Source organism: Hetaerina americana, unplaced genomic scaffold (assembly GCF_022747635.1).
Source record: "Hetaerina americana unplaced genomic scaffold, ioHetAmer1.1.p SCAF_7, whole genome shotgun sequence".
Classification (NCBI taxonomy): Eukaryota; Metazoa; Arthropoda; class Insecta; order Odonata; family Calopterygidae; genus Hetaerina; species Hetaerina americana.
Window position 1 is genome coordinate 3,764,591 of NW_027287316.1, and position 72,089 is coordinate 3,836,679.

Sequence of the window (72,089 nt, forward strand, 5' to 3'; positions counted from 1 at the left end):
TTCCCAATTCACTCTATCAAACGATTTTTCTAAATCTACAAAACAGGCCAACACTTCCTGATTGTATTCTATATTTCTCGCGATTAGTGATCTCATTACTGCAATGGCATCACGCGTACCTCTCCCCTTCCTAAACCCAAACTGAGCATCACCTAACTAATCATTTTCCCTACACTCTATCCTTTTGTTTATGATCCTGAGAACAACTTAAGCTTCCTGGGATATCAAACTTATTGTCCTGTAGTCCTCACATGACGTAGCCTTTACCTTTTTCGGAATAGGAACTAAAACTGATCTCACAAAGTCTTCCGGCCAGATTCCCTCCTCATAAATACTACGGATCAGCCCATTTAGCCTCTTCCTCCCACATTTTCCTAAGCATTTTAAAAGTTCCGCGGGAATGTTATCCACCCCCACGGCCTTATTTAGTTTCATCTCCCTTAATGCCCTTTCTATGTCATCGTCGAGTATGCCTGGACCTAAGGTGTCTTCCCTTACGTCATGTTCCATTTCAATGCATAACTTTGTTGGTCTAAGTACTTTACTATATAGTCCTTCTGTATGTTCCTTCCATCTCTCTAGGATCTTGCCTCATGTCAAGTATTATTTTACCCGCATTATCTGTAACTGTTAGCATAAATCTTTATCTCTTACTTCCCGATATAGATACAACTTTGCTGTGCAGCGCACCAATTTCACCCTTACTGTGCAAAGTTTCCATATCCTCACACTGCCTCTTCCACCATGCTTCTTTTGCTTTATTTGTTACCCGCCTAAATTTATTATTTAGCTCTTTTTTACTTTATTTTGCCTAACTCAGTGTTTACATTCTTTCATTTTCTCCTCTTATCCATAATGATCTCATTTGAGATCCACACGCACATTTACACACTGTTCCTAACCCTGTGTGTAACCATAATATAATGTAACTGATGCGTTTCTGAGTCACTTGCGATTTCCATGTATACCTAATACTTTTGTGTTGTCTAAACCAGGTGTTGGTGATTATTAACCTCTGTCCCCTGCTGAACTCAACCGCTCTCTTCCCGCGGTCATTCCTCTTGGCTAAACCGTAGTCCCTCACTTCATCTTTCCATTCGCCTACCATCGCTTTCCAATCCCCCATCACTATCAAATTTTTCCCTTAAGGAGCACACGCGATTATGTCCTCTAATTGATCATATATCCTATCGATCTCTCCCTCCGTATGGTTGCTCGGTGACATGCATACCTGAATAATGACCAGGTTCATCAGTACTGATTTTATTTCTACTAGTAATATTCTATCCTTTGCCCGTTCTATGTTGACTACCCTTATTCCTACCTCTTTATTTAATATTATGGCAACCTCTCGTTGGCTCTTGTCCCCGCCGCTGCGTGTTATTCCATAATTATCACTCCAGTATTCCGCACTATTTTTCCATCTCACCTCTTATAGACCTAAAATAGTTATATTAAACCGGGCCGTCGACGGCGGAAGTACTGCGCTGCGCGAACTGCGCAGGTGGCCATAATGCGGGCGCATGTCCGTCGTCGCTCGTCACCACTGCAACCATTTATGCAGACTCCTTTAATTTTCTGGCTGCAGAAAAGGACGACCCAGAGGTGAAGGAGCCGATAACGGAGGGCGGGACCCGCTGCGGATTTTGACCCTGATCAAAATTTACCTCCACCCGGAGAGCAAGGAGCTAATGACAAGAATTATTAGGGAAGCGGCCGAGTCGGTGCTGGGTGTCACAGTGACACCACTCTACTATGGTTACCGCGTCTTTCCCAGCGTCTCCTACGCAGCAGTGACCCGACATAGATAAGTACTCCACGGTGTCTTTTGTCAATATACGGGATGCCGTGCGGCGAAAACCGCCGTAACTCAAGGAACACATGAGGTCCAGGGGAGTCTCCATCATGGGGCTGGTGGAGACTTACCTGCACCCACACTCAAATTTCAAAATACCTTTCAGGAATTGGGCACTCCAAGACTATCACCACGATGCGGTGGGGTTACCATTCCCATCAGAGATGACATACCTGCAGTGAGGATGCAGTTTCCGGACGCAATGGAGGCCCAAAACGAGGGGTACTTGTGCAAATAAGGATAGGCAGGACAAAAATAAATATAGGTGTCCTCTACTCCAGGAAACAAGACAGTCTCCCCATCAAAGCCACTGAGCATATCACTTCTCTAAGGCAACCCTATATTATCCTTGGCGACCTCAACGCCGGAAGTCAATCTTTCCGGGACAGCATAACCACCAGAAAAGGTCAAGTACTTGAACACTTAATACCGAATTACGACATAATTCGCCTGGATATTTCCACACCAACATTTGTGGGTAATGGCGCTTCCTTTCGTGATCTTGCACTAGTTTCACCGGACATAGTACACCTGGGCGACGTCACGGTTGATGATTGCCTCACATCTGACCACATGCTATTCTCATTTCCGTTTCGCCTTATCACAAGGACACACGTCAGATCTTACACGCGAATAAATTATGCTAAGGAAGACTGGAAGTCCTTCAATACAAAAATTGGCCACGCGACTGCTAACATTCCTAATCCAACATCAGCCAAGGACATTGATGCAGCCATAAAAACAGTAGAGGATGCATTTCGGGATGCAAAGAAGGACTTCCCAACAAAGACCACCAACCCCGCACGACCACCACTGCCACAGCACATCGTCACACTCATCAAGGGAAAGAAAAAAACTATACAGGGACTGGATCAAAACCAAGGACCCTGCACTTAAAACAGAATGGAACAGAGCAAATGCCATTATTAGAAGGAAAATTATAGAACACAACGAGGCGGCCTGGGAAAGGGCGTGCAACGACCTCAACTACAGAGACGATGGAAGGTTTTGGCATAAATTCAAGGTCCTCACTGGCCAAAAGAAAAGGGAAGCTAGTAGCCTCATTGGCCCCGACGGAGCCCCGATTGCCCTCCCTGAGGAGAAGGCTGAAGAGTTCCGGCGGGTACTGAGCCATGTTTATCAACCATTGGTAGACAAATTGTTCCGAAACGACCACTTTCATGTTGTGGAGGACCACGTTGCCAACCTCCGATTCCCCTTGCAGCCCACAACCATCACCACAACAACAGAAACACGACACGAAATCTCAGGAAATATCGATGAAGATGACCTGAAATATGCGAGACCATGGAGGAACACCGCCAAAGGCGAAGACGGGATCACAAGCACACAAATTAAACATGCCCCTTCCTGCTACCCAGCCATGCTAACCATATTTAACGCCATTGGCTACTACCCAAAACAATGGCTCAGGATGATCACTGTCATGTCACCCAAACCTGGTAAAGACACAAAGAAAGCTGAAAATTATAGACCAATAAGCCTCACCAGCAACCTTGGAAAATGGTTCGAAAGAATGATCGCGGGGCGAATGAGAAACACTTTGGAGGCAAACGGAGTGTTGCCCGCACATCAGCACGGTTTCCGTGCCTGATGGACTACTGCAGACCCTCTTGCACTACTCACAACAGAAGCGGCGGAGGCTATAAACAAACGCCACTTCATGGCAGCACTATTCCAAGATATAGAGAGAGTATTCGATCATGTTTGGCACAACGAACTCCTATTCAAGCTTTCTAAAATGCCAGGTGTCTCACCAGCCTTCATTACTATCATTCAAACATTTCTATCCCGTAGGGTTGCCAGAGTGAAAGTCGGTACCAAGTTTTCAACACCATTTTTCCCATGGCTGGTGTACCTCAGGGTACCGTGCTGTCCCCATTACTCTTCAACTTATACTGCTGGGATATGCTGAAAGACGAAAGACCGCGGCGTGTCGTCACCACGGCGCAGTACGCTGATGATGCAGCCATCTGGGCGTCGGGACGGTGCCAAAACAGGGCGGTGGCAAATTTGCAGACGCACGCCATGGAACTAGAAGAGTGGTTCCGGAAATGGCGTCTACGACCAAATCCAAACAAATCAACCCTTATCCTTTTTAAAAGTCACTTAGACCGAAGGATGGTGGGGCGGCCAGAGCCCACCATAGCGCTCTGGCAGCACCGCATCCCGACGTCTACCTCAGTAAAATACCTGAAGGTCAACTTAGATAAACATCTAAATTTAAAATTTCATGTCAGGGACGTCTGGGCAAGATGCAGCTGCCGAAGCGGTCTCAAACGAGCAGTGCGGGCGAGAGGAAAGGGGGTCTCCATTGAGTGTGGCTTGCTCCTATACAAGGCCTTGGTACGCCCGGTTATGGAGTAGGCCGCACTGGCGATCCTACCCTCGAATGACCAACTAAACATGTGGGCCGTCTTGGAGAGACGGGTCCTGAGGCGACTGCATCTCCTACCGCCCAGGTTCCCCAGCTCTGAAATATATTCCGTTTCTAAAACCGAACCTTTACCCCACAGACTTTGCCGACTCCGAAACCGACTTGCCACTTACAATAACGCCCTACTTCAGGGCATCCTGGCATGCACCAGCACAGTGCTTGGGAAACGCCCACAACAGAAACTACTCTCTCCAGCACGCATCATACACGACCAGTTTCAGATGTACTTCCCGGTGGCACCCCTTCCTGCCCATCGAATTGGCCTTCAACTACCGGTTCCGGAAACTCTACGCCCCAGAGAAGACTTCACTTTGTTTACAAGGAAGAAACGAGAGCGCATGACAGCAAAAAGTGATAGTGATCAGTGCTAATGTGGAAATTTTCAGTGAAAGTGAATCTATTTATTTATCTGTTATATTATGCAAGTGATGCATATCATAGAGACGAAAAACTTTATGTTCCTCCTAACCTGTCCTTTCCGGCGGTCTGCGGAGGGTTTTTCGGGTTTCCCCTCCGCCGCGGGCAAATGCCAGACCAATGCCACCCCGAAGAAAATAGTTCCAGATTACAACATGAATGTTCTTTCAGCGACCGCTGTATACAAACTTTAAAATTCAGTGGAAAAAGACCCTGAAGAGGCTTACTGCCTAAAACAGGGCTTCGTAGTAGGTGCACGTTATGCTTTATTAAATGTCATTGTTACAATTGTTACCTGAAAAATGTATGTACACCTGCTTGGATGAATAAACACTTGAAATGGAAAAAAATAGAAATAAAATATTTATATTTCCCCTTGCCATCTCTCGCTTAATATTCTCTAATTTTCCTGCCCTCTACATTGTCCTAACATTCCTGGTTCCCAATCTAACTAAATTGGTTTCCTTCTCTTGCGTCTTCTGACCTGCTGCTGCCGATTTTCCCTTGCAAGGGTTTCGTGGTATGACCGCCGCGGAAGCTTTACCTCCCCCGCTGCCGGGCACGACACACGGCGGATTGGGCCGAGCCCCGTAGTTGCCAGGACTCATATTCTTTGCAGTGTCCCTCATTAAGTCTTGGGAATGATAATTGAGGTGGTTTCCCGTTGCCTTCCTCAAAAGTGTTTTTAACGTGACACCATCACTTCCTGGCCGCCTCACTGTGGTCAGACGCCATTGCAGCCACCTCACTGAGGAATAGACGCTGCGTGGACTACCTTTCGTCTGGGTCCTAACCTTTGTACTATCTGGCAAGGGTGACCCTACGAGGAGCCTTTATTAATACTCCCGCCAGCACAGCTCTAGGGGTCATCGCAATGCACAAGCCCTCCCACCACGTCAAGGTTGTAGTCCGGGGAGGGAATATATATAAATAAATAAATATATTCCTAAATAAATAAATAAATAAATAAATAAATACATATATATATGTGTATATATACAGGTATATATATGTATATATATATATATATACTCATATATACAGAAACAGATATAAGGAAAAGGGATAGGAACACATATAAAGGACGAACACAATAGAGGTGGGGAAGGCGGAATCGAACGGATCACAAGAGTAAAAATATTTCCTCAACCGGGACTCGAACACCGGATCTTTCCACTTGCCGGGCGGATGCTCTTAACCACTTGAGCTATCGAGGATAGTCAATTTACCCTGAGATCCGTGGGTCTAATATGTCGCCAAGCGCCCCGATTCTTTCAGCCAAGAGATGGCGTCAGGGGGCTGTTTCACCCACCAAAGGAGAAATAGACAATACACAAGGAAAGGAAAGGACAGTGGGTTAGAATTCATAGAACATCATACAGGAAAGGAAACAGCCCCCTGACGCCATCTCTTGGCTGAAAGAATCGGGGCGCTTGGCGACATATTAGACCCACGGATCTCAGGGTAAATTGACTATCCTCGATAGCTCAAGTGGTTAAGAGCATCCGCCCGGCAAGTGGAAAGATCCGGTGTTCGAGTCCCGGTTGAGGAAATATTTTTACTCTTGTGATCCGTTCGATTCCGCCTTCCCCACCTCTATTGTGTTCGTCCTTTATATGTGTTCCTATCCCTTTTCCTTATATCTGTTTCTGTATATATGAGTATTTATTCGCCGTTTGGCGGGATTTCGTGTTTGAATGTATATATATATATATATATATATATATATATATATATATATATATATATATATATATATATATATATATATATATAAATGTATACATGTGTGTGAGCGGCGGTAGTCCAGGGGTTGAGCCACCATCAACTACTAGCTGTGTGATTTTTCGGACACCAGATATTGCTGAGAAACCATAGGCGGCACAGGGAAGGGACCTGTCCCCATAATTACCCTGGTGTGTGTATATCACCCGCCAAATAGGGCTTAGTACTAGGTGAACTACGAGCTAGTATGCCATCACATACCACAGCGACCTTCGGGTTTATTTCTGTTTATGGTTTCATATTTGTGTAAGTATAATGCAAACGAAGGCGTGGGATGGTGTTGGCCAACTTAAATACAGAAAGTACCATAAGTGAGTATTAACTTCTTTAACATCCACACACCTTTCCCAGCATTTCTCAAACTTTATTGCAACATCAAAAAATTGGGAATTCAGGAGTTTCTTAAAATAGGCAACTGTGTTTGCGATGACGACTTCTTTCCGATTGAATCATTTTCCGCTGAGCCATTTTTCAATTTGGGAAATTAAAAATTCACTGAGGGCCGAATATGGCGAATGCGGTTCATGCTGTAATCATTAAAAACATTTATTCCATAACTTTTGCCATTGAAAATTCGCAGATTTGAACCCGTGCATTGTATTGATATGGGAGAATTTTTTCTTAACAAAATGGATACGTATTTTCTTGATTTCTTCGCTCAACTGGTGCTTCAACTTTGCATGACTTTCTTCGTTAATAGCTTGCCCTTTTTGCAGGAAATCAAGGCAGATGATCCCGCTGGCATCCCAAAAAACCATGGCCATCATCTTGTTGGCAGATTTCACCGCCTTCGCTTCCATCGGAGCCGGACCGGCTTTAGAAACTCACTGTTTCGACCGTTCCTTTGTCTCTGGAGTGTAGTAGCGTATCGATATTTCGTCTATTGTTCTGCAATAACGCAGAAACTCATCCATAAAGTGCCAAAGTAGCCTCCAAATGGACCACCCGATTGTGTTTATCCTCCACCCAGAGAAAAGGCAGCACCCATATTGCAGAGATTTTTCCCATCTGATGTTTCGAACAAAATTGGAAACATTTTACCTTGTGGTACGTATGCCTGTGGCCCCAACTATTTCGTGGACTTTGATTCGCTTGTGAATTAAAACCAGATCGTGGAATTTTTTATCATTTCAGAGGATGCCGCGTTCAACTCCCGGACAATTTTCATCATTTGTGGATGCAAGGCCACGTCTAAACTTCTGCACCCAATTCTAAAGAATCGCAAAACAGTAGCAGATGTGCAATAGTCTTAAACCAATTCGAGTTTGATATCTTTCAGTATTAAGCCGTTAAATAGAAGTGTTTAATCATCGTACGAACCACATTTTTTCCATTTTTCTACATATACATATGTTTGTTGCTTCAATGGACTATGAAAATGTAACCAAGTGAAAAGTATAGCTGAAACGTTAACAGCAGTCTAGCGAGAGATGAGGCTTACTCAAAGCAAACCTTTCCCGATGGTGCGGGAGCTTTATCTTGGGTTTCCTTAAGGGTAATTCAACGATCCATGTGGCCTTGTAATATACGACCTTATAATATACTCGTACCTATATGCTATACCATTACTATTTTTGTATTCGTTGGTGCGCTGGTATAAAGCTAGTAAAATCTTTTACATGAGTGCGTTTCCAATCATATCGAGCAAATTTTTAACAATTACAGGAGCGTAAAAATTAAACGAAACTTTACACTTATGAGGAACGTTACTTTTCGAGGGTCAACCTTTGTAAGCAAACACACCCCATTTTATACCGTCTGAGCCAGAAACCGTCCAATAGATACCCTCACCTTCCCTTCACCCCCTAATGAGTGCTGCACCTACACAACCCCCCCCCCTCTCCCTTACTTCCCCTACCTTACTCTCCTCTTGGCGCCTTACTATACAAGTGGAAAAATTTCGTTATATTGTACCTGATGAAGATGGCATGGAAACCATGGTCGTAGGACATTAAAAGTGGGTTCAAGTGTAAAGTTTCTCTTATTTTTTACCCTCATCACGAAGGAATTCCACGAAGTTAAGCCTGAAACTTTTAACTTTATTTAAAAGAGCGACCCAATGTTGGGCAGAGTTGAAAGTACGAGTGCGTACTTAGTCCAATATGTTTTTGGAAACCAAGTAACAAGGATTTCGAAATAAAAGCCAATCCCTATTCCACTCGAGAATTCATTGGATGACCACCCAGAAGATAACTATGGTGCCCTATGCCAATCTATCGGAGGTCATCTCCGAGGGTTCAACCTCTTCTGCTGAATTGAGCCGGGGCGTTCGGACACAACCGGAAGTTTGACGTCAGCCTTAAAATCTCGGAATAGAACTTGGTAATAAGTTGACTTTGCGAGTAGTTGGAATGGAAGGGCAATACTTCACGCAAACGTGATCGTTAGTCGCGTGAGCGGTGAAATTAAGATTTCTCGTATCATTCTTTTGCCGATTTTTATTTTTTTAACTTTTGAACGCCCATGTCGGCAGCCAATCTAATTCAGTGCGGTTGGAAAAGTCATCCAGGCAGTCACCTCCCCTGAAAGTCGCCCGATTTTCCATGACTCCGGCTGATGAAAGTGTCCGCAGGGGTATTTCACGAAGAGGGAGGAGCAGGGGGGGCGGGAGGTAAAGGGGAGTCTCCAATTTTGCTCCCGTCAGCGGCGGTGCGGCACGTTGTGACCTTTGGAAGAGGGATGAAGAGCGTAAATACTTCTATGAATTAATACATTTGTCCATAGACGAGCTATTTTGGAAAGGGAGGGGCCATTTTCTTATACAAGGTCTATCGCAACATAGATGAGACTGTTTGAATAATTACCTGACTTTATTAGTTACCCATTAATCATGCTAATCGCCTTCAAAATACAAGCCTTGTGTACTAATACAACGCTCTTTAGCGTTGTATTGGTAACCGACGTCCTCCTGCAACTATTCTCCCAGCTTTTGAAGGCCGTCTTGAACGCTTCTTTTGGGATAACCTTCAAGTCTACCGTACAATTTTGTTGGATGCCTTCCATAGTTTCGAATCAGATTCCTTCAAGGTGGATAAATAATAATAATAAGAAGAAAATGTGGTGAAGGAGTTTCCTCAATCACACCTTTCCTTTTTTTATTGCGGAAGCAAATACAAAAAAATAGCATACAGAAAAATAGCATGAAATGTTGAGGGGGTTCCTGCTCTCGCTTAATCCCCCTTTAGTGTTCTGACAATATCTCGGAATGGTGCAATAAATGGGGATTAACACTTAATATAGATAAATGTGCAATTTTGAAATTTTGGAATAAAGGAAGCGAGGAACAGGATATAAACTACAAAATAGAGGGTTCAGTATTGACTACGGCAAATCAAGTTAAATATTTGGGGGTTGTTCTAACACCACGCCTTTCATGGGGAGCACATATCAGGACAATATGCGGATCAGCTTTAAAGAAACTTGGCTTCATTAAACGGGTGGTGGGGAAATGTAATCAAAAAGTTAAAGAGAGGTGTTATTTTGCTCTAGTTAGACCTCATTTGGAATATGCCGCAAGTATTTGGGATCCGTGGGAGAAAATTTGGCAAAAAGAATTAGATAAAGTCCAGAGAAAATCCGCTAGATTCGTTAAAAATTGTTACGATAAAAACTCAAGTGTGACAGGTCTCTTAGGGGATTTAGGCTGGGAACCACTTGAAGTGCGGAGAGAACAAGCGAGGCTTAGACTTTTAGAAAGGTTCAGAACAAACGAGTTTAACTATGACACTGAAGGAATTATAATGGCCCCACACTACTTAGGTAGATCAGACCACAAAGATAAACTAAGGGAGATAGATTCCAGGACAGATAGGTACAAATACTCATTCTTTCCCCGAACAATCAGAAATCATAATAGCAAGAAACCGAAGTCACTTTAGAAATATTAAAAACGTTGAATTTACAAGTCGGAGCAAAGTTAAGCACTGCAAAGCTTTTAGGTATACTTTCAGGTGCATGTGTATGTTAGTTGTTAGTTTTATTGTGTTTGCATGTGTGTGGGGTGTAAGTGTTCATGCATGAATGTATGCCATGTTTTTTTATATATGATTTTGTGGTTATTGCATGCGGTTTTCTTTTTCTTTTCTAAATTACGGGTGGTGTCCTAGCACCCCCCGCCACACGCCCTTGCGGCGGCTTGCGGGGTATTAAGTAGATGTAGATGTAGATGTAGATATAATTAACATCAATTACACAGCATGAGAAAAAGAAATATCAAAGAAGATGACACGGTATCATTAATTTGCAGAAGTAATGAAGAACCCAAATTTAGTACAATTAGAGATAATAATTATTATAAGAAATAAATATATTATTTTATGATAACACTTCAGTTTACAGAGTCATACTAGATTTTTGTTTCTTTGATCGTACCCTAGGCAAAATAGTACACGTTAACTTAAAATAGCAATTGCATACAATTTTATTTACACAAAAACGAGCAATACAATTACTAGTTTTGTCGAGCTTGATTTTACCAACTTCAAATGTCACTACAATTATCAAATTTCATTGCACCATTTTAAATAATTGGTCGTTGTTATGCTTAAGGCAAAATACGTAGCACAATCTCGCGCATCTTGGTTTTCTTATAGGTCATGCTTTGCCAAATTTCATGCCATAAGTCATACTGTGCCATGTCTGGGTTTTTCATACTATAGGCACTCCTATATTCTCTGCTTAGCGGTGTCTTCTGTTAGGCATGTACTACATAGATTAATCCTAAATTCTCCTATTCTATTGAGGTAGTGTCCAAAATTTCCATGGCCTGATAGTAATTGCGTCGCTTTCTTAGTTAGCTTGAATTTTATATTTAGCCTTTCAACGACGTCTGGGAATATTTCTTTAGTGTGAATACCCTTATCGGAATTCAGCCAGTCTTTATTCCGCTGACGAATTGTTTGTTCCCTGAGTATTTATTTTAATTGTTTTTTTGCTTAGGAGTTGAAGTATTTTGTGCCTTGGCCCGATTTGACTTCAATTATGCTAATTCTCTCCATAACCTCGTATTTTGGAGGTGGTTGTCCGGTAATTAAACATGGTGCGTCCGTGCTGATTGTCGAGTAACCTTTGCTAATTGCTAAGAGGCAGGGTCTTTGTGCTTCTCTAAGTTTTCTTTCGATTCTGCTGTAGTTAACCTTATGACCCCAAATGGAGCAGCCGTAGGAAACAATGAGTATTGCTACAGCTTTGTATATAAATTGAAGGGAGTCCATTCCAAAATTAGTTTTGCAATACCTACGGGCAGCTTGAAAAATGTTTTTGGTTTTGCTGGCTATGAAATTAATGTGGGCCTGATAAGTTAATTTTTCGTCTAAAACGATACCCAAATACTTAAAAGAGGATGTGCGTCGGATATAGCTATTGTAGATTTTAACAGTGGGGTTCCTAGACATTTTATTTCCGAAGACCATGTATTCTGTCTTGGTTGTTGAAATTACCAATTTATTAACTATTGCCCATTGTTCTATTTGTCCAATACAACTTTTTGTCAGCTGCTCCATTTTAGCTCTTGAGTTAGCAAAAGCCATTAATCTGCATCCTATGGGGAATTCTTTCCTCAAGATCTGGTTAGTAATAAGGTTCCACATTAACGGACCCAAAACAGATCCTTGTGGGCAGCCCCAGGTGAGGATTTTCATTGTTGAAATAGTTTTCATTTTGTATACGACCTGTCTATTTGTAAAGTACTTTGAAAAGAGTCTGGTTAGGTTCGAAGGAATTTTTAGTGTTTTCAGCTCCTGAAGGACAGAAGGTCACCAAACAGAGTCAAATGCACCTTTTATGTCAATGAAAACCACTAATGTATATTTACTTTGATTATTTAAGTTATTTAAGAGGGCCTTGATTGCGTCTGATGTACTTCGGTATTTCCTGAAGCCATATTGATTAGGATGATATAGCGTCCTCGCGAATTATTTGTATTCTCTCTTTAATTAATCTTTCAAATATTTTCCCTAGGACAGGTAGGAGTGTGATGGGACTAAAAGAGCTGGAATCTGCATGGTCTTTTTCTTTAGATTTTAAAATTGCATGTAGGGTCCCTGATTTCCAAGTGTCGGGGAAGTATGATAGCAGCAGACAGTCGTTGTAAATATTTGCTAGAAAACTTGTTATGTTGTTAACAAGTTTTTTGATAACAAGGCCGTGGATTTGGTCATGTCCAGGCGCTTTTTTCGGTTTAATCTGACCTGGCATGGAGAACTTCTTCTTCCGTGAATGGATCAAGTTTTTCAGACTCTGGGATTATTTTAGATTCCTTCCTGATTTTCTCATGCTCCTTGTTGTCGAATGTGTCGTCCGGAAGGGAGAGTGTCAAGGGAGAGCTTGATTTTTTCCTCCAACAAAGGGATGCTTCCGTCGTCCCTGAGGGTAGTCCCTAGAATGGTTGGTAGCTTCATTTTTTCCGAGAACAATTAATGAATGAATCCCCAGGCATTTTCTTCGAGGCTTCGCGAGCTAAACTTCTCCCATGATTTGTTTTTAGACTCTTTCACTTTAAGTTTATATTCCTTTAGTTTGGCCTTGTATCTACTTCTTAGGATATTTTTGTCTTCCGTAATACCTTTCTGGTATTCGGAACGAAGTTTATTGACCTTTGCTTTCAAGTGTTCCAGCTTCAAGGTCCACCAGGGGTGTTGGTTTTCCGTTTTAGTGTATTTTGGTATGCTTTCATTCATGGTTTCTTTTATTGCTGTAGTTAACCTTTCCATGCGGAGGTCAATATGCTCAGTTTTTGGGGTCCATAGTAGACCAAGGTGGATGTCAACTTAGGAAATAGGACAAAGCCCGCTTGAGCAAGATCCGGAGATGGCTGGGGGAATACCAGTGTGCTGTGTTTGGCCAAAAACTCGGCGCCAATCGATGACGTGTCTATATCATAACCATAAACCCAGGTTCCGTCGCATGTGACGAATGTTTTTAAAAAGTTTCGGTCGTCATTTGAACGATCGATCTGTCCCGGGCTGATGCCAAGACGTTTTTGCCTCAGTTCATCTGCTAACACTCGCGGTACAATTTTGGACGCGACGCGATGAATGCCAAACATTTCTGTCAAAATGGTGCGTAACACTAAGATCAACTTCATCGGCATTCTCCCTGAGAGTTAATTTTAACGGTCCGCACGCACATCATTCACGCTGTCGACGCGGGAGTCGTTTCTTGACATCGACGGTCATCCACTTCTCGTTTCTTCATCAGAGGAGGTTTGTGCAGACTGGAGGCTGTTGTACCAACGAAAACACCGTGCCCGAGTCATAGATTCATTGCCAAACGCCTATTGAATCATTGCTTAAGTCTCAGTTGCACTTTTTCCGATGTTGAAACAAAATTCAGTGCGCGTGCGCTCCTTCTCCAACGCATTCATTCTCACCTACACTAGAATTTATGCAACAAAAGTGTGCAATTTCAGAAAAGAATCGCTGTTGTGCGGAGACAAGTTGAGATGGAGTCACGATCAAGCCGGTGATTTACTTCTCACAGACGCCGCTAGAAGGCAACACCTCACGGATTGTTATCTGATAGGGAACTCTTTTGATCACGCGCCCTACTGTCCCGAACTTGCACCTCGCATCTATTTCCTCTTCTTGCTCCGGAAAGAAATTAAACCGTCGTTGTCGACTGTGTCAATTCCCTGGCGGCAGGGTGTTGAAGGGATTGCAAACGTTGGTGCAGCGTCACGAACATTTCTTAGCTCTTAGTTCTTCTTGCATGAATATCTAACGACCCGCACCACACGCCCTTGCGGCGGCTTGTGGGGCATTGTGTACATGTAGAAGTGAACGGCTTTTATGAAGAAATGTATAAAAAAATAAAATTGTCTGAGGCGTCACTTTGTGGAAGCGATTCATATCGGAAAAGAAAGAAATACTTGGTTGTTCCACATATATTTTATTAACACGACCTAGGTTTCGACTTACAAAGTCATCATCAGGTAAAGAACAGAAGACACAGGGCTTTATATAGTGGATAGAGAACTGGAGAGGGGAGGTGTTTGAGAAGAGGGAGGAGGGGAAAGAGAAAGGGAAATGGTGTGTAAGTTTGGGGGGAGGGGGAGAAGACGGTTGTGTATGGCGTCGGGGTGGGAGATTACGGTTGGGTACTGCTTCAGGGGGGGAGAGGGGCTGAGGAACAGAGGGAGGTCCAGGAGGGGGGAACGGGAGGAATAAGTTAGGTCATTAACTAGAATACCCTTAAGGTGACTATTCTTTGAAATTTCCAACCGTTCCAAGGCATCTAATCTTAAGCCTTTTTTCTCTACATGCAGAATTTTGGGGACAAAGTCACTGGAGTGGTTGTTTTCTATAAGGTGCTGGGCAAAATTGGATGACATATTTCCGTTTTTAAAACAAGCGTAATGTTCCTTGACACGATCACTGAATTTCCTTCCGGTTTGTCCAATGTAGAAGGCAGAGCACTCACAACACAATTGATAAACTCCACTCCTTTCCAATGCGGGAATTTTGTCCTTGCAGTTTGATAAAAGGTTCCCTAAGTTGGCTCTATTATAGAAGGCAGGTTTAATATTGTTTCCTGTAAGGGATCTGGTGACTTTACGGGAAATATTCCCCAGGAAGAGAATTCTTCTCCACTTCGAAACGTCTTCCTTGGGGATGGATCCGAATATTGATTTGACGGCTATTTTCTCTAGTTTTTTCCGATACAAGTTATCGACTAATTGGGAGCAGAAACCGTTGTTTTCAGCTATTGTTTTAATGATTTTAAGTTCGTTTTGGGTATTTTGTGGCGATAGAGGGATGCTAGTCAGACGGTGGACCATAGAGTTGAAGGCCGCTAATTTTTGTGGGAAATGATGTCTTGACGTAGAATGAATGATATGATCCGTACAAGTGTCCTTCCGGAAAATGGAGAAGTCCAGCTGCCGATTATTTTTAGTGATTGTTATATCTAAAAAGTTAATGGAGTTGTTGAGCTCTTTCTCCATAGTGAACTTAATGTTTTTATCCAAGGAGTTAAGGGTTATCAAGAAGCTATCCAGTTGTCTTTGTGAACCAGCCCATACACAAAAAATATCATCTACGTAACGGTGCCAAGAGATTATGTTTTTCACCAAGTTGTTGGAAGAGGAGAACAGAGTACTTTCCACCTGGTCCATATAGATGTCTGCTAGTAGAGGGGAAACAGGAGATCCCATGGCCAGACCATGGGTTTGTAGGAAATATTTTCCGTTGAACTTGAAATAGTTCTGCGATACACATGTTTTTAACACCAAACACAACTCACTGATTACTGGGAACGGGACCCCCTTCCGAAAAAGGATTTCTTCGGCTAACTGGAGGGCTTCCTGCGTGGGAACACTCGGGAAAAGGCTGCACACGTCGAAGGAGACAAGGATGCACTTGGGAGGGAGGACTAACTCTGCAAGGCGGCGGGTCATATCGGAGGAGTTTTTGATACCAAATTTTGGGACGAACTTGGTGTGCTCCTTGAAGATGGCGTTTGCTCTTCTTGCCAGGTGGTGATTAGGGGCTGAAATATTGGAAACCACCGGCCTGATGGGAATATCTGGTTTGTGAGTTTTTGGGAGACCAAAAAACCGGGGCGCTGAGGGATTCATTTGCACTAACCGATGCACTTCGGGTGGTTGGAAAATAACTGAGCAGGATTTTATTACTTGTTTGACCTCTTTATGGAATTTTGGAGTTGGATCACCATGGACTTCAAAAATGTTATTGTCCTTTAGGAACACTTCACACTTATTGATATAGTCGTCTTTTCCTAGTATCACCACCGAATTTCCTTTATCAGCCTTAAGAATTAATAGATTTTTGGAAGCCATGGACTTCTTAATTGATTTCAAAGCGGCTAATTCCTGACGATTGTCCTTGGGATCGAGGGTTGGCTTAAACTGATACTTTCCAAGTTCTCGGGCGATGAGCTCCTTGGAACCATTATTCTCTCGGATGAGGGCCACCTCACAGTCCACTGCCAAGTTCTTTAAGTCGTTGATGGTAATCGGGACATTTGGGATATATTTAAAACCTTTCTCCAAAAGAGATAATTCATTTGGAAGAAATTCGTGGTCAGTTAAATTTAAAATTCTATCACCAAAGGAATGGGGTGCTGGGACTGAAGAGGGTTTCTGCTTTTCGGGGAGAGATTCACGTTTTTCACTTGACAAAACCTTTAACTTCCGGGAAATAGTTGATCTTTTTTCAAAGGCAATTACACTGGACTTATGTCTGACCTCATCATCCTGGGGAATAACGTTATGACCGGGCAATCATGATGGACATCGAGCAAGAACATTGTAAATTAACTTTAAAATTCAAAATATTGTAATATATCTTGAAAACATTCATAATAATTTTGAGTACTGCCAATTTTGACGGGGATTACTTAGAAACAGAGGATGATTTTGACTTTTCTGGAGGTTGGCCATTACAATGACCACAATATATACCGAATTGAAAATCTCCCCTCCCCTCACCAGACCCGACGACCCACAACCGACGGATCAACAACCCCGTCCCCCTCTTAATATTGGATATCCCCCATTTTCCCTTCCTTTTTATCCACAATCTTCGACCCCCTAACTTGATGTGAACCTCCCTTATTTCTTCTTCCTTCTAAAGGAGATTAAGTAGACAGCGAAAATTCAAAAAATATTTTGCTATTCTTATTTTTGTTTTCAGTGGCCTTGCAGCAACTTTTGCAGGGCAGGCTACTTCAATCTCATCTCTCAACCTCCCGGGTAAACTCCGTCCATTGACGACATTCCCCTTCCGCATAATCGCTCCTCTTCCAGTCCTCCCCTCATCATTTTCCCTCCCCTTCAGCGCCAGCCACCCATGCTCCACCGGTGAAGTCGGCTCGGAAAACACAAAATAAAAACAAGAGTGCTCGTTTTCTATCGAGGTTTTCCTTTATTGTTTTTGGGGTGTCACTTCCTTGTGACGAAAAGCATCGTATCTCGCCAAAGAAGTGATACCTGGTCCAAACATTAATCTTCCCAAAGCTCCGTGAATACTCTTCGTCGTTCCATTATACCAGCGCTTCCATGGACAGCATACGCACGGCTCATGCACAGTCAAGGGCACGGGGCAAATGTTAAAGGAAACCTTAAAATACCGACTTTCTTCCGGCGTCATCGCGCGAGCATTTCCGGATCCACGAGACGGCATCGTCCGCGCCGCGATTTCAATTCCCACTCGGCTCGAGTGCTTCCGCGGGCGACGCGAAATGCCGCCTTGGGGACGCCCGGCTCGGCCCGCGTGGGGGAGCCGAGGCGGGAAAGTCGCTAGTCGTCCCAGGCGTCGGAACACGGTCGGGTGCCCCGCGTCATCCGTCCCATGATGCACTACGGGCACAGCTGCCGCCGGTTCATCTTCCCTCCCGCCCCCTCCTCCTCATCCGGCGCGAGCGACCGGAGCGAAAAAAACCACCGCCACCCTCACCGCCCCCTCGGCGGGCCGCACTCGCCGAGGGGGCGCGTGACGCACGCCATCGGAAGGGGCGGTGTTCGGAAAAAACGAAGATCGTCGCTCTCGCCTTCGCCTCGCTCTCGGCACGCGTGCCCCCCCCTTCCCCCCCCCAAATACGCCCCCCTTCCTCCACCCCGAAAACTCTGTCGCGGCGTCTGGCGTGGCGCGGGGCGCACAATACCGGATGGGGGAGGGAAGTCTCTCCGGTCGGAGAAGGGCTTCCATTGAGACACGCTGCTTCAGGCCAACCCCCACGAGGGGGCGCAGGACCCCTGTTCTACGGACTCTCATGGCTTCCGTCTCTGCCTTCAACCGCAATGTGGCGCTCCATTTCATTACTTCCTCGATTTCGTGGTCAGATTCGAATTCGAGTTTAATCATGCATCAATCGAGCTTCAGATTACCTTCTCTGCGAACCAGTGTCGATTCAGGGCCCCCATTCCAGATTTTGAGTGTTTCTTTGGCTGTGTCAATTGTGCTGTGCATGCCTTTCTGTTTGTTAAATTTCATCTCCAACCATTTTTCCTTTGATTGATACATTTCATTCATCGCAGTCTCAAAACTCGGTGTCAGGGACGAAGGACATCACATTTATACCATTTAATTAAACATTAATACATATCCCGACTAAATATTTCCACAAAAATGACCGTCTCATCGGCATATCTTCGTTAAAAGATTGGGTATTTGCTATTTAAATATTGTTTTAAATATTGATTTCACCGCACGTTTCGAACGTCTTACACCTATTTAAAGTCAATGCGGGTTTTGTAAACATTTGGTTATCTAAATCCTTGCCCACATGCCTTCCGAAGGGTTCAGGGTCAGCCGCAGTGTCTGTCTGACCTTGAATGTCGACGAGGTCTCTCGGGGACAACACACGCGCCTTCGACGTTGTTGACAATGGTGATCGCAGTATTCGTGAAAGAGCACGCGACGGTTAGCTCTGGGCTTTGTTTTGATTTGCTGGGAATTGAATAAAAATACAACAAACACCCTATACCCTTCTGGTTCTCGTATCCGAGCTGCTGTAAGGAAATAGTTTCCGTTCTTAGCGAGTCAAATGGGAAAAAGGAAATGAAACAAATGTCGAATATTTGCTGTGGAATGTCCATGGTTCAATCATTCGTCCCAAAACTTCCACGAATTTATTTCACGATTCTCCACACTAGCTTTCAATCGCTGCTTAATTGCGTGTTAGTTACCGAGTCGGTGTTCAATGTTCTTTTTCTGGGAGTGCCTTCGACTACACCTACCCTGGACCATCTCGGTCCATCTCCCTCGCCCTCTTCCACCATTTCACTCGCAGCCGCACGCTATACGGGATGAATCATCGGAGCAGAGCTCACTCGTGCATTTCCAGCAAGTTCGTCTTCTTTTTCTCACGGCCCATCCACTAAACACTCTCCCTCTCTTAACCACATATTTTTACTACAAACAGTTCTCCTTCAAGTACCGCGCATGTCCACCGCATGCACTGGAGGCACTGTCGCACAGCCAGGCGTCTGTTCCGTTTAATGTGGGTGGCCATGCACCTCCGCCTTCCGCCATCTCACTGGAGAGAGAATACGGGTTATCATCATCAACTCCACCTTCCCACTCTTCCGCACTAACGCGAAAGAAATCCTATTGGACGTATTTACCGTTGATTTCGTTTTCTCTGTCGCCGCGTTGAAGATAACAAGGTGACCCCGTTTAGATTGCGGGCCATCAGCCAGCAATACGGCACCGTCGGCTCGTGGGAAGGCATTTCACCATAAGGCATCCATCCATAGCAGAGCTGCAATTTGGACGGCAAAATAGTTATATAATAATTGGATATTCATTAAATGAAGAACACAATCTATATTTCCACTATTCTTTATTTACGTACAACTAATGTCAACACTTAGGCGTCATCATCAGGTAAAAATTGGTCAAGTTGCGGTCCATCTACATATCATTCATGTGGGAGAGGGGAGTGGGTGAGGGGGGGGGGAGGAGGGGTTGCGATCGGGGAGGGGGAGAGGGGTGTTTGAAGCATGAGGGAAGGCGATTGGTGGAGTTCACAGTGGGGGGCGGGGTAGAGGGGTAGTACCTCACTCCGTGGAGGAAAGGGATGTTTCCAGAACTGGGGAGAGGTGTTCAAAAAATAATTCCTGGACCAAATGGCCCTTTTTCAAATTATTCGTGATTTCCAGCTCTTCCCACCTGTCCATCCTCCTTCCTTGGTCCATTCGGTGTGTGAGTTCCGGGTTGAAATCTTTCCCATGATTTTCTTCCCACAGATGCTTGGCGAAGTGAGATTATTGTGCGAGGTCACAAATGTCTAAAACAGCGTTTGCGTTCCTCCGCCCGTGTTTTTAATGATCTCCCCGTTTGGCCTATGTATGTATGGATATAGCATTACAGTCCTTACAAGTTAACTTATAAACGCCACTTTTATTTTCTTTTCCTACTTTGTCTTTCGTAGTATTCAAGAATGATTTTAAGTTATTCTTATTGAAAAAACTATTCTAAATTGTTCCCTAGGAAAAAAGTTGGCTATCCTTTGTGAAATCTATCCATAATAAGGGAGTTTACGCCATTTGTAACCTTTTCCCTCCACATTAATTGGTTTAAACAAAAGATTGTAAGCTTTATATGAATATTTTCTTTCTAGTATTTTTCCCATTACATTTTCTTTTTAGCCATTTTTCATTGCTAAATATTTATTGGTTTCAAGTTCTTGGACAAAATTACTTTTGGAAAGAGGAATGGTCAACAGTCTGTTTAGTAGGAAATGAAAAGTGGATAACTTTTGAGATGTGTGATGGCGGGAGTTGGAGGGGATGATGTGGTCTGTGGCGGTACTTTTGCGGAAAATTGCAAATTCAAAGCCTCGTCCCTTTCTCGAATTGAATGCAATAATTGGATGCATTTTTTATAATATTTTATAAGATTAGAATCTAAATAAATCAAAATGTATGAAATAAGAGTACACACTTTTATTATTGTCAATCGTTCTTGCATCGAGATACAACCTTGGACTAAAAGGATCCTTAAGCATACACGCATGCATCTACATTTACATAATAGCCCGCAAGGGTGTGTGGCGGGGGGTGATAGGTCACCACCTGTAAAAGGGAACAACACCACATGCAAAATCAACACATCCATGCAAACCTATACCCGTAGTGGCACATACATTCATGCAATAACCTTTCAACTTACACGCATTCAAATAAATATTAGATCAACTGAAAAACAATTGCACCTAAGGATGAAATAAAAAATATATCCAATAACGTGCGAGCTAGAATTTAACAAGTAAAAAGCAAAATTTCACAACCAAATGGACATGCAACATACAAGGGTTACCTCAATGATTAAAGTTTAAATTGTTTCAACTGATATCATTGAAACAATATATTTTGTTTAACGAAAGAATTGAAGTATAGTGTGGACATTCTAAATAATCCGGAAGAATGCAACCTCTTACTTTTACTCTATATGTTGATTCGCACCGGAAACTTAAGTGAAGCAGCAGAATATTTCGTGCAGTAGTTCCATTTCAACGTGATTCATGATTCGATTTAACTTATTTCTCTGTTGGCAAAACCAAAATAGTCTTACGGAGTGGCAAAAAGGCGAGATGATGGTGGAAAACGTTCGCCAGCGATAAAACAACCCACATCCCAAAGAGCCCGAAGTTCTCGCCGCAAAACGGAAGACCGAGGGGGATCCATTTGTACACATCCCAGCCCAGCCCCTCTGAGTGGGACGGAGGCGGGGGTGACCGACGACCCCTCTCCTCCGAGAGAGGGAGGGAGAGTGAAACGATAAATCTGCAGCGAGGGCCGCACCCCCCTCCCACTCCCCCCTTCCCCCCTCTGCTTCTCGCCTTCGACGCGTCCAATCCCCCGAGTGCAGACATCAACATACGCATTTTCGGGATTCATTATTTAGTATTCGTGAAGATGTGCCGGTCTCCTTGAAGGGCTTGAATGATCCGCTTCAAGGGATTGCAATAAAAGTCACCGGTAATCCAATGTGCAGGAACTGCGAGGCGGACGGGAGGAAGGAATGAGAACACGGGATATTTCTCTCGAGCCGAGCGTGGAAGGCTAGGAGGAAGGCTGAAGAGAGGTTCCCCTTAGTGCACTTCCACAGGGTCATCGAAAGAGGTCCTCAATGAATAGATAGAGGCCACAATGACGTCTGATACCAGATCGAGGAGATCGAGAGTCTCCGAAACCTGTTGGAGGAGGCTGGGGTGAGGATGAAGACTAGAGGAGAGGCGGCGCAGGCGGCCGAATAGAAGATGGCCTGGGAGAGCCTTGAGGAGGGATCCATGAGGAGGAGGGTGAACCCCGGAAGAAGATGGGTGCAGCCGACGGCGATGGGACAATGGTCAGGGAACGTGGACCAGAGGGCATCAGCGGGCGCGACGAATGCAATCAATTCCCTCGAGGCAGGACTGGCCATCGATTGAGATCCAACTCTCATTGTGAGCACTCGAAGCTAAGAAGTGTCAACATGGGAGTGATCTGGGAGTTTAAGCGCCTTTAAAGTTTACAATACAATAAAGACTATGCGGGCCGTTCAATAGGAAAACATAGAAATACAAATTATTTTGGGTGATTTTTTTCATTTTTTCGCGCGATTGTGTGGGGGCTCCCCACTCAGAGGGCCCGGGCTCGAATCCTGGAGATGGCAGATATTTTTTAATGCTTTCCCGATCCCTACGTGAGGTGGTGCTTTTTGGAGGGCACTTTGAGTGATTCCGTCGGATGGGACGGTAAGCTACGGACCCCTTGGCGCCTTCCGTTAATTAGGCTAATGCCGACACCGGGTTTCTCTCCCCCCTTCCTCATCTTCCAATCCATCCCTAATGCCGCGAATGACCTAAGCCGACGGTCACCCCTTCCCTTAAATGTGCCATCTGTATTTCTTTCCAGCCTTTCCTACAATTTTCCGCCATCGTTTAGTTATTGTAATCATACATTACTGGTTAAATAATTTAATGCATTGCAGGTTATTAACTTGACGTCGGTTTCAGGATAAAAAAAGGCTAAGCAACAGACATAGATCAAAATGGAAGTGAATAAATTACGGAATACACGTACCTTAAGTAAAGTGGTAAATAAACAACTGGTGGAGGTTTGAACTCGGGGTGTAGCGTTTTATGGCCCTGACAATTGGCATTCGAGGAAAGTAATGAGTGTGTGATATACCTGTATGTAGGACTTGAAGCTTTTGGCGTGTAATCGAACACAAGAAAAAAAGTACAGAAAAATATAATGAGGGAAGGTAAGGAGAAAGGCAGAGGTGAGGAGATGTTGATAGAAGGCCGTGACAGAGCGGAGAATACTGCGAGAAATGGATGGAAAGATGCCTAAGAAGTTTCAAGGGAGAGTAAGAAAATGGAAGGAGGAGGTTGGAGAAGATTTGAGACTCTGGATGTCGCAGATGAAATGGAAGTGCCTAGAGAGGGAGACAGGCGATTGGGGGGAACGAATTGGTGAAGTTAACTGTCAATCAGCCAACCAATAGGAGGGAGGGCAGCGAGGGCCATTCAACCATCCTCTCTCTCCCACGGCCCTGGCGGAAGTCGATAAGCGCGCTCCACTCTGATGCGTGTGGCCTCGCTCTGGTCAGCGATTTCAGTCGAGGAGGGCTTTCAAATCAGTTGACCTCGGTGCAAGAGTACGTCCTCTGAGTTCAGTAATTGCAGGTCTTTGCTTTATTACACGCATTACTTGACCTCTGTTAAAAATTTAAACCACGTAATCACACGAACGTCTCAAGTTCGACCCCACCCGCGGAACCTATCGTATTCCACTATCAGCTCATTTTTCTCCTTTTATGCCGCGTTAATTCATTCGAGGAAGTAATAGTTTTGCAATTCCACGAACGTAAAAATGCTTGGAACCGCTTCTTCCGATGCGATAGCGAAAGAGAAATGCTTTGTTCTTCAGATTGAACTTGCTTATATAGTTCAAGACACGTGGAAAGTTGACGCGTTGTATTGATAAAAAAATTAATTGGGTTGGGGTAAAGACTTTTTGAATGGTCGGGTGCAAAGATGTGGTGATAGATGGAGTTGGTTTTAATGCATTGGAAGTTGCTTCAGGTGTTCCCAAGGGAAGTGTCATCGGACCTCTTTTATTCCTACTAAACGTTAACGACATATAGTATGACACGTTTACTTGCCGACGATTCAGTGGTTTACCGTGATATCCGTGAGAATGAAAAAGCTTCAGTAGATGACCAAATGGCTACAAAACGCTGGTGCGACACATGGCAATTAGAGTTAAACTTAAAAAAGTGCGTAGTTGTGAATGTTTTGACAAAGAAAGATTACCTCTCGAAAGGTTGCTGCATCAAGAACACCGAAATGGAAAGTGTAGACTCGAATAAACGCTGGAGACGTTATCCTCACCACCGCTCCTGGGCGAAATACATACGGTGAATATGTGAACAAGAAACTAACAATAACTTATGATTCATGAAAGGAGCATAGGAGAAATGCGATGAAAAGGTTAAAGGGAAATTTAATCGTTCATCGAATATATTCTTTCCATCCTTATTGAGTCATATTTGATTCAATTAGTAATTTTGCTGATTTATCTTTGAATTTAACATGGATTTTCTCTTCATACTTCCTGAGAGGGAGTTCCCCGGACGTTACATTGAAAATTCACTTGTGTCTCCTTTCAAAACATAACCTAACATCTTACTGTACAACAAGCCCCTGCTCAAATCTGTGTTCTTCCTTCTTCCCCTCATTTCGTCGGACACGTCCGTCCTACTTCTGCCCCTTCCTCGTTTGCCTAACATCCTCCCCTCTATCACAGTCTTCAACATCCCATTGCCATTTAAAATGCTCTCACCATGAATCTTTCCTGCCTCTTTTGGACTACTCACAACAGTGCCCTCTCCGCCCCCACCACTTCCTCGTTTGTTTACCATTCTGTCCACTTGGCCTTCTCCACTCTTCTCCACACCCACATTTCAAAACCCTCCAGTCTACGTCTATCATCGTGCTTTCACCTTTTTTGAAATAGGATATAAACACTGATCATACGAAGTCTCTCTCCACACTTTCTCTCTCATGAATGCTACAAAAGGGTCTTTAAGAACTCTTCCTCTCACCTTTTCCTAAACCTTTTTTCAATCCATCGAGAATATTTTCTACTCCCACGGCCTTATTTTATTTCAATTCCCTCATTGCCTTTCTATCTAGCTCCTCTCTTCTCATCTAATTTATAAATATCTTTAACTGTGTGTGATATGTTTCAGGACAAACATAGACTAGTCTGAGGGGAGAATGTTAGGCAAACGAGGAAAGGGAGGAAACAGGATAGGGAGGTTGGACGGGATGAAGGGAGGAAGAAAGTACTCAGAGATGAAGAGGGGTCTGAGGTAGAGTAGGATACTGGATTTTATATTTATTAGGAAGCACAAAATATTTATCTAGTAGGTGTGTCCTGAGTCCGCATTCGCTCCCGGGAAGCTGTGCGAATTTATCACACTGTTCCTAAACCTGTGTCTAACCAGGATATAATCTAGCTGAAACCTTTCTGAGTCACATGGCATTTTCCACGTATACCTGCGTCTTTTTTGGTGTCTAAAACAAGTGTTGGTGATAACCTACCGCTGTCTCCTGCAGAACACAACTGCTTTCTCCCCGCGGTCATTCCTCGTGCCTAAACTGTAGTCCCCCACCTCATCCCCATCTCTTCCTTTACCTACCGTCGCATTCCAATCCCCCATCACTATCAAATGTTTCCCTGCAGGAACACACGCGAATATGTACTCAAACTGATCGTATATCCTATCGACCTGTTCTTCCTTGTGGTTGCTCGGTGGCATGTATGTCTGAATAATAACCAAGTTCGTCGGTTCTGCTTTTATCTCTATTAGTAATAATCTATCCGTTACCTGCTTTATGTCGACTGCGCTTCTTCCTACCTCTTCATTTAATACTATGGCAACCCCTCGTTGGTCCTTGCCGCTGTATATTATTGTCTAATTATCACTCCAGTAATCCCCGCTATCTTTCCATCTCACCTCGCATAGACCTAAATTATCTATATTTCCCCTTTCCATCTCTCGCTTAAAATTCTCCCATTTCCCTGTCCTCATCATTGTCCTAACATTCCACGTTCCTATTCTAACTAATATGGTCTTCTTCTCCTGCGTCTTCTGTCCTGCTGCTGCTGGTTTTCCCTTTCAAGGGTTTCGTGGGATGACGACCGTGGAGGCCTTGCCTCCCCCGCTGCCGGGCACGAAACACGGCCGATTGGGCCGAGCCCCGTAGTTGTCGGGACTCAAAATCTCTCTTGTGACCATCATATTTATTTTGGGAATGATAATTGAGGTGGTTTCCCGTTCTCTTCCTGAATAGTATTTGTAACGTGACACCATCACTTACTGGCCGCCCCACTGGGGTCAGACGCCATTGCATGCCGCCTCACTGAGGAAAAAACGCTGCGTAAACTACTTATCGTCTGGATCCTAACCTTCGACCTATCTGGCATGGGTGACCCTACCAGGAGCAATAATTATTACTGCCGCCAGCACAGCTCTATGGGGTCATCGGAGCGCACAAGCCCTTCCACCACGTCAAGGTTGTAGTCCGGGGAGGGATATATATATATATATACATGTATATATACGAGAATTAGCTCTGGGAAGCGAGGATAAAACTATAGTAATTTATACAACGATAAAACAAACCTTCTTAAACCAAATTTACAAGTCATTTTTTAAAATGTCGCTCGCATATTAAAGAAAGGAAGTCGTGCACATTAAAATTGGGAGGTCTTGCTTGGGAAACACTGGTAACGCTGCGGCTTAAGCATTTGGAGAGGAAATATTATCTAGGCTTAACCCTGATGATCTTAGCTCCATGAGTGATGATCTTAGTCCCGCACTCAATCGGAGGAAGAAATCACGTTGAGAATTAAATGGAAATTGACCGCAGAACCGATCGATAAAAGGAGTCAAATTTAATTCCCAGACTACAAGACCAGAAACAATGTTAAGTTTCAATTATATTCCAAAGCCATTCCATCGATCAAAATTCTTTCTGGTGTTTCTGATGACTTAAAATCCCTTTCCACCCACCTCTTCGGCGAATGCAAGCTGAGAGCATACGCTTCACGATGGAATAAATCTGCCATCTGTGGTAATGGGAGATCATTCACATAATTTTAGTGGAAAATTTGACAGGAATACCGATGCCTGCGTTTAAAGGTGTGAAATGATCCCTTGGAACTGAGTTACATGACATTTGACAACGAATCCTCGCTTCATCGTAATTGTGATTGAGGGTGGACGGGTGAAGGAAAAACAAATGAGGGGAGCAGGGCGTGCACCGGTGCCGTATTTTGTCCTCCCCAAGGGTAGAGGGCGGCTCTTGTTGCTCGAGAGAGGGAAAGAGAGGGAGAGACAGACAGACGTCTATCGCTTAATCGAATGAGCGACGAATCAAAGGCGATCCCGAAAAAACGAACGATTTTCAAAAACGCTCGAGGGTGGGGAGGGAGCACGTAAACGGGAAATGAAACGAATATTCCAAAGAGATTCTGATATTCGACTTTCCCGTTTGCAAATCGTCGGAACAATGGAATCGAATAGCTTCCGAGGTCTCCGGAAATTTCCCTTTCCTTCAGGAACGTTGTCCCTGATAACCTATTAACGCCCGGGCATTAGCTGCATGCACACAGGTGAATTTAAAGGATTTACGAGGCATAATTACGAAAAATTAAGGAGAAAAAAAATGAATGATCTCCGTTGGAATGAATAGCGGCGAGGATTAAAATCCGATGCCAGCGCCGCCGCGGCCTGATCCTCATTTAATGAAGAGCGGACCAATTACATGCGGGGAATAATTTTGCTTTTTATTCGCATTTGTCTCTTTTAATCTCCCCTTCCCACCGACCGACGTCGGTGGGAATGGATGCGCTGGATTGGTGGGCGGGGCGAGTGCTTTTGTTGCCATTAAGAGATTGCAGCATTGACTCAATCGTGAGAGCACGCTTTAATACGGGAACTGGGAAATTAACCCCGCGGCGGCGAATCCGAGCGCTTTCATGGGCCTGGGCCTGGGCGGAGGAATCTATGCAAATGTCGTCGAAGGAGAGACAGAGCGGAAGTGTTGGAAACATGTCGCGGCCGATGGATGAGAGGCAATGCGTGCGAGCAGTGAAGGAGATGCGGCGAAAAAAATCCGCTCCCCTCGCCTCTCGCCGATCGAACTGTGTTCCGGTCAGAGCGGTCACGCCCACGCAGCGGCCATAGGCTTCTTTATTTCTGGACGTGGCTGGACGACCTCGGTGCAGTAATGAGAAGGTCCTCTTAAAAATACCCACAATGCGTCGACACAGAGCTCAGAACGTCGTCCACTGCCACGCGAATGACTTCGTGTATTGTTGCCTTGGAAATGTATTCCATTGAATCAAACCAATAAGTACAATCAAGATCTGGCGCCGATTCCAAATATATGCGATCAGGGCGGCATGTGTACGCCGATTCATCCGTGTGACGGAATTTATCGTTTTGGGATAAATTGAATATATTAACGACGTTCGCGTGGAGAGAGAAGGTATTGGAATGAGACGTTTTGAAAGCCTCTTTTAAACACTGCGAAGATGTCTTCAGTTGCATGATACCATGCTGATTTTCTGTGTGTGTATGAGAGAGAGAGAGAGAGAGAGCGCGCCAGCAGACCTTCGTAAGGGAAAGGGGCATTTACAAAGGGGTGGGGAATTTAGATGGCGACTTTGAGTGAAAGCACAAGTCAATGGAAGTGGTTGTGAAGTGCAGTCATTGGCAACTTGGGAGATCCCACGAATGGGAATGGTGTACCTATTGTGGCCATCATCATTCCAACTACTGAATCGAGAATAATATTACAGCACGTCTTTAATCCATAACCCACAACTGCCGATCTCTTCATTCCCACGTGGCACCTTTCGCCGACGTCTCCCATTAGCTGCGCCTCGTGATTTATATTTACGTGTAGCCTACAAGTTTACCACTGTAATTATTCCCCTTTATATTTCCTTCAATAATTATCTTTCACAAAAAGGTCCAGCGTCTTTCAAGAACATTTCAAGATCATTCCACATTCTCCTGCAGCGCCATGCTTCCATCACTTCCAGGCTTCTTTGTCTCGCTGCTCCCGAGGGGAAAGTCTCGCAACCATAAAGTAGACTCCATTTTGATTTAGTTGACTGATTGCTGTTTCTAACTTTTACACTTGGATGTTAGTGACTGTTTCTTGTGAGACGTAGCCTTGTTCAGCATCATAGTTTCTTCTGCTAGTTCTCTCTTTCTCCGTCCGTTGAAATTGATCTTGCTGCCGAAGAACACTTCCGCTAGCTCCGTGGCGTCTCTCGCTTCTCTCATTTCATTCACTTCGCCTGCAGACGGCGCCTTTCTCGTATTACTCTTCTCTATGCTTACTCTTCTCTCTTGGAGTGTTGCTGGTGAGAAATATATTTTTTATTTCTATTTTCGAGCCCATCTAGTGTTCGATATGTTCAGAAACTTAAGGGGGAAGTATCGCAAGATCATATGGGAAGACGGCAAATGAAAAAACAAAAAAAAAACAATCGTCGCCTACGGGACCAAAATGCATGTATCAAGGCATCTCCAAAGAATTCATTCTTACCAGAGATGCAATTGGTTCGGAAATAGAGTGAGTGTACATTGTCACGAGGGATAAATGATGAACGCGTGGTCACTTTACTACGCGGGGAAAATATTGCGGGAAAAAAAACTGCATTATTTTCCCGTTTTGCCTTGAAAAAGCCCGCAGAGAAGCAATTTCATACAAAATTATCAATTCCTTACTACACGATAGTGACGAAAGCAAGTTGTTGGCGTCATGAAAGAAGACACTTTGCTTTTCCACATAAAATTTCTTTATTTATTACGACCTAGGTTTCGTTACAGCGTTGCATCTTCAGGTCCCGAATATGTTGCGCCGTAACGAAACCTACGTCATAATAAAAAAACTCTATGTGGAAAAGAAGAGTGTCTTCTCTCATCATGAAAGATTTTCACCATGTTACGCCTGAAACTGTCATTTTCGTATTGAGTGGTTGGCGAGGCGATTTGACTTTAAAGACCCCAGTTCGAGGCTAGCTACTGTGCCGAAAATGAAAGTTGCAGAAGTTCAAATTTGCAGTGACCCCATAGAGAAATTCAAAAAAATTGGGACGCGGACACTCCCAGCAGAACGTACTGTGTGCCACCTCACGGAACAGAGAAGGAAGAGCGAGGAAGGAAGGAGTGGGGCGAGGGGGAAGAGATGGGAGCTCGACCCTTAGAAGGAAGAGGACTCTCGGAGAAAAAGAAGCGAAGGGATTCGAAAGGATTTAATGATTCACCTGTGGCAAGACACCAAACGAATGATAGGAACTTAAAGGCGAGTCGAGACATACTTCAGACGACCTTCAGGCATGAACGCCGATACTGAAGAGCTTACACTATAAAGATACCAAATCTGCCAGTAAAATAAAATTAATGGCAGAAGCGTGAGAATGCCGCCAGCTATGAGGACGAAAACCCTGATCTAGTTCGAAAGACGCCGAATAGAAGAGGAGTACGTCCGTGACACTTAACGCCGGCAAGTATTACCAACTGTAAAAATCCGCGATGGGGATCGCTATATCGAGAGACAAGGAACGGAGACGGCGATCAGTGCCCGTAAAAGAGGCGACTTTGAAATTTGGCATCCCTCGAGTGGTTTTGACTGGCCGAGGATCATATTCCCCTCTCTCATACATTTATGTCAGTTCCAGAGAAGGCAGCACATTCCCTGAGCGGTGCACTCGAAGAGACGTTGACCGAATATCGGCGTCATCTCACCGCAGAGGGCAAGGCGACAGGGGTGGGTTGGCCACATCGACCCTTGGCCACATCGACGCCACGTCGCATTTTTCGCTGGGAAAAAAAAGACGCTTCCCGAGTTGGTGCGGAGTAGGAAAAAGAGCAGCCCAGAGGAGCATGGAGAAGGAGAAGAGGAGCCTGATGGCTAGTAATGTGGATTTGGAATTATTTAATGCAGGGGAGAAACAGCAGTGGGAGCAAGATCTTCTTTTTCGCCGATTCTTACGCGATAATAGTGATCGGAGCAAACGAATTAGGCTATATGAGTATGAGAATAGACAATTTGCCTGGATTTTACGATGAAAACTAATATGGACCGCAGTCATTTGATTCAAAATGGAAATAATTTCTTTCGTTTGCTTCAAATAATAAGATGGCAGTTGTGAATCAAAGACCAAATAGCACTTTTATGTAGATCTCATCACTCAACTGTGCAGAAGTAATCAACCGATCTCCTGGTCTTTTATCAGGGAAATCGTACCCATTTGTATTAGAAGCCTTCCTCAACAAAATAAAAGCCATTAACTTAGACAATTAATGACACAGCTAGCAAGTAAGGAAGAGAATCTTTTGAGATCGAAGAAAGGAGTCTGCAACTTTGCTGGCGAAGTAAGAAGCATGGTTTTGTTCGACACAATGAAAGACCGCGTTTTGTAATTGTCCAATTTTTGGAGATTTAGAGGAGCTGCAAGCAAAGCTGCTGAGACTAACGAAAGATAAAATTACTGTGATTGAATCCATTCTCAACGTAGTAAATGCCCCTTCAGGAGAAATATCGGATAAGGGGAAATCGTAAACGTGCAGTTTACTGAGGAAAGAAGCGCACACGTGGGGAGAGACGGCGGCGTTGAAATTGAGGAGATGAATGAATAGTCCAGTCATTGCATTGGTATCCTTTAAACGGCACTTGATGCGACGAAATGGAATTATAAGCATAACTAAGAAAGGCTATTAAATAAAAATGAATGCTCGAAAGATAGGAATAATGCCATTACACTGCCAATTTCGTATGCAAAAAAAGTGGAAGTTGGAAAACGAAAGATGTCTCCTAATCCTTTCAGCAAAGGTCTGGCGCTAATGTTTTACTAAAAGCAATTGATTTTGATGTAATTATTACCACCAAGACTTTTTACTATCTAATAAAAAAATTATAACTGACCATAAATTAATGAATGGATATTTTATAATTTATTTCCCTTGCCAACTAACGAGCAATATATTTTTATCTGCCAGAAAGAACTTCTGTGGCCATAGATGCCACTAAACCACACTGCTTCAAGCTCAGCAAGGAAAGATTCGATGATTTCAAAAAATGAAAATGATGAGTGAATAAAGTGCGAAGAATGCTGCCCTGTTAATTTAAGCCATTTTTCAGATTAGTGTGAAGATGAAATGCTCCAATCAATTTCCAAGACGGATACTGACCACTCAACAAAATGGCGTAGTTGAAACAAAACTCGTGAACGCAAATGGCCAACAATAAATGATTATTCACTCTGTCAGATGCAGAAATAATGTTTACCCTTTGCTCCTATAGTGAATTAGTGCATGTATTACTCAAAAGCGTGTGTTAAAGTGAATTAAAATTACTGAATAAACGTGAAGGGTAGGGAATCGAAGTGGGATCACCAGCACGATCATGGATTAACTAGAAGAATGCCCGCTCTGCCTCCGCTTGATATTTCTGCAAGAATGAAAATATATTCTGTTTAATTCAAATAAATAATAAAGACATATACAAGTACGTACACGAATTTGGAAATGAAATGGCGGATTGAGAGTATTTTGGGTATAAAGAGGTAGGTGGTATGTGGGAATCAGTCGGTAAATAAGAATGTAAATTGTCGCAAGGCATGAAAAGTCTGCCATTGATGTAGTACTGGACATTTGACAATACTATCTTTGTTTGAAGTGTGGTCCAAGAGCTTAGAATCGTCCGCGAGGCAGTGCCCGTGAACCATGCACTACTGTGCTCAGGCCCAAAGAGTGGGCCAAAGTGCACACACATGACGGACGGGCGAGCACGCTTTGGTGTGTTCGTGTGTGCCGTGATAACCGGAAAGATCAGAGTGGAAACAGAGCACAATACACGGCGATGTTAATATTTAGGGAAAAGAAGAGATACGATGGCATCCAGCAGTCCCACGGGTAGACCTTAAAAATTGATGAATATTGGTGTAGATTGTGTGTTATAAGATAAGGTGAAACATGCAAATCATTATTACTTCTTCTTCTTCTTAAGGGAGGATGGTGTCACGATTATACTCGTTACCTCAGTTACTATTCTCCGCGGCTAAAGCGAGATGGGTGCACATATCTCGTACATAGGTGCTATAGGTGGAATAAATTGTCACGATCTTCACGTCCTCATGCGATCGTCAAATCGATGCCTTTTCCCCAATTCAAAGGAATTTGTGACTTCCGGCGATGAAATGAAAACCTGGCTGTAGGAAAGTCGAGAGGAATAGCACTTTCCTCGTTATGCTCACTGTTAGGCTGAAATTTTGGTCTTCGGGTGTAGAGAGGCACTAATTCAATGTGAACTGAATCCTTAGGATGCCGCTTAGCTCTTCTCTACATCTTGAAGCATCATTTATTATTGTTGTGTCTATTTACGTCGGGATCTAATTATTTTATTCAGAGGGTATTTCGTTGACGCCTGGTGCCCTCTTTCTCCTCCTTTAGTCCTTAATTGTATCGCCAAAATCAAACCTGAAAGAATACATCCCTTCTCAGGGAATGTGATTCGGTTCTCTCTCGGGTGCATTACATTTTCAGCATAAACATTCTCTACACAAATTCTCCATCTTCACTTATCTTCATCGTCTTCTTATTAGTGCCAGAAAGTAATGAATGCATACGCCACCGTGGGTGTAGATTTGCATGGACGTGTTGATTTTGCGTGTGGTTTTGCTCCCTTTTATAAGTGGTGGTGACCTAACATCCTCCGCCCTTGCGGCGGCTTGCGAGGTATTTTGTAGAGGTAGGTGTTCCTTCACCGAGAATGCCGCATGCTAATGACCTTTGCCCTGCGTTCATTCAATTGCTGTCGCGATTCCATGACCCTCCTCAGCTTTTCACTGGGCAAGACGTGATAAGAACAAAAGAAGAAGTAAACATCAGCAATTACTTAATTTCACGCTAAGAAACCCAAATCAACGCTACTCCTGGCAATGCCGCGAATGTCGCAAAACCGGTGAGGGCAGAAACTGCGAACGGGAGTGGGCAACCGCGATTTGGGTGACGTTGTCAATGACGGGGTGGACGGAAGGAAGACAGTTTCGAACTGCCTCATTTGCATTCAGGAGGTGATTGTGGGGTTCACCGCGCTGTTTTTTTTAGTTTTCACGAGACGCTTGCAACATTGCACCATTTTAAATATTGCTCACGATGACACTGAAAGAGAGTTGAGGCCTCTCAAACTTTTATTAAGCGGCAAAGATGCCCTAGAATGAAGAGTGTCAGCCAAGTGTCAATAAAAGAGACAAAGATTAGACATCAAGTGAATGAAGATGAATGGCGAGGGACTTAAGATGCTTCCGTTCTCAATTTACTCCTTAATAGCAGTAGAATCGCGAGAGAACCCGTGAGCAACGCTGAATGCTCTGGACCAAGTACTTCGTGAATATGAGCACGGCAAGAAAACTCAAATACTTGCGTGTGGAAGAGAGAATCTCAATGCAGAGATCACATTCGAGGAGTGAAACTAGAGCAAATGGGAATCCTGGATCTACCGCGGATTAGCGGTATAATTTGGAACGGAAAGTGCCATCGAGCGAAGGGCGGCTCAAGCTGAGAAGGCGTTCATGAAGAGGAGGCTGTAGCCATGTTTAAGGAAACTCCGGTTGCCAACCAGATGGGAGCTCTTCAAAACCTTCCCATGGAGTCTACGAATAGGGGATGGGGAATATTGGTAAAGTGGACCAGTGATGAATAGAAATTCTTCACAGACATCCTTCCAAAAAAGGTGCTGAAGAGGAGAATGCTGAAGAGAAGAATGCTGAAGGGGGGAATGCACGGACCGAGTGAGGCATGGGGAAGTTTTTAGCAGAGGAGGTGAAGAAAGAAGAATATGGGGAACTGCTCGGTGAAGAAGATCTAATTGGTTTGGACCTACCTCGTAGAGGCAAAAATAGATTATTAAGAAAAGTAATACGAGAGAAAAATGAAGGGAAGATCCCGTGAGGGAAACCTAGAGACGGGCACCTAGGACAATTTAAGCAGGTCATGAACCAGAGAAACCATCAGGTGGTCAAGGGAATCAACAATGAATATTCATAGAAGAATGGAGCAAACCAATCTTAGGATTGGAATACTGATAAGGATGATGATGATGAGTGCCATCTCTCTGTTTCGTTGAATGCATCAAGCATGTCCATCATGAAAGACAACGCACAATAAAAAAATGAGCGTTAGAACTCCCACACGAAGTCATATTTCAATTTGCAACTCCAACAATCATGGGCCACACGTCACATTCAACGAGAGAGAACACGAGCTGCCCTCTTGTGGCTTCACGGGGGCAAGATGACGCGGAATCGCAGCAATTACTGCCTGGAGATTCAAGAAATGCAGGCCGGGAAGGTTGTAAAGGGAAGGAAGGGAAGGAAGCTAGCCCGTGCCATCCGACACTCAGCGCCATCGCTTCTTTTATAAGAATCGCACCATTTGATGCGCCATAACCCAGGCTGTATTGTCAATATTTCATCTCGATATTCTGTGCCACGAGGCGGGAGTTGGAGGCCGGCGAGGGTGGCGTGTCAACACGCCCGCCCGCCTACTCCCCCCGGAGCGAGCGTACGTGGCTGCTGTGGTGGATTGAGCGACGAAGCGAGTCCTCGTCTCTCCGTCCGACGGCCCGCGTCTCTCTAACTACTGCCAGACTCCTCGCTCGGCGTTGCCAACATTGGCTTGTAAAACAATAGTGGCTTGAAAGTTAATTTTTGGACTGACTCATTTAGTTATTTCTCGTGGACTCTTTTACTTCAAGTGTTCAATATGTTCTAAAAAAACAACTTCATAATGGGCAAGTTAAACGTCAAATTGGTGGATAAAAGAAGTAAAAGACACCCTTCATAAGAGTAATTTAAATTTGACACCTAGCAGATTTTAATACCCTGCAAGCCATCGTTAGGGTGTGTGACACTACCTTCCAATTTATGCAAGAGCTTCAATGTGTAATTGAATTTTCGCTCCGCGAGTGATTTCCAGCCCGGCCTAGGTAGTGGGTGTTCGGGAGGGAATAGTTCTTTTTCCAAAAATTCATCACAGCGCACTTTTTTACATTTAATTCTAATTGCCAAGTGTCGCACTAGTGTTGTATAGCATTAAGGTCATTTGATAAAGCTACTGTGTCCTCTGGATTACGGATATAACGGTGAATAACTGCATCGTCGGAAAATGAACGAATCCTACTAATGACTACGGAGACAATGTCGTTAACGTAAAGTAGGAATATCCGACAGTACTTCCCTGGGGAACACCTGAATTAACTTCCACTTCATTTATACTAACTCCGTCTATGACTACAAGCATTTGTGACCGACCATTCAGAAAGTCTTTAATCCAAACCCGGATATTTTTATCCATGGCATACTATATGCTTCTAGCTTTGCAAGTAGTTTACTATGAGGTACTTCGTCGAAAGCATTTTCAAATCTAGAAAACAGCGTTCACTGGAACATTGCTCTCTCCCGAAATAAGAATATCATGAACAAAAAGCGCAAGTTTTGTCTCGCAGGTTTTACCTTTTCGGAAACCGTGCTGATTTTTCATTAATAACTCCTGACAATCGAGGTGCCTCACGATCAACCTGGCAACTATATGTTCCATAACCTTGCACAAAATAGGTCTGTAATTGCTCAGTTCCTCCTTGTCTCCGTTTCTAAATATTGGTGTTACGTGAGCCGTTTATCAGCCTCTAGGAACCTTGTGAACGACCAACGACTTCAATGCAACAGTTTCAGAGTGTAAAAATCATTCGCCTTGACTGGGATTCGAACCCAGATCCCTCAATATCCGGTCGAGTGCTTTAGCCACTTAAGCTACCGAGGCGTCCTCTTAAACTCTGAAATTTTGGGGGTTTTAAAGGAACTAGATGTTGTGACGAAATACCGTACATACAATGTCACATGCATTCGTAGTCGTGCGCGAGGCGCCACAGTCCACGAGGTTAAAGCCAACTTTAAACACTTATGGTGTTTTCACTTTGACAAATTCCAAAGAAACTGCACTCGACCGGATATTGAGGGATCTGGGTTCGAATCCCAGTCAAGGCGAATGATTTTTACACTCTGAAAGTGTTGCATTGAAATGCACATTAGCGGATGACTCCGTTAAAAGTTACTGTTGCGGCATCTCCCGCAGTTTCTTTGGAATTTGACCAACGACTTCTTAAAACTGATTTCTAGATACGGTGCAATTACCGGCGCTAGGTCCTTAAATATGCGAGCGGGTATTTTACCGGGTCCGGAGAATTTATTAGGCTTAATATTTTTCAGAAAACATTCTATTAGAGTTGAATTTTGGGCATCGGTTGGTCGGCACGATTAGGTAAGCTATCGGAGACATTCGGTGAGACATTTGCGAAGACAAGCCAAGACAAGAAATAGCCTTTGACGCCGCAATGGTTTTCTTACTTCCGGGTTGTGCCATCTAGGTCCCGTGTTACTCTTTCGCCTTTATCCCTTCTTAGTGAGTTGACTGTTGACTTATTTCCCTTAACCTCTCTGGCGTACGACCAAACGAATGCTACTGGATTTTATTTCAAAATAACCGCATATCTTTTCTTTTTGAAGTAGCTCGACGCTTTCCGAAATTCATTCTTGGCATTCACCTTGGATATCTTACAATCACAAGCGATCTCATTCTTTTTGTCCCTGGATATATCAAGCCAAATAGTTTTCATTTCGGCGTGACATAGCCTTTGACGTCGCAATGCCATTATAACATTCACGCTGTACCAACCAGTTTCCGTGTTATCTTCCATAAATTTACTGGGAATGAACTTGTTGACAGATGGGAGCTTGATCTCAAGGAATTGATTCCACGCCCCCTCAGTATTTCGGTGATTACTATCTTTCTTAAAATTTACAAATTGATTCTGAATCAAGCACTTTAGGCCATTATAGTCCACTTCTTTAAACAAGTAAAAGTTCCTTTTTGGCTTCCTACTTCGGAAGCTCTGTAGCGGTAACCTACCATTTCCCTCTTCTGTGGTTACTAATTCCTTTAATAACTTCTATAGAGAAGACATTTCGGGCATGTTCGTGGCTAATGCATCAAGAATATGATCGCCGCTATTTAGTGAAGCAACAAGTTGGCGTAATTAGTTCAACGTGAACGAATCCAGCAAGTGACTCGCAGGTGTCTTTAACTATAACCCCCGTCTTAAAAATACATACGCTCCAATCAATCAAACACTGAAATCTCCACCGATTATGACGCCGTGGTCATTGTGTTGGGATAAGAAACTTTTGATTGTCTGATCTAATTCTAGTATTGAACTATGTTTGTCGTCCGGCGACTTGTAAAATTGCGCATGCAGAAATTCTTTTGGATTCAGGACTTTTAATTGAGCACCAAACGCTTTCCAAGCCATTACCCGTAATTACCTCTGCCCTGATGACGCAAGAATAATTTACTGCAATAAAGGGTGAAACTGAGGGTAAAACTTCATAAGGTCAACTCTCACTCATTTGGAGAAGCCTCAGCAATGCCTCTCTTGAATGTTTGATTATTTTCTTTGAGAAATGGACATTTTTTATGTGAATGTTCGTGGGAGTCAACTATTTCAGTTAAAATGTATGACTGAACTCATGAAAAAACATTCTTAAAATTGATTTTGTAGAGTTAACTCCTGCAGTCTTGCAGCAGAACTTCCGTCCTCCAAGTGTTGGCTTATTTTCGCTCGATCCCGCATTGAACTTCATCTCGAACCGATACAAACGCCTCCGCTGCCGGCCTTCCTTCCTCCTCCCAATTCCAACCCCTCCGACTTCGACGGCGCCGCGATTCACCAAAAAGGCGTGTGGCAGGGGGTGCAGGCACCAGTTGGGTAGGGTAAGTGATAAAGGGAGGATATAGGAGAGGAAGGGGAAAGTGAAAGACATTCAGTAGAAAAACAATCAAATATCGTGCAAATATGTGACCATGCTGAAGGAAGACTTAATTCAAATCAAGGTTTGCCTCGCTTATCACGTAAATTAATTACTCGTATGTTTACCTATCTTGGGAAATTTATGAACAAGATTGTCGAAGCAGCATACAAATTCGCACACACGCTGGAGGGAGAAATAATTCGAAGCAAGGGATAACTCACCTAACAAAATAGTTATTTCTTATGCGAAAAAAGGGAATAAAAATGAACCATAACCATTTATACGACCGCCCTCCGACATTAAAAGACAGGTCAAACTGAATTTAAATGTAAGAGTTCTACTCTTAGATGGATATGCAATTCATGGTCTTCACCCCTAATTAAACCAGAGTATTGTCCCTCATTGCGCTGGACGCCCCGAATTTCTTAAAGGCGTTTTGTGAGCATTTCGCACTGCGCCGCGAGAATATTCCTTCCCCAACGCGCTCACATTTCCATCCCCCACGGCTGCGTCGCGGGGGATTTTTCTTTCCGGAAGTGCACCACGACAGGTCGGAGGCAGCATTCGCTCGGGAGGGCAGTCGTGGGCGGTCACCGCCGAGTCCAGCCCCCCCCCGTCCCTTCCATCGGCGTGTCCCCCAAACACGGAAGTGGGTCAATAGAGAATCGGCGGGCAGGCGGTAGATACCGTTCGCTCGCTTATCACGTGGTTTGAGGGTCACGAGCGCGAAGATTCTTACGGATGTACGCAGCAAAATGGGCCTTCCGATATTTTGTTTCACGATTGTCTGCCAATTCTTTTTCCCTCCGCTCGTTTCGTGTTCCGGCGGAAGGCGGCGGGGGGGGGGGGGAAATAATAGCCTTTCAGGGCCCATCACATATTCATGGCGCAAATAACGGCTGGGCTTTTCATTAATATCGTAGAGGAGTGCGCTGGCAGGATCCGTGGGTGGCGGGAGGGGGCGGCGCTGTCTCGGGGAGGGGAAGGGCCGCCGCCGACCCTGGGGACGAAAGGGGTGGAGGATCGCGGTTGTGTTCACGTGGGGCGTGAGTGGATGGCGAGGCCCACGATGAGGCCAACGTAGCCCGCCTCGTCGCCGTGTGACACATCCCGAGAGGAAGGAGGCGATATATCACTTGTGAAACTCGCCTCTTTACGATTTGACCCCGGGGAGAGGCGGAGAATAGCGAGGAATCTCAAGGCGAGAGTCCTCGATTCGAATCCCTGAACTCGTGAGACTATTTCATGGTTCGAAAACAACCTATATATATATATATATATATATATATATATATATATATATATATATATATATATATATGTGTGTGTGTGTGTGTTTCGATTGGAAGGAATCGTTCTTGGACGGGTGCGTGGCGTTTCGGCATGAGGCGGCGATGTCACCGAGCCATCGAAGCGAGTGGGCGAGGGTCGAGTCCTCGGGCCCTTCCGAGGCCCAGGAGGCGGCGGGCAAGCCCCCGACGCTCTCCCGGGGAAGATGACTCCTGGCGGTCACGAACGCGACCCGCCCTCATTCCTTCCAGGTACTCCGTGGAGGGTTGAATCACGATCACATGTTTATTTAAAATGAAGAAGTAGGTCAATGACCACACATTTAATATTTTAAAACTGACCGAAGCGTATCATTATTAAGGTAACAATCATACATACTGAAAATAGGAGGGAAGGCAGTGATTGGAGCTATTGTGACCTATGTTGGCATTGTTGTGGGATGAGAGGGGAGGGGAGGGTAGGGGAGGGGAGAGGGTTGTCGGGATCATTTCGGAATAGTCCGATTCTGATGCACCGGCGAAGGGAGGGGGCAACGCGATGGTGGTGGGGGGGGAGAAGTGTGATCAACCCCAAGGTTTTACTTATTTATTTACTACTTACGTAGAACCCTGCAAGCTACCGCTAGGGTGTGTGGCGGCGGGTGATTACACACCAAACTACTTTTGACTTAAAATACCTTTCCCTCCTACCGTGGTCGAACAATATTATTCTGATCCCCTCTCGTTCGTGGAAAAAACAACATCTTAAATGTATCTGTTCTCCACTTAATCCCTCATATTGTATTGACATGATGACTTCTACCGTATTACGATGGGACTTATAAAACATTGTCGTCATCACTGCTAATGAGACGCTGCTCCAATGTATGCAAGAGATTTAATCTGTAATTTAAGCTTCGTTCCATTGAGTGATTCCCAGCCTAGCTCCTCGAATATTTTGGATGCGCTACTAAGTTTATCACAACAACACGTTTTGCAAATCTAGCTCCTCTCCTCTGCGGCATTTAATTCAACTTCATGAGATTCCCATACATATACCTGCAGCATATTCCAAATGAGGCCTAACCAACGACAGGTAACATTTTCATCATCTACATCTACATCTACATAATACCCCGCAAGCCGCCGCAAGGGCGTGTGGCGGGGGGTGTTAGGTCACCAACCGTAAAAAAGAAAAATACCACATGCAAAAAAAACAACACGGAAAATAACACCCACAGCAGCGCACACACTCATGCAAAAATCCCTTCATCCAATACTCATGCAAACACATAAACCGAAAAAAACAACTAAAAAACTGCACCCCATGATGCAGCACGAAAGACATCCTACAACACGGAAGCCAGGACACAACAAGCAAGAAATTGAAACATCACTACCACATGAAAATGCACCACGAAACACTCTACCCCCAAAGAGTCTCTAAATGGCAGGGAATGCGACCCAACGTTGCAGGTAGCAGGAATTTGCCCCCGCGGAGAGGGACGAGGGATTGAAAGGGAGACTTAAAAACAGATGAACGGAACACGAATGAGGTCATTCGGAAAGAATGGGTTATTATAGCAAAACACATATGGTTAGTGGAAGAGCATGTATTTAAATACAACTAATTATTTTTTAGACGCTGAGGGTGGCAAGTGGAATTTTTGCTATCTATAACCCTGCAGTTGCTATCCCGTATTGTCCGTGGGAAGAAGGAGTCCTTGAGTCGGCTAGTTCTGGCATCTATTTCCCGAATTTTATATGCATGATCCAAGCGACTAATGTATGTAGGAGTACGAATAATTTGCGAGACCTCGGTGCTGAAACATGCGGATCTAAATTTATTTAATAATTTCAATCTTGCATTGAATCGTCTCTCAGCCAATGATTCCCACCCCAAATCCATGAGCATTTCGGTGACGCTTTGCGTTTTATCGTAGGAATTTTTTACAAAACGGGCTGCCCGGCGTTGAACCTTCTCAATTTCCCGAATGAGACCTTTTTCACTCGGATCCCACACGCTGCATGCGTATTCTAAATGAGGCCTTACAAGAGCGTGGTAACAACGTTCCTTGACCTTCGAGTCACTTTTGCCGACAATGCGTCTAATGAATCCCAATTTTTTATATGCTTGACCGCAGACTTTACGTATGTGAGTCCCCCAAGTTAAGTCTTTGGTGAATGTGACACCTAGGTATTTTACCGTATCAACTACTGCTAGGTCACCTCCAGCTAATTTGTAAGCAAATCCCGTTGATCTTTTAAAGAAATTTACCACTGAACATTTATTATAATTTAGAGTCAATCCCCAGTTAGAACACCATTTAGTAATGCAATCTAAATCCTGCTCTAGAATAAAACGATCCTCATCCTCAGATATCTCCCGATAGATCACCGTGTCATCCGCGAACATCCTAATTTTACTTTTCACTTCGCGGTTCAAATCGTTAACAAAAATCAAGAAAAGCAACGGCCCGATCACACTTCCCTGAGGTACCCCCGACGTGACTCGAACGCTGTCGGAACTAGCGCCATCAAGGACTACCCTCTGTTCCCGCTCTGAAAGAAAATCTTTAACCCAACTTATGGCGCCCTTGTTTATACCCGCGACCTTTAATTTATGAATGAGTTTACCGTGTGGGACCTTATCAAATGCCTTTTGAAAATCTAAGAATATGGCATCCACTTGCCTACCTCTCTCGCCCGATAAAAGTAAATCATGTGTAAATAATCCTAATTGGGTTTCGCAGGAGCGGGTTTTCCTGAATCCGTGTTGATTGTCACTTAAAAAGTTAATATTGTCAAGGTGTCTCATTATTGAACTGACAATTATGTGCTCTAAGATTTTGCAACAGATAGAAGTGAGAGATATAGGTCTGTAATTACTGGGATCCTCCCTGTCACCACCTTTAAAAATAGGCGTTATTTGCGCGGTTTTCCAAATCTTAGGTACTTTGCACTCTGTGAGGGATTTGTTAAATATAAATTCAAGGTACGGGGCAATGTTTGGAGCTAAATGTTTTATCACCCTAGCTGGTATATTTTCGGGACCCGGGGATTTGTTGGGTTTAATCTCGTTAAGCAATTTTAGAATTCCTTGTTGGTCCACTGTTATTTTTTCCATGGGTGGAGTATGTATTGTTTCTTGGAGATATGCGGTGGCAACATCATTCGAGAAAACGCTTTGGAAGAATGAATTTAAGATGTTAGCTTTATCCTCACTGTCTGTATGAATTATATTGCTACAATCCCTTAAGCAAGCCACGGTTTGTTTACTCCCATTTACTTCCCTAACATATGACCAGAAAGCTTTGGGGTCAGTGTCCAAGTGCTCGCAAAGTACTTTGCGTTTAAAGTCCAGTAAAGCGCTACGTAATTGTGTTTTGGTTTCAATTTTGGAGGATCTATATGTGTCCCATAATTGTTTATTCTCAGGGGATGATGTGTTCACGCCTGCCCTCTTTACCCTAGAGTGTAGCATTCTCTGCTTTCGAAGGGCTTTTCTAACGTCTTTATTGTACCACCTGGGGTCGCGATTTGCTATAACGTATTTTATAGGTATGAAATCTACGATTCCTTTTTGCATGATATTGACAAATTCTGTCCAAGTTTCTTCCACGTTGACATGACTTAAGCGGGTTTTGAACTCGGGTAGTGAAGAGTTTAATTGATTGGCAAAAGATTCAAAGTCTGCTTTATGGTAATTATAAATTTTTCTTTTTGGTTTAATGATCTTTTTTATTTCTATGTCCAAGTGGACATTAATTGCTTTATGGTCACTCAAGCCCTCATCAGTTGATACACTAATAATACGTTCAGCCGTGTTTGTAAGAAATAGATCCAATATGTTCTTTCCACGGGTGGGCATGCGTACTGCTTGATGGAGGGAGTTTCTTTGAACCAATTTTATCATGGAATTGCAAGATTCGCGATCGCGGGTCCCAGATTTGACGATATTGTTGTCCCAATCTATACCAGGGAGATTAAAGTCGCCACCAATTATGTTTATGCTGTTATTATATTTACGTGTAAAATTGTAAATTTGATCGTTGAGGGTGTGAAGTGTTTTAAAATCTGAGTCTGGAGGTCTGTAGAAAGAGCATAAATTTATGTTGGGTTGATTGGTCCGTATTAAGGTGCACCAAACACTTTCTATGTTATTATTTTCAAATGAAACTTGTCTGCTTTCAAAATGACTTTTAACTGCCACGAAAACCCCTCCTCCGGGTCTTGTATCTCTATCGTGTCGGTAAACTTTGAAATCTATTGGGAAAATTTCTTGGTCGTTTATGTCATTGCACAGCCAACTCTCTGTGCCTAATACTATATCAGCGGAATGAGTTTGGATTAAGTGTTCTAGATCCGCTGATTTGTTCTTGAGGCTTCTGCAATTTATAACAAGTATAGTTAAATTATTTTGATGTTGAATAACGTCCTTATTTGTGCCTGACTGTATTTTAGGACGCCTTTGTGGGGAAGTGCATGTCACATGTCTTTCTAAATCAATGTCAGTGTTGTCGGTGACTTTTATATTTTTATAAATAATATTTTACGCGCTATCCCCAGATGTTACTGACCCACTAAGTGACCTGCCCTCTATCCTAAAAAAGGCCTACAGTGGTCGAGTATCCTATCCGCTACCTTACTCGCCGCTTCCGCCGTGTAATGGACCCCAGATCGGTTAAGGGGAGTCCTGCAAGATCGGAGGGTTGGTCTCAGGTCGACGAAGGAGGCTCCTATGTCCGAGCAGAATCTCGATAGTCTCTGGTTTATGCCTTCCACTCGGCTCCAAACCAGAGACCCGCGATCCTCCCTCGGAACGATGCTGCAGACCGTTAGTCCCAGCCGAACCCCCTCGACGCCCTGGACCCGCTTCACCTCGGAGCTCAGTTCCCTAAGGGAACGGAGGACCTCCTCGGATCCACGGTCCGTGACGTCGTTGGTGCCCACATGGGCCACGACCTGCAGCCTAGAGCACTTCGTGCCTTTGACCGCCGCCTCGATTGCCTTCGTCACCTGAGGGACTCCTCCGTCTGGTATACACCAGGCGGTCACCCGTTGATCGGAGCCTACGCGGCGCGCCCTTTCCCTCAATGGAACCATTACACGACGGACATTCGAGCTACCTATTACTACAACTCCCTCCCTTCCCGTTCCCTGACGTCTTACCCTAGGCAGTGCCCTCGGAGTAGGGATAGGGGCTGCAGGTACGGTGGTGCTGTCACCCGACAGCACCTGGTACCTGTTGGAGACGGGGATGGTATCTGCCTCCGCAGAGTCCAATCCACGCCGCAGCGTTACCTTCCCCTTGCCCCGAGAGACGACCCTCCAATCGTCCGACCTACGGACGTGAGACACTCCCTCGTTGGGAGATGGGACACGGGGTAGGTCTCTAATCGCCCAGCCACGTGTTGCATTCGGACGAGTCCGTGCACCCATATGGGCGTGGCGGGTTTTCGTATTCCCACCCCGAGCACCATCTCTCCTGAGGGGAGTCCTCCGGCCAGCGATCTCCGATCGAAGCTCCCGCACCATTCTCTCCAGCATGACAATACGGGCCCTTAAAGCCGCGCATTCGCCAGTGCCTTCGAGCATGGCAACAGGGGACCTAGATGTAGCCATCCTAATTAAACTGCAACAAATCATCATCAACATCTTTAACATTTTCATCACATTTACCCAGTACTCTTAGAATAAATCCTAATTATTTCTTGGCTTGACCACATGTTCCCCGTATGTGAGTGTTTCACCTAGAAGGGGTTGTGATTGAGTGGGTGAGCAACGCCTAGGTATTTGATCGAGTCTACACCACATTCCATTTCGGTGTTCCCGATGCAGAAGGCGTTCGGGAGAGAATTGATCTTTCTTCAGAAATTCATCCCTAGGTTTAGGTCGGTTTCCACCTGGCTGGGTAGGTAGTCGTATACTGGGGGCATGCGAATATTTAAAAGAGGTGAATAGTTTTGTAAACTAAGTATTTTATTACAAAACTTATGATGAGCTGGTCATTTCACAATTTAAAATTATCCCAGGAAGTCCAGCTTCCGCCTTTCATCACAAATGAAACAAAATCGCTAATGGTCAAAAACGCTAAAATGATCGCAGGTGTCTTGCTAAGACAGGTGCCATGTCACGTTTCATATACCGAATTACAGCTTCATTTGTTCCAATATTGATAATTCTGCGAATCGGACGGTATATTTGCCATTTTACCCATCAAACTTGAGAATATGTGCATATTTTAATGCACCAGTATTCGCATTTTTGTTTTCTTATAGTAATAATGCGCCGAACCAACGCCAAGTCACACCGGATTTGCTCCACGCGAAAGAGGCAGTTGGTTCCTCCAGGCGAAGGCTGGCAGCCAAACGTCGGTCAAAATAAACGGCGAATGTGGTTTCGGGACAGAGAGCTGTCAAATCGTGTTAACCACAAGGCATCGGACAGAACGGCAAGTTTGCCGTCAAATCAGCTTGCGTTCATCACGTTCGAACGGGAAAATACTGATGCCATTGAAAATGGAGGGGAGGCGATGATAGCTTTGAGGGTGGAAGACTTCGCTATTTACTGGAGGGGTTCCCCTGGTTTTCATTCACCGGGATCAACCCCGGCTATTGCCCGAGGTAAGGGATTCCCCCGGCAAGGACGAAAGGTTGCTTGCAGCGAGCGGGCACCGGAAGATTGCGGCCCCGCGGAATGCCCCCCTTCCCTCCCCGGCCTTTTATCCTCGAATCTCCCCTATTTCCCTCTCAACGCGTACTTTCCTCTCCATGAACATTTTATCCCATGAACATCTCAGAGGGCATAGGCCATTATGCGGTCCATACAGTTTTTCCGGGAAATTCACAGGGATTCATAAAAAAAACCAGGCGAGAAAGAATATGCTGCTTGAAAAGGGGAGAAAATGAAGAATTTTAAATTTTTATATAAATTACACTGAAATGAAACCACAATATCAAAAATGATAAATTTGTTGATTAGAATCGGTTTCAATTTCAGTTTAAGTGGCTTAGAAATATCCAGTAAACTGAACACGAAAATGCAAGAGTGTACTGATCAAAATAAAATAATCCGAAGGAGTCATATTAACCATGATTGAAGTCGTATGATTCCTAAATTATTTCAGAAGTGTACTCTTCCCTCAGATCCCACACGCGCACTTACTCCTGAAAACCCTCGACATTGAATATTTGCAAACCATTTCAGTCTCTTTGGAATGATACTATGAACTTATTCTTGGCCAAATTTTTGAAATGGGACTTAGAAGCAGGCTCGACTCATGAGGTTGATTAACCAAGGATCCCGTGCTGAGGCCAATTTCATTTTGAGCCAACCAATCTCAGGAGGACACAGTTGGGGGTCTCCCGACACCCGCGCATCCCTGAGACTGGGAGAATCCCTGAGACGGGGCCAGCCAGATCTCTTTCAGCGAAGTCTCGCAGCCGGAGCGTCTGGAGGCAACTCTCATTGGCCAAACCTCCGACACACCAAACCGGAGCATTCTCGCATCGCTGCCGTCGGGACACTTGCACTGACTGCATGACCTCTCAAGGGGAATCGCCATCTGGGCGAATGCCCGTATTCGGGGACCCTTCTCCATTTGACTGACCATAGAATTCCCTTTCTAATTCTCATTCATTTGCATCACCCAATACATGAAGATGCTCTTTTAGAAAATGGATTGCATCCCTTTCCTCGTCGATTCCGGTCCCACACTGTTTCACGTCCGCAGCTTTAAAATGGGAAGAGTCCTAGAGGGCGTCTCTCATTGATGTTCTTAGAATTCCGAGTTCCTCCCCCCCCCCAGCCCCCCTCCATGCATCCAATCATTCATTCTTCGCAATCACACCATCTTACCACTACACTCACCACGGAAGTAATTCGATCCGATTCCCATTCGCTTTCTCATTAACCACGGCTCCGATCGCTCGGGAAGATCGTCGCTGGCTCCATTCCCATGGCATCAGGAGCGACTGTTTGGAAGAGGCCGGATGCAGGTCGGATGCTGAGAGGAGGCACCCGGCTCGTCGGGGAGAATCGCACCCATCACAGGGGGCGTCGCCGGACGCGTTCACCCTTGGGCTCTTCATTAACGCCCTTCTTACCCCTCCACCCCCCCCCCCTCGGGGATGGATTGGGTAAAAGCTAAGCTCCGCATCGGGTACTGGCGCTGAAAAATATGGATCACCCCGTCGGAGGAAAATCAGGAGTCCTGAGCCAAAGAAACGTTCAGCGGCTGGGACCGCGGGGATCACGGCGGAAGGGAAGGGGGGGTGAGGTCATGACGAGCAAGTTCCCCCCCCCCCACGCGGGAGGAGACCAATGCCATCGATTTCCGGGAGGAAACTCTACTTGGGCCCCTCGCCATTTCTAAGGCCTATTCCCCCAAGTCCCGATGCCAGTCTGAGAGGAGTGTCAATCGCCGTGTGTAATGAATCTGACGGAGCGGCAATTGGGAACACGACACACCCTTCCCGGACAAAATAGACTGAGAAATGGCCGGGGAAGTAAAGGGTAGAGCCAATGAGGGCCTGTTTGGAGTAATCAAGGGCAGCTACGAGGGTGACAGATTGCCGAAGGGGTGCGGATTGACTGGAATAGGGAATAAAACGTGGATCGAGACATGTGAGAACTCCGGACTCGGTGTTTACTGAGTCCAATTAGAATTTAGGTAGAAAAGAAACGAAACATGTCAAATGATTCAGATAATAAAACGAAGGAAAGGTCAACGAGCGATAGTGTATGATGTTGGTGAAATCGGAGGGATTTGAGAGCGTGGAGTGGACCAAATCGTTCCGGGTGCTGGAAGGCCTCGCCACGGATTTAAAGTACAGACGAATAATCTGCCAACGAAACAAGAACCTTAAACACCCTTCCTCTCCCTTGTCCCTTATGCTTATCCCATCTGGTGCTATGCATACCCTGTCGCACCATTTCTTGGTGTATTTCGGGTTATTAATGTAGATGCTGATGAACAATGTCGCCACAATGCGAAAAAGGACGAATGATCGGAAGGACGGGAATGAAATCTCTCGGCAACACTCATCGATATACACTCGGAAGAGTCGAAAAACGGAGCACAAGGAATATATATATATATATATATATATATATATATATATATATATATATATATATAAACTATAAATTAATGTGATCCGGCTGGCAGACGGCAGCGCAGAAGTAGCATAGGCCAGAAGTATCACGTCGTCCAAATGACCAGGTTCATTTTCAATACGTTGCCAAACTTCTATTGAAATTTCGGCTCCGTTGGTTTTTCGCGACACGGTCGGCGCACAATAACTGACGTCCTGTCGCTTCCACAGCTCGGAGAGAGCACTGAGACCGGTTTCGCGGCAAAGCTTAGCGCGCCCCCCCACCTACTCCAAGGGGTTCGATCTCACTCCAACCACTAGTAGCGGCGAGGGAAGTTTTTTAGGAAGAGGGAAGAAGAATTACTATTGGAACGCACCCTTTGTGATAGAAAAGACGACCGAGTGTTCAGTCGAGAAAAAGAATTATGGAACACGTTGGGGGTAAAGTGGAACCATGTGGGTTGATCACGCCTTGAGAAAATGGATTCGTCAGGGATAAACAGGGTTCGTCCGGAAAATAAGTGTACTGATTTTTTCCCGCCGCTCCAGGCGCGCCCAGCACCGCTCTGACGGGCTGCGATTGGAGGGGGGTATGTTGGCAAGCGACGCTGAAAAAGGCAGTCGGCTCTGAGCTGTGGTGTAGTGAGGAGCTCTGTTAACGCGAACCTCCACGCTCGACCCACGTCACGGAACGCGATGCCGAAGTTTTTGGAGCAGCGTTATTCCATCAAATTTGCGCTAAAGCTTGGGAAATCGTCTACCGAAACTGTCGGTATGATTAACCAGGCTTACGGGGAGTCAGCCATGTCCAGAAACATGATCTTTCGGTGGCACAAGATGTTCGTGGAGGGCAGAGAAGAGGTCGACGACGAACCACGGCCTGGACGCCCATCAACGACACTCACCGACGAAAATGTGCGAAAAGTTCGCGATGTACTGAACTCTGATCGTCGTCTTAGTGTTCGGATGATAGCAGAGCAGTGTAATGTGCCAAAAACAATAGTGCACGAGATTATTAGGGAACAATTACAGATGCGAAAAATTTGTGCAATGTTGGTGCCGAAAGTGCTCAGTGATGATCAAAGACTCAATCGTTTGGAAATCGCGACACAACTTGCGGATCACTGCAAAAATGATCCACATTTTTTAAAGAACGTTGTTTCGGGTGACCAGACGTGGATCTTTGAGTACGACCCGGAGTCGAAAGACAAAGTGCGGAGTGGCACACCCCATCATCACCCCGTCAAAAGAAAGCTCGCATGAGCAAATCTCGGATCAAGGCGATGCTCATTGTCTTTTTTGACAAAAGGGGAGTCGTCCACTACGAATTTGTACCTGAACGACAAACTGTAAATGCTGCATTTTACGTCCAAGTGCTCGACAGGCTTCGAAAACGAGTCGCCCGCGTCCGGCCAGCGATCAAAAACATCTGGCGGCTGCATCACGACAATGCGCCGTCTCACACCGCGCTTGTCGTGTCGGACTTCTTGGCCAAGCACGGCGTGGCAACGCTGCCGCACCCGCCCTACAGCCCGGACTTCTTTCTGTTCCCGAAGATAAAGAGGAGTTTGAAAGGAACGCGATACGGGACTTTGGACATCTACATCTACATCTACATAATACCCCGCAAGCCGCCGCAAGGGCGTGTGGCGGGGGGTGTTAGGTCACCAACCGTAAAAAAGAAAAATACCACATGCAAAAAAAAAAACACGGAAAATTACACCCACAGCAGCGCACACACTCATGCAAAAATCCCTTCATCCAATACTCATGCAAACACATATACCGCAAAACCACTAAAAAACTGCACCCCATGATGCAGCACGAAAGCCATCCTACAACACGCAAGCCAGGACACAACAAGCAAGAAATTGAAACACCACATGAAAATGCACCACGAAACACTCTACCCCCCGAGGAGATTCTAAAAGGCAGGGAATGCGACCCAACGTTGCAGGTAGCAGGAATTTCCCCCCGCGGAGAGAAGCCGTCAAAAAGGCCGTGACGACGTGTCTTCGAGAGGTTCCCGATGATGCCTTCGCGGGAGCGTTCCAGGAATGGGAACGCCGCTGGAACACATGTATCGACTCACAAGGGTCCTATTTTGAGGAATATTAGCTTAAGATATATAAAAGTGTAATAAATTCTGTATTACACGTGAACGGGAGACTTCTGGTGGACATGGTCAAGGGTCGAAGGGGAAAAGAGGACGAGGGAAACTAACTGGACAAAACAGTTAACTGACTCACTTAGTCGCAGGAGGACAGAGTGAAAGAGTAAGAGGATGAATTACAAGGATAATGGAGGATATCAGTGTAACGGTTCTTGGGAAGGAATGATGGGGAAAGAGTGAATGAATGGAAATGTATGCAATTTGGAGAGCTGCTATAATCCTATCCTCAGACTAACGATAACTGAATCCGCTGATAAGTGTCGGCCTGATCTATCCAACGGGTCGAACTCGGTCCTTTGCCAGAGAAGTGTTTGGGCTATAAATAGCAACCAAGGACTTATAAATATATCATAAGATATAGTCTCCTCTGGCCGTAAAAAGAAAAACGCCAAGGCCTTCTGATCATTGGAGAATCTCTCCATCTGAAAACTATGCTAGGCCTTAATGTGACCCCATTGATCTACGAGAGCCATCTATCAGAAAGGCGCAATGTGCCTGAGGAAGTTGACTCTTCAATGAAACTGGTCCGGTGAAATAAAGCACTGAGTGATTTACCAAGTATTGCAATCGTCAAGAGGTTTCATGAAGTAAAAACCTTCGAATGCAGGGAGATTTGGTGATGGAACTGATGAAGTAGGGTGAGAAATACTTCTGCCGCTAACAATCCCAAGGTATTCATTCTCCTCAGGTTGGCTCGCTAAACACTCACGTCGTCTCAGCACGCCCTGACCGTGCGGTGGTGAAGGCGTTGATCTGCGGTGTGGCATGGACGTCATCCCAAAGTCTTGCATGCAGAGTGTTGAAGTGGAGCGATGAATAACTGCTGGAAAATTAAGTCGAGAAATAAAAGTGGACTTCATGTAAATGGACCTCACTAGGTATTATTTTGACAGCTATCTGTGGCTTAGTTACTGACCTCCACTCATTTTATACATTCTCGAGGTGACCTCCGGGATTGGCTCTGGGCGAATCGGAATGATTCTTCACGCCCAGGCAACGCCGGGCGCCACGCGGACCGTCTCGAATCCCTTAGAAAGCCCGAGAGCCCTTGTCCTCATCAAATCTAAAAGGTTTCATCAAGCATAGCTGCTTCGAAGTTATGATTAAGGATCACTAATGATTGAGTATGGCCGATTGTTCTTATCTCGGTGGGTGTTAAGTGAAGGGATGTGTACCTAAGGGAAACAATCAGGCCGTTTAGGACTTCGCGAGGTAAGGGAGCAATAAAGGGCTTAAAATGGATACTATACTAATGCATATTTACACGCTCAATACTTGACTCGCGTCTTTAAGCTCCTCTCATTCAGCTCTCCAATCTCAGACTACGAAATGACCCCTCATTCATCGCCTTTTACTTCATTCAACTCCTTCGGAATATAGGGATTGGTCCTATCCTCTCATTAATTACTCACTCCGTTTATTACTTCCCGAAAATGAATCCCAAAATCAAGCAAAAGAAACTACCAAAATATATATCATTTTTTCCTGTCCCTTAGATGTCTTAGCACTCATTACAAGTAAATTAATTATAATATTCGTGAAGGATTAACTAATTTCATTCTCGTAATCGGATTGTTCAAGTGGATTTCTGATTCATTTAAGAAACTTTGATACTCTCACATGGATAACCGATTGGAGTGGGGTGATGATAAAAGAAATAAACAATATAATTTTCATCTTATGGTCTAATATCCCATTGATGGAGGCCAATAGCACTCGTCCAACGAGACAGAGGGACAAGGGATGTACCCTATAGCATTCGAAAAACACCATTACACATACGAAATTTGAATTCATTGGCATTCTAGGCTGATGACCACTGATCATTGGTGGAAAATTATTATTTCCGTTGTCATTCGGTCGTATTATTACGTTTACCTGATATTTCAGCGTAAAGAATGAGTTTTTCATACTTATTATTGGGAGAGCAACGTGTAGGGAAGGCCCCCAACGAATGATAGCCGGTGGAAATAAATTATTTTTAACATCCTTTATTTAAAGTTCCAGATACGTTTTCCAATTATTTGAAAAAATTCATTTAAAAGGAATTTGTGAGATTTTCCGTGATTCGAGAGTGGCGCTGAGCACACCAAATCGTTGTTCCAGAACACAATTGTAACTTAATAGAGGGAAAGTCAAAAGATGGGGGTGAGGAGGTTCAAGGGGAGGGTGGGTGGGGAGGGCACTGTTGTTCCGGTGGCATGCACTCACTCTGAGGGCCCCTTAAGTGCCCGTCGCTCGTCGGGGGGGGGGGGGGGTGAAAGGAGATGTGGCCTCCCTGGCGCAAATACATAGATCGCAGCTTCTTCCGCATTGCTCCAACGTCCTTGAAGTCATGCGGAGTCTTAACTCAAAAGATATAACTTAACCGACGATTCCAATTTTTCAAATCCACTTGGCAGAGGAATTGGCAGTTCATAGAGAATACAGAATTTTGGCGCAGCCCGCAGAAAATCTTTGAGATGATCGCGAGTCTAAGAGAGAGAGTCTCATTGCGAATCTGCCTGGTTACGGGACGGATACCTTTATGACGCTCATGTCCAAAGGCCATTATCATTGGATGAAGCGTAAATTTTAAGTAATTAGTTATATATTTTTTTAATTTGGCGACGGCATATTACTTTCCAGATACATCGCAGTATTGGCACAAGTTAAAGATGCACCAAGTTCAAGTGTGAAAACATTTATGCATACCGTCGCTGTGTGCTTATAGGAGGAACAAATGCACAATCACTGTTGAATTATTTATGCATGTGCCATCTTTTAGATTCCGCATTGAAAGCGTGATGCATTAAACGCAACTGCACGATGTCGTGGTGACTTTCAGCAAGGGGCATTGTGCACGGGCGTATCCGAAAGCCGAACTTGGATCTATCAACACACGTATTGCCCCCAATGCTCATCGTTTGCGATGCTTCCGCTGATGCAGGCGTTCGGGCAGAGGTCAAATGAAGCTCAACTTTTCAAATCATTCATGTGTCATGAGGAAATATGAATTATTGCAATACGGTGGGACTCCAATGCATTCAAACAATTGAATTAATTTAACGTTGACAATTGGAAGCGAATGGAGCTTCACTCAGCCTCACGCCCTCCAAAGTCGCTCCCCCTGGGGGAGGAAATGGCACTTACCCTGTTCGTGAGGCCATGTGCTCTCCGTCCCCATCGAATTCGCCCTCGACCAAAATCTTCGACGCGGGCAAACAAATGTGCCCTGGTACCGGTCCGAAACTTCTGAAAACCGCTGAAATTAATCAAATTAGTGACTGTATTAACAAGCAATGTCGAAGTATGCTGTGGTCAAGATGGAATGAAGTGGTCACCACTAAAGACCCACGCATTCCGAAGATTTTGCTTTGCTTTGATCAGGAGAGCAAGTCGGCGAGAGTTGTGATTTCGGTCAAATGAATCCGAGCGTGAGTTAATGGTGAAGAGGGGAAAGGATTCGAGAGAGCCCTGAGGATAACCATCGAAGAGACGAAGACAAACGGAAGCAGCGGTGGGGCGGGCCGCGAAGACAGTCGGTGTTTTCTGGGGTTGATCACAAGCTTCCCTTTCCATCCGTCCCTCGTCTTTCTCTTTGTTCGGGACGCCTTCCGATCCCTACAGCGGTGCGGGTCACATTCCCTACCTGTGTCCTTGGGAGAGGAGACTATTGTCAGTTGCATGTCCACGTGGTAGTGGGATTTCCACTTGTCACTTCTCAAATCTGCATGGCCGGTCAAGTCATGGTGGAGGTCAGTCGTATAAATGGTTGTTGCCCATTTTTATTCCTTTCTTTCGCATGACCAATAACCAATTTATTTGGTGAATAAACCCTCGTTTTCAATTAAGTCTTCCTGAAGCATGTGCACACTTTGGCACGTTATTTGATAATTTGCAATGAACATTTTCCGCATTACCCTTTCCACCTTGTGCTAGCACCCCCTGCCACACACCTCCTTTATGGTAGATCGCGGGGTACTTACGGCGATCCTAAAGGAGCGCAACTTCAACTTACCAACTGGGAGGCTTCGCTTTCCAAATACTCCTGCACTTTGGTGATGTCAACGAATGAATGCAAGTGATTAGTGAGGTATCAACGCCCAAACAAAGGAGTCGATATGAATCAAATAGCTGATGACGCGGAAGTGTTATTACAAACGGGAACAACCTTCTTCTTCATTGTGTGAGTTGAAGTTTAGTATTCAGAGATACATTTAGAGGTGCAGCCCATTGCCTAGGGACACTCAGGTATAGTAATAACGAGAATGGCCGATAGACATGGACATCGCATTATATTCCCGAGGATGGACAGTGGACTGCTAATGAGTGAACTTTCGAATCAAGGGGATGAAAGGGGAGCGGAAACTGTCGTCCACTGGTGGCAGGGGGCGGTGGGACTGAGGAGGGAGGACGGGAGGGGGGGTCACAGGGTGCAGATAGCTCCAAATGGAGGAGGGATGTGGGTGGCGGCGCCAGCGCGACACTGATGGGGAGTCGTCTGAGAATTTTGGCAATAACACGTATCTGCACTTGGAAACGATAAATTGAATGGCGCAAATGGATCGCTGACCTCTCAAAAAGTTAAATTTACTCGCTATTGATTCTTGTTCGATGCCGCGACACTAACGCACGCACGCACACACACGCACGCACGCGCTCAGAGCAGAATCTCGGTCGAACCGCTTCGGGCGACCGTCAGCTATCTCCGACGGCCATGGGGGAGCCGGAACAGTCGGAAGGATTCAGATATTTCATCATCGACGTGAGAGGTTGTAGAAAAAAAAGAGGAAAAACGAATTGCAAAACCAAAAGAGATGCGAAATGGCCTCCTCCGTCCAGGCACTCACAAAGAAATATAAAAACTGGGAAAAGATCTACCTCTCGGAAGAGACGTCGACTGGCGGCAAGTAAGTTTGCCTTTGACATAGGGAACAGTTCGTGAAAACTATTCCCTCTGTTAATCTGCCAGAGGCGATGGAAGCAGACAAGAGCAGAAACCGTGAAAGAATAAGGGAGACGAAGGGATAAGTAAACGGAAAATTTATAGAAAAGCCTATATAAGTATAGTATGGCCAACGACCGACGAAGTCGTATGAGAAAAGAGAAACGCCTAAAGCTGCCGGGAAGGAGGCGAGTAAAGCTGGCTCTGTCGTTCCAGGTGATTCTCGAACCAGCCCAGAGATTGGCTAAGGAATTGCCGCGAATTGAGCGCCCTGCGGATGGGCCGAGCAAGCGCACCGGTCGCGCACCTCGTTCGGGATTCGCCGGAATACCTCAGCAGGGGCACTCGGCGAGGAAGATGGCGACAAATGGCCATTTGGGGGGGGGGGTCGCTCCCCTGGCCGCAGTAATTAAACAAGGTGTTTTTGGGGGGGCGCAGGTGGGCGCGCGCACTTAGGCGCCGGGGGAGGCCGACGACCACTTAGGCGCACTCCCGCCCTCTCTCTCTCTCTCTCTCTCGAGAGAGAGAGAGGGCGAACTCCGCACTCTTCCCCGTATTATTTATTTTCCCTTTCTTCTTTGCTCGGCGTCGCGGGGAAAGTACCGCATTCATGAAATATTCGATCGCACGCAAATGGCCCTAATGGTTGTTTTTAAAAGGGAGCGAAGGGACAGAGAGATAGAGGCGACCCAACAAAGGAGCTCGGGGCCATTACGGGGCCTTTATAAAATCCCATCGCCCCACTCTGCACGCCAGAGGGGTTGAGGTGCAGCCCCCCGTTCGCTCGCTAATCGTACCCCCGGAAGAGTCGTGAGGGCGCTTGGAAGAGGGTTCGAGATGGAGGGAAACGCGCCTTCATCTTAATCTCCGCCGCCGTCACCCCATTGGCCACAGCGGTCCCCCGAACTGCGGCCCGTGGGTCAAGATACGAGCCCCGCGGAGATGGCTTCCGTGGAAAAGTAATAAACCACGCTCACGCCGGCCTATCCCGCGCCACTCGCCCGCGGACTCGCGCGCGTCGCGTCGGACCTGCCCCGTCCATTCCACGCGGTCCTTACGAACGCACCAGGGGGCATTGGGAGGGTAACTAATGACGAGGGCGTGAGTGAACACGGAACCGTTCATGTCAATGTCCACGCAGAAATAAAAAAGAGTATTAAAACAAAAAATGTGTCATTACCATAAAGCAAACTATGAAAATTTTGCCAGTCGATTTAACTCTTCACTACCCGAGTTAAAAACACGCTCAAGTCATGCCGACGTGGAAGAAACTTGGACAGAATTTGTCAATATTATGCAAAAAGGCATCACAGATTTCATCCCTATAAAATACGTTAAAGCAAATCGCAACCCCAGGTGGTACAATAAAGACGTTACAAAAGCCCTTCGAAAGCAGAGAATGCTACACTCTAAGGGATAAGAGGGAAGGCGTGAACCCATCATCCCCTGAGAATAAACAATTATGGGACAAATATAGATCTTCTAAAATTGAAAACAAAATACAATTACGTAGCGCCTTAATGGACGTTAAACGCAAACACTGACCCCAACGCAACACTGACCCCAACGCAACACTGACCCCAAAGCTTTCTGGTCATATGCTAGGGAAGTAAATGGGAGTAAACAAACCGTGGCTTGCCTAAGGGATTGTAGCAATATCATTCACACTGACAGTGAAAGAAAAGCTAACATCCTAAATTTATTCGTTTTCATTATCTAAATATACTCGTTTATATGATCGTTTTCACGAGCGATGTCGCCACCGCATATCTCCAAAAAACAATACATACTCAACCCACAGAAATAATAACGGCGGACCCACGAGGAATTATAAAATTGCTCAATGAGATTAAACCCAAACAAATTCCCGGGTCCCGAAAATATACCAGATAGGTTGATAAAACATTTAGCTCCAAACATTGCCCCGTACCTTGAATTAATATTTAACAAATCCCTCACGAAGTGCAAATTCCCTAAAAATTGGACATCCGCGCAAATAATGCCTATTTTTAAAAGTGGCGCAATAGAGGACCCGACCGACTCATTTCTCTTACTAGTATAAGTTGTAAAAAATTTGACCACATTATTACGAGTACCTTAATGAGATTTCTCGATAACATTAACGTTTTAAGTAACAATCAGCACGGATTCATGAAAACCGACTCATGCAAGACTCGGGACTATTTAAAAATGGCTTACTTATCGGGTGAGTGTGTTAGGCAAGTAGATAGGATCGTTTTGGATTTTCAAAAGGAATTTGATTAGGTTCCTCATGGTAAACTCATTCTGGCAGTAATAATAATTGCTCCTGGTAGGGTCATCCATGCCAGATAGGGCGAGGGTTAGGAGCCAGACGAAAGGTAGTCCACGCAGCGTCTGTTCCTCAGTGAGGCGGCTGCAACGGCGTCTGACCCCAGTGGGGCGGCCAGTAAGTGATGGTGTCACGGTAAAAACACTATTGAGGAAGGCAAAGGGAAACCACATCAAATATCATTCCCAAGATAAATATGATGGACAATGCACAGATTTTGAGTCCTGGAAACTACGGGGCTCGGCCCAATCGGCCGTGTGCCGTGCCCGGCAGCGGGGGAGGCAAGGCTTCCGCGGTCGTCATCCCACAAAATCCTTGAGAGGGAAAACCAGCAGAGAAAGGGCAGACGACGGAGGAGAAGAAGACCAAGGTAGTTAGAATACGAACGTGGAATTTTAAGACAATGATAAGGACACGGAAATTGGAGAATGTTAAGTGTGAGATGGAGAAGTCCCACTGCCGGTCAACACCCCCTTCATCCACTTTTCCTGCCTCCATAGGATTTCTCCCAACAAACCCCTCTCTTCGCCCAACATACAAAGTACTTCCTCATTGGTTTTCTTCTCTGTCAATTTCACCTTCTCCTTTCTTCTCCACACCCACATTTCAAAAGCCTCCAGTCTACGTCTATCCTCCTGCTTCAATGACCACGTTTCCGCGCCGTACATAGCTACGCTCCATATCAAAGTTTTTACGCGTCTTTTCTTAATATCCTTACTCAACGTCCCTGTCATCAACTCCCTCATCCTTGTGAAAGCCTCTTTGCCTAGCGCAATTCTTCTCCTTACGTCCCTACTACTTTGACCGTGTTGGTCCAAAACACTACCGAGATACGTAAACTGTTCTACCGGCTCTAGTTTTTGCCCTCCTATTCTAATGTTAAGCTTAACCTTTTTCTTTCTAGAAAATCGCATAACCTTTGTTTTATTAATATTGATTCTCATCCCATACCTGTCGCACTGAATTTCCAAATCACTCAGCAATGCTTGCAGCCCCTTGGCTGACTGACAAACTAAAGCTTGGTCATCAGCAAACCTAACTGATTTTACGAATTCGCCGCCCACATTCATTCCTACCTCCAGTTCTTCCCATGCCTCTATGATCATTTCCTCTGCATACAGGTTGAACAGCAACGGTGATAATGGACAACCCTGCCTTACACCCCTTCCTAACACTGCCCATCCTGACTTCCCGTTTCCCACCCGCACCTGAGCAGTCTGAGACATGTACAGGTTGCGGATTAGCATCCTTTCCCTCCAATCTATTCCTATTTTCTGTAGAATACTCATTAGTTTTTCCCAATTCACTCTATCATACGCTTTTTCGAAGTCTACGAAACAGGCAAAAACCCCCTGGTTGTGTTCTATATTCTTCTCGATTAATAATCTCATTACTGCAATGGCATCACGCGTACCTCTCCCCTTCCTATACCCGAACTGATCAACTCCTAAGTAATCATTTGCCCTACTCTCTATCCTTTTGTTTATGATCATGAGAACAACTATAGCTGCGTGGGATATCAAACTAATTGTCCTGTAGTCCTCACATGATGTAGCCTTTACCTTTTTCGGAATAGGAACAAAAACTGATCTCACAAAGTCTTCCGGCCAGATTCCTTCCTCATAAATACTACGGATCAGCCCATATAACCTCTTCCTCCCACATTTTTCTAAGCATTTTAAAAGTTCCACGGGAATGTTATCTACCCCCACGGCCTTATTTAGTTTCATTTCAGTTCTTCTATATACTCCTTCCATCTCTCTTGGATCTTTCCTGCGTCAACTATTACCTTACCCGCCTTATTTCTAACTGTTAGCATAGCTCCTCCTTTCTTACTTCCCGATAACGATTTAACTTTGCTGTACAGCGCACCGATTTCACCCTTCCTCTGCAGACTTTCCATATCCTCGAACTGCGTCTTCCACCATGCTTGTTTTGCTTCATTTGTTCCCGCCTCAATTTGTTGTTCAATTCTTTGTACCTCATTTTGCCTAATTCTGCATTTACATTCTACCATTTTTGCCGCTCATCCATCTTTGTAATCATCTCATCCGTGATCCATGGTTTCCTAGTCCTTTTAGCGTTAACGGTTCCAATAGTGTCTTTTGCGGCTTACCATATCTCTTGCTTGATACTTTCCCATTTTTCTTCGATAGTACTTAGCTCTTTACCATCCTCCATGATTTCCTCTACCGCCAGTTTGTATTCATTCCTTTTCAACCCATTTAATGCTTCTACATTCCATTTTCTAACTCGCCGCCCCTGCCTTATCTTTTTGAATCGTACGCTACATTTCATAACAACTAAATTGTGGTCTGAGTCCGCATCCGCTCCCGGGAAGCAGTGGGTATTTATCACACTGTTCCTAAAGCTGTGTCTAACCGGTATATAATCTAGCTGATACCTTTCTGAGTCACCTGGCATTTTGCATGTATACCTGCGTCTTTTGTGGTGTCTAAACCAAGTGTGGGTGATGAATAAGCCCTGTCTCCTGCAGAACTCAACTGCTTTCTCCCCGCGGTCATTCCTCGTGTCTAAACCGTAGTCCCCCACTTCATCACCATCTCTTCCTTAGCCTACCGTCGCATTCCAAACCCCCATCACTATCAAATGTTTCCCTGCAGGAACACACGCGATCATGTCCTCTAACTGATCGTATATCCTATCGACCTCTTCTTCCTTATGGTTGCTCGGTGGCATGTATACCTGAATAATATCTAAGGTCGTCGGTTCTGCTTTTATCTCTACTAGTAGTATTCTATCCATTACCTGCTCTATGTTGACTACGCTTCTTCCTACCTTTTCATTTAATACTATGGCAACCCCTCGTTGGCTTTCGTCCCCACCGCTGTATATTTTCCTATACTTATCACTCCAGTAATCCCCGCTATCTTGCCATCCCAGCTCGCATAGACCTAAAATATCTATTTTCCCCTTTCCATCTCTCGCTTAACATTCTCCAATTTCCATGTCCTCATCATTGTCCTAACATTCCACGTTCCTAGTCTAAATAATTTGGTCTTCTTCTCCTGCGTCTTCTGTCCTGCTTCTGCTGGTTTTCCCTTGCAAGGGTTTCGTGGGATGACGACCGCGGAAGCCTTGCCTCCCCCACTGCCGGTGACGACCCACGGCCGATTGGGCTGAACCCCGTGGTTTCCAGGACTCAAAATATCTCTATTGTCCATCATATTTATCTTGGGAATGATAATTGAGATGGTTTCCCTTTACCTTCCTCAATAGTGTTTTTAATGTGACACCATCACTTACTGGCCGCCCCACTGGGGTTAGAGTTCATTGCAGCCGCCTCACTGAGGAACGGGCGCTGCGTGGATTACCTTTCGTCTGGCTCCTAACCTTCGACCTATCTGGCATGGGTGACCCTACCAGGAGCAATTGTTATTACTCCCGCCAGCACAGCTCTAGGGGTGATCGGAACGCACAAGCCCTTCCACCACGTCAAGGTTGTAGTCCGGGGAGCGATATATACTATATATACGAGTATATATATATATATATTATATATAATATATATATATTATATATATATATATATATATATATATATATATATATATATATATATATATATATATATATATATATATATATATATATATAAGTATATATATACATAACGAATGAGTATTCAACCGGAAAAAGGAATAGATTTGGGGGATAGGAGGCTATTCCGCACCATGTACATGTCTCAGACTGCTCAGGTGCGAGTGGGGAACGGGGAGTCCGGTTGGGCAGTATTAGGAAGAGAAGTAAGACAGGGTTGACCATTATCACCGTTGCTGGTCAACCTGTATGCAGAGGAAATCATCAAAGAGGCATGGGAAGAACTGGAGGTAGGAATGAAGGTGGGCGGGGAATTCGTAAAATCAGCCAACTATTTAGAGTAAGATCCTGGATTTTATATTTTTTTTTTAGGATTCACAAAATATTTATTTATTTAGTGGCTGTGTCCATCCAAAAACCAACCTTAACCGGTAGATTACCTAATAATTTAAATATGCATATAAATATATAAATATATATATATATATATGTCCGGAAAATAAGTGTACTGAGCTCAGGAAAAAAATTTATTACACTTTTACATATCTTACGCTAATCTTCCTCAAAATAGGACTATTGTGAGTCGATACGCTTGTTCCAGCGGCGTTCCCATTCCTGGAACGCTCCCGCGAAGGCATCAGCGGGAACCTCTCGAAGACACGTCGTCACGGCCTCTTTGACGGCGTCCAAAGTCCCGTATCGCGTTCCTTTCAAACTCCTCTTTATCTTCGGGATCAGAAAGAAGTCCGGTGGTGGCAAGTCCGGGCTGTAGGGTGGGTGCGGCAGCGTTGCCACGCCGTGCTTGGCCAAGAAGTCCGACACGACAAGCGCGGTGTGAGACGGCGCATTGTCGTGATGCAGCCGCCAGATGTTTTTGATCGCTGGCCGGACGCGGGTGACTCGTTTTCGAAGATTACACTGCTCTGCTATCATCCAAACACTAAGACGACGATTAGAGTTCAGTACATCGCGAACTTTTCGCACAATTTAGTCCGTGAGTGTCGTTGATGGGCGTCCAGGCTGTGGTTCGTCGTCGACCTCTTCTCTGACCTCCACGAACATCTTGTGTCACCGAAAGATCATGTTTCTGGACATGGCTGACTCCCCGTAAGCCTGGTTAATCATTCCGAAAGTTTCGGTAGACAATTTCCCAAGCTTTACCGCAAATTTGATGGAATAACGCTGCTCCAAAAACTTCGGCATCGCGTTCCGTGACGTGGGTCGAGCGTGGAGGTTCGCGTTAACAGAGCTCCTCACTAAACCACAGCTCAGAGCCGACTGCCTTTTTCAGCGTCGCTTGCCAACATACCCCCCTCCCATCGCAGCCCGTCAGAGCGGTGCTGGGCGCGCCTGGAGCGGCGGGAAAAAATCAGTACACTTATTTTCCGGACGAACCCTGTATATTTATATATATATTTATATATAATGGTGTATTAGTGCATATTTATGCACGATGGCTGGTGCACGGCTGACCCCGCTGCTCGTCCTGAAGGGGCGGCGGCTTGCGGCGGAGTATTGTGCCACTGTCTATCAGGGGTCGTCTTTCGTCGGGAGTGATCCGCAACGATCCCTCCCTCTCCCACCGTCTTTTTACTGCGTTCCAATCACCCCGCCTCATCTTTTTGATCCGTGACGTTCCATACTGCAGGGGCAAAAATTAATGTTACGGCAAAGATGGAGGCTTAAAGTTAGACTTATACGAATGAACTGAAATTGTGAATACGCAAAATCATGACTGTAAGGTTATGAACGACGTATTTTATCCTTTATTTTGTATATTACGACATAAATGAGATTAGAATCAACCCCTCTCCCCTCCACACGGCGTGGCTTTGAGTGTGATCGGGAGCCTGATTACGCGTCACGAGTTGGGAGTGATCCCTTTTGCAAAGCGCCCTTCCCACCATTCCCTCGCCTCATCTACCCTTCCTTCCTGTCTCTGGCACCCCGTCCTCACCTTTCCCTATGATCAACCCGAACGAGCCATGCTAAGGGGAGCTCATACGGCACAAGCAAAGACGAAAGTGGTTTGCTGGACTCCGCGCGGTGAGGAGTGAATAATTCAATGGAAACCAAGAGTACAAAATTATTTTTGCCAAGTGTCTGTTTGTGAATATTCGCACGGATATTTATTAATCTCGCCCCAGCGAACGTTCCCTTTCATGACTAGAAGGTACACGCACGATTGCGTCGCAGAGGCCATGATATTTATTTCGTTACAATCGAGACAATCTGCACTTGGGCATTGAATACAAATTACGCGTAAGGAAGTATGAATGATTGAAGGAGATAATTGTTAAAGATGGTTAATGGCGGAGTGAGAGGAGGGTATCCTTATCTGGTGTCGAGCTCTGAAGAAGGAAACGTAAGAAATCTGTCGCTCTCGCCCCCAAACCCCCTGATCTCTTCCTTATAGATGCCTAGTCTTCATTGCCAACTTCCTTATGTACTAAAAAAATCACTTCGCGGACGGTTGCCGGGTTGCTATTGATCTGATAGCAGATTAGATCATAAAACGATTTGCGAAGTGGGAAGGTCCACTTCAAATATTAAATGGTGCATCTACTACAGACAAAATAGCAGCTCCGAAGGGGCAAAAGGGAATCCACGATGGGCGGAGAGATTATAAAATGGCGAGACGAGATCACGATTTTGAAGCAATACTGAGAGTAAAATTTCTCTGCTCTCTCGGTGGAAGAAGCAGTGCTTACGGAAGAACAAATAACAATAAATGACTTGGTTGATTGTAATGAATGTGATTTTTTATTCAAATTATGTAATACTCATGTATATGAAGACGAGGTACGCATTAAGTACCCGCGAAGAGCACTATACATGCATTTCGAAGGAAACCGTTGAAAAGGAATCAGTTGATCGCAGACTGAAAAGAAGGACTGAAAAGAAATCAAGGACTGAGGAAGGACAGATTTTTCAAGGAGGTTAAAAAATGAAATTAACTGAATCTCAATATATAGCCAGAGGAGAATGGACGAAAGACTCTTTCTTACATAGAAGTGCCGCGTAACATTGTAGTGGGAACTGTTTAATCTGCTTCTAGAACCGTGAGGCAGAACTTCAATGAACGAATATACCAGTACCATTAAGAATTGCAATGCTAAAAATTAACCTGAGGTGAAGAACAGGGGAGAGATGATTGGGTATTCGGAGAATCTTCATGGCGGAAAAGAAATTCGTGCGAGAATATTGAAAGTTGAAGATACTGCCAACGATTATGAGAAAGGAGGCTGTAATAACCTCTGGTCTGCCTTTGACTCTGCAGCAAGGAACTCGAGAGCAAACTGTGCTCTAGTAAGAGACAATCCATCCTTCGGAGCTGATAAAAATTAAGGGGATATTACTCTAGCACAATAGTACGATGTAGTGTAAGGAGAGGAGATAGTAATTGGACTAACGCAAGAATGTATTCATCCCTTTCACAATTAGGATCAAAAAAACCGAAAAATCTGAAAACTTAAATTAAAAAAAGAGTCTGGCGACCGACGCACCGGAGAGCAACCTAGCGACGATTATATAGAAAGGTGAAGAGCGTGAAGTGAGAGCCAATTATAATTTAGAATGAGAGGAACAGAATAAGGCGTTTTTGCCCCTCAGACTGATGATAGTGAAGAGGATGCATAAAGATCCATCGGCATTCATCATATCTCTTGATCCAGAGAAAGCTAATGACAACGTGAGTTGACATAGGAGGCCCCAGAGTGCCCCAGAGGAAATTGGTATGAATTGCGACAGAATATTAGTGCATGCTCTGAACAAAATGTTTTACGGTAGTCATTAGAAGTGTTGAAAGCAAAGTATAAGGTTAAGTAAAGGAAGGAGCAAGGCGGGGTTGCTCTTTTCCTTCCTTATTGCTTTCCCTGAGAAGGCAATTAGCGAAGCCAAGGAGACATCAATGGGTGGCGTATGAGTACTCGGAGAGAGGATATGTATGCATGCTACGATTTGCCGACGACAGAGCAATGTTTTCAGAGAAGAAAGAAGACCGGACAAAGATGCTATGTACTACGGAGAAGATGATAACAATATAAAACCTCAATAAGCTAAAGTAAATCAAATGCTATAGTTTGCAGTCGAAGTAGAAATGATAATCTTAGCGTAGAATGAGGGAACACGCTGGAAAACGTTTCCTATTCAAGTCGAAGGATCGCTGGTGATGGGAAAAGCAAGAGAGTTATATTAAGCACCATAGGAATGGAGAGTAAGGCGATCAATCACAAGAAACAGCTGCAGAGGCAAACGAACTGGTACAGATAGATGTAAGGAAGCGGTTCTTTACACTTTTTGTATGGAATCCACTTGATCAAAACTTAAAAAATGGATTCTTCTTCATTATCAGGATGAAACTTGACCGATGGGAGCATTAGGCAGGAAAACAGCTAAATTTACTGATATTTCCTAAAGCCGTAAAGTGTTCTGGGAAATATTATTAAATATATTCAGTCTTAAAAAGGCCATAAGAAGCCCGATTAGTCCTTTTCAGAGAGGAGAAGAATGGGGGCGAAGGAAGGATATGTGGTGCAGCAGAAGAGAGCTGAAAATGAAATGGGTAGAGAGGGAGAGAGTAGCAAATGAAGACGTGTTTTGAAGAGAGGAGAATTCAATGAGAAAGAAAGAGGCTGATTGGACGTGAATGTATTTTGAGACACGAAATTCTCATTGAGACCACATTTGAAGGAAAAATTGAAGAGGAGAATAACACGAGGAGAGCCTAGAATGGACTCCGAGAAGCAGGTTAGGGAAACGTCGGTGCAAGGAGCTCTAAGGAAATGATGAGAAAGGCGGAAAAGAGAAATAGATAGTTTGGAGGGTGGCTACTAATCATTCTGCTCATTGACGATTCGTTGATGATGGAAATTATGCTCTAATGACCGCAGTAACTTGAATGATGCATAACCGGAATTTTATCAAGTAAAAATATATTATTTTTTGCGGGATTCTTTCGATCCTTAGCGTTAGCTGCGTTCAAGGATGTCCGATGGGCTCTCCTATTCCCTGCTGTAGGCAAGTGCGATAGCATCGGCGAGACGGGGAATATTGATTTCTTCCCGATCCACCTTAATTCCTATAACGTGTTCCACTCGTCTTCCTTTCAATGCCTTTCCCAAGTCCATGCAGAATGGCGTGGGTGAGAGGTTGCCTCCTTGTCTCGCTCTTTTATTTACTTCAGCCTCGAATTTTCTTCCGTCTTTCATTTTCGGAGCACGACTAAACAACTCGGGTCTCGCGAGGATTCAAAAAGAATTTCTTACTATAAACTGCGTTTATTCAGGAAATGGAAAGCGTCTTCTCACTAGAGACTGCCAAAGAGCAACCTGGTGCTCTGGAATGTCGCATCGGTGCCCGCTGATGCGTTTGTCCCAGAGTGCACCATCGCTCTCCGGCGGAAAGTGGCGGATGCAGCCATAGATTTGCACGAAAATGGGAATCAGCGATACATTAAAATCGCGTTTCCACATTCCTCGAGACACACTGTATCCACGTACTCTGATGAAGGCCACTGGGATCACTGAAATATGGAAGTGAGCTGTTTTCGTTTGCCTATTCTTTTCAAAAAGCACATTTTTCCCTATTACTATGCATACGCAATATTTATGTATATAAACATATATAATTATTATTATTAAGTAATCCACCGGTTAAGGTAGGTTTTTTGATGGACACAGCTACTAAATAAAACATTTTGTGACTCCTAACAAAACACAAAATCCAGCATCCTATGTCAGGTCCCTCTTCATCTCTGAGTACTCTCTTCCTCCCTTCATCCCGTCCGTACACATATATATATATAATTTATTATTAGGTAATCTACGGGTTACGGTAGATTTTTGGATGGAAATAGCTACTCATTAAATAATTTATGACTCCTAGCAAAACAGAACATCCTACTCTACATCAGGTCGCTCATCATCTCTGAGTACTTTCTTCCTCCCTTCATCCCGTCCAACATCCCTCTCCTGTTCCTTCCCTTTCCTCGTTTGCCTAACATTCTACCCTCTATTACAGTCTTCAACATCCCACTGCCGGTCAATACCCCCTTCATCCACTTTTCCTGCCTCCATAGGTCATCAAGGATAGTGATCAAGGCCTCGAAGGCCAGGGTTTGGAGAGTGGCACTATCGGACTCTCATTCTGAGAGTAATATTCCGATCGTGAGGCGGTTAACCGCCCAGCTCTTTTAGCAGCTCAAGTTTTCACTCCCGACTATCTTCCGCCGGGAAGGCCTTGCTTTCGTTTAGATTTGGTTCAAGGCTGACTTTAAGTCCTGGTTTAGATATAAAGCTCCATTTTGTTTGCATTCGCCGGGTGCGTTTAGCAGGGAAGGAGCGTAGCTGAGTGTTTTGTTTTCTCTTTGGAGTGGTGGTGCTTTTGGTGAGTTTTCTTTCTTCACGCAAGCGTGCTGAATTTAATTTTTGTAAATGGTTCCACGTCGCGTAAACACGCTTGCCTTGCAAGTTTCCCCCGAGAAGGCGAAGCCCCCTACTCCGTTGGAGATCCACTTTTCCACGCTAGACTCGCTGGACCTCACGCCCGAAGAGATTGCGTCGATCCAATTGGGATATAATCGTCTCATGGTATTCTTGAAGTCAGCGACCCAAACTACCCTGAATAGTGTTTTACATAATAGTCCACGAAAACTACCATTTCCATCCTCAAGCGGCCATAGGACGACAATTACTATTGACACTTCCGGCAGTCTGACTTGTAATGTCAGGCTTCCTTGTCTCCCCGTGGATACCCAACAGAGAGCATAGCAGGCTCACGACATCATGGCGCGCGTGCTGACGGGCACCGGTGTGTTGCGGATGACGGTAGAGAGGAATTGCCTCTTACCTCCTTGTACCTCCACCTCGGCGGCAGCCGTGCCATCATCATCTACAAGGGTTAACGCCACACTTCTGCTCGTTACAACCAAGATGGCCACGAGCGTAAGACCTGCCCTTGGAACCAGGGTGGAAAGAACCACCCTGGTTCTTTGCCGCGGCCTCCAATCCGAACGCCGCCGTGAAAATAGACGAGCAAAAGCTACTCCCTCGAAGATTAGCAGCGACCGTGCTTTTCCTGTGGAGGAAAAAGCACGGTCGCTGCTACTCATTGAGGGAGTGCCCCCGGCTTCTCCCGTGGGTGCCCCTTATCCCTCCACTTGGAGGAAAATGTCAGCGGGAACGAAAGTCTTCAAAAGAAGGAAGGGGACCGTAAAAGACGACACTGAACTCTTGGTTTCAAATATCGATCAAGCTTGCCGATTCTCACACGGGCTCCGGTCTCCGTCTACATGGCATCGTAAAATGGGGAGGGATCATCTTTTGCCCTTCCTTCCCTCACCTACGCCCTCTACACCCTCTCCTGGCAATCCTTATGTCATGGGCTTCAAACACCGCGGGAACCCCTGGTGACAGGGAAGGAGAATGCATCTAATTGCGATTATGTGCTATCCCCAATGGCTGGCCCCTCGACCCCTTTATCATGGACAATCAAGGAAGTATCACCGACCCCGGAAGTGGACACATGTACAAGTATAAATTTCTCGGTGCCAAAAATTCCGGATACCCGATCATCCTACTCCATTGAGGACAGCCAAGGTTTCGGCGATCTTGCCAAAGGTCTTCCAGAGGTGGACCAAATCGACCTATCTCTTCTTATTTTTCCCCAGCGCACCCCTTCACCGGATAACTTCTTCGATCACTGTAGATATTTTTTAGGCAAATGCGTAGGTTAGGTAGTGGAGTAAATTTAAATTTAAAGATATATTTCCCTGATGACGATATTACAAAATGCAGGTCAATTAGTGGGTCTCGCAATACAAGGTTGCCTAAAGAGATTTCTCGAAGTAAGTACATGGCTAATGTAACAAAAGAAAGAATTAATTATCAGAATATAGGCCGATCGTGTATTCAGACACTCAAAAGACCAAATAGTATCACCAGAAAGCAGACCGCAACGAACACAAAGAAGGTTCTAGACGAAGAAATAATTTCCGTAGTAGTACTTAACTGCCGAGACACATGCAGCCCCCTATCGGTATCCTAGTATCGGCGGTGGATGAAATTTAAATCCGGCTCCGCAATAGACGGAATCGCTATCAGCTAGTCTGCCGTCGGCGACACCGACGCCCTTGAGGGAGCGGCCCGGCACTTGCAAAATATTTTGAACAGGTATCCCCCGTGGAAGGAGGGAGACACACCCCCTATTCCTATGCTGTCCTCAGTTTAAAAAGACGATTTAGGTCGAGACACAAGTCCAGACGAACTTGACTGCGTCTGTTATATGCTGCCAAAGGTAAAAGCGAACGGATCGGACGGTCTCTTCTTTGAATCTTATGTGGCCCACTGGTATGTTTGTAAACCTATTTTAATTCACCTTTTTAATTGCATTTTTAGTAGCGGCTTTCTGACTGTAAGTCAGAGCACCGCCGTGATAACCCTAATACCAAAGATTACGCGGCCTAAGTCGCCAAACGACTTCTGGCCCATCGCCCTTTTAAATGCCGACTATAAAATACTGGCACACGTCCAGCGCTATTGACTGATATTTGATATTTTAGCACCATGCAAGCCTCCGTTGGGCTGTGTGGGAGGGGGTGAATGCAAACCAGATTAATGTTGACCCGAGTATGACCCTACCGCAGTCGGACAATGTTATTCTGATCCAATAAAATCCTAATCTATCGGCTCTACATCTAATATTTATGATTTAATTGACATGATGACTCCTAACGCAGTATGATGGGGATGATGACTATTAATGACTTGCCGTTGCCGACATCGGCTTCGATCTGGATCAAATGGATCTAAGCCGTGCTCAAAGAAGATGGTCTTCCCCGAGTAATTCATTCTTGTCATCTCAACGATGGACACCGGTGCGTCGTCTAGGATTACAGGGTCCGCACAATAAGAAACAGAACTAGTTCCAATAAATCAAAATGTATTGCAGTTATCATTAAAAAATACTAAATTATCTTCCAAATACATTCCTCCTGTATCGATACACTTGTAGTTCGGCGCGTCTGCCACTCGTCAAAAGCCCGCTGGAAGCCGGTTTCCGGAATACTATTGAGAGCCTTTGTCGTCGCCATTTGAACCGCATCGATGGAGTAGAACCGATATCATTTGAGCTCCTTTTGAGCTATTCTTTGAGGTAATAACGTTGTCGAGAAAATCTTCATCTTCCTGGACGCAGTCCAAAATTTCCACTCGCGACAGTTTTTGTTCCTCGCTCAAGACTTTCGGCACCAGCTTCGCAAGCACTTTCCTCATCGCAAGATCCTCTGTTACTACGGTGCGGACGGTTCCGACTGCAAGACCGGTCTCCTCACTGATAAGGGCGATGATTAAATGCCTGTCAGAGTCCCAAACGTTTTTCACTTTAGCCACTGGAGCATCAGTTCGAGCGGTCGTTGGGTTCCGACGCGGTGCTCGTCTTCGACGAGCTCCTTGCCTTCTTTTAACACTTTGTGCCACTCAAAACTCTTATGTGGCTTAAGGCATCATCCCCATATGCCTGCTTAATGAGTTCAAGGGTCTCCAACGTGGATTTCCCGAGTTGAACGCAAAACTTCACAACGGAGCGTTGAACGACATTGCGCTCCATGCTGGCGCAACGACACCACAAACAATCAGACGTCACAAAAATCATGCTTCTGTTTCAATGAATGCCCGAAGTCGACTGAACTTAAGTGCGCTTGAGTGGTGGGGGACCCCTCAACCGAGCCGACTGGTCGGACGCCCATCCACCGCTCCGTTGAGGCTACAGCGAACCGGTCACGATACTAATTATACGGACCCTGTAGAGAAGAGAATGCTGCCTGTTCTCG